The sequence below is a fragment of the Rhinoderma darwinii genome, chromosome 8 (genome assembly GCF_050947455.1).
Source record: "Rhinoderma darwinii isolate aRhiDar2 chromosome 8, aRhiDar2.hap1, whole genome shotgun sequence".
NCBI lineage: Eukaryota > Metazoa > Chordata > Amphibia > Anura > Rhinodermatidae > Rhinoderma > Rhinoderma darwinii.
The window spans coordinates 106658182-106730270 of NC_134694.1; the positions used below are offsets into that span (position 1 = coordinate 106658182).

Sequence of the window (72089 nt, forward strand, 5' to 3'; positions counted from 1 at the left end):
GTGTTGTCCCATGATGCCATCACGTCTAGATCTGGTGCTCCCATTCTCATGGTAATCTGTCTGAATATCTCTGGATTCAGGCTCCATTCTCCTGGATGTAGAGTGTTCCGACTTAGCCAGTCTGTTTGGGGGTTGAGAAAACCCCGGATATGAACTGCCGAAATATTCAGAAGATTGGATTCGGACCATGTCATTATAGCTCTGCACTCTTTGGAAAGTTGATGACACCTCATGCCGCCCTGTTTGTTTATATAGTATGCCAGGTTGTCTGTCTGGACCAGGACTTTGCAATTGTGAAGGACAGAGTGAAAATGATGAAGTGCTAGCTTGACCGCTTTCAATTCTCTTAGATTGGATGAAAGAGACTTCTCCTGAGGTGAACATAATTGTTGGATGCAATGATTTTCTACATGAGAACCCCAGCCCAAAGAGGATGCATCCGTTGTGAGATTCACCTGAGGATGATGAGTCAGAGTTCTGCCTGAGGAAAGTCTGAGGGGATTTAGCCACCATTGTAGATCTCTCATGGTGTGAGTGGAGAGAGAGATGAGTTTGTCTAGACTTGTCAGGTTTTTGTTCCATAGGGCCAGTATGTTCGATTGTGAACATCTTATGTAGGCTCTGGCCCAGGGAACTGTGTCTATGGATGATGTTAACAGCCCCAGTACCCTCATGGATGACCGGATAGAGACTCTACGGTCTGAGATTAAGTGAGTCACTTCTGTCAAAAATTCTCCGTCTCTTTTCTACAGATAATCTTAGGGACATAAATTGGGAGTTGATCAGGAACCCTAAGAACTTTATCTCCTGGACTGGAGTGAGTTGAGATTTCTCCTGATTTATCAGGAAGCCATGATCTTTCAGAGCTCTCAGAGTCACTTGAAGATGGAGAATTAGATTTTCCTTGGAGGGGAGACAATCAGCAAGTCGTCTAGATATGGAATCCCTGTTACCCCTTGGAGACGAAGAGCTGCAGTGAGAACTACCACAATTTTGGTGAACACCCGAGGTGCTGAGGTGATGCCGAATGGGAGACACTTGAATTAGTAGTGAAGAGTTTGTGAGTTGCTCTGGATGGCTATCCTGAGATATTTCCGGTGGCTTTGTAAGATGGGAATATGTAGATATGCATCTGTTAGATCTATGGATGCCATAAAACTGTCTTTTTGAAGAATGGCAAGGACAGATCGAATAGTCTCCATCTTGAATTCCTTTTTTGTCAAGAATTTTTTTAGATATGTAAGATCTATAATTAGGTGCCATTTATTTATTTTTTTTCTGGTTTTGGGACAAGAAAAATTCTGGAATATAGTCCTTTCCCTTTTTGTTTCGATGGGACTAATTCCAAGGCTCCTTTGTCTATAAACTCTTGAACCAGATTCATCAATACTGGAGTTGCTTGATTGATTAAAAATTTGTCCGGTGGGAAGCGTTTGAATTCTAGCGAGTACCACCTTTGGATTGTGGAGGATATCCACTCGTCTGAGGAGGTCTTTGACCAAATGGACGAAAAAAGATGTAGTCTTCCTCCCACCTGCACTTTAACAGCTCTGGCGTCATAACACATTGTGTTTTGGGTTCTGCTTCTCTTTGAAGTTACCCGGGTTGTCTTGGCGAGGCCTGAAACACCACTGCTTATTCTGGAATCTAAAATTCTTTCTGAATTTTGGGGACCTCTTTCTTTGAAAACGAAGGGACCTAAAACTGGGATTAGGTCTTTTTGTTTGAGGAAAGGAGTGACCTTTCCCATCTGCAAGAGCTTCCAACTGTGGACCAAACAGATTACCTGCTGAAAAGGTAAATTACAAAAATTTGTCTAGGCAGCAATATCCCCGTTCCAGAGTTTTAGCCATAGGGTCCTTCTGGCTGAATTAGCGGCAGACATTGCTTTAGATGAACTTTTAATAATATCAAGTGGAGCATCACAAAGAAATTCAGATGCATTTTTAATGAGAGGTAGTGACTCCAAAATTTAATCTCTAGGCACCCCATCCTCTAAATCTTGGGTTAACTGGCTTAACCACACGCGTAAGGCTCTAGCCACTGGAACTGAGGAGAAAGCCACTTTACATGAAGCAGCTGCAGCTAAATAGTATTTTATTTAATGACCCATCAGCCTTCCTGTCCATATGGTCTGGAAGCCGGGTAGAATCTTCTGATGGGAATATGGATTTTTTTAGAGTGCTCGGCAACTGGTAAATCTATTTTTGGTATGGAGTCCCACTGGTCCACATAATGGGAATACATTTTATAGGTGGATTTAAACCTTGCACTTTGTTCCAAACTTTTTCCAGCCTTGGCCCATTCTCTCTCCAAACACTCAGTGAGGACAGAGTGGCCAGGAAGACCTTTATCTTTAGTGATAGGAAAGTAAAAGAGCTGGTCTTTTTCATACTTATCCTTTGGGTCTTTTTTAGACTCTATAGTGGCTTTTACCGCTTTAATGAGAGGGGGCAAATTCTCTTTCTTGAGAAGAAAAAGATCCTCAGGATCATAAGAGTCTTCATCAATATAAATATATTCCCCCTCAGATGATGAGGATACACTAGAGGATGATGGGGAAGTTGCTCTGGCTGGGTTATGCTTCTTCTTTTTCTGAGAAGATTTAACCCTTTCAAATGTGGTGGAAAGTTGCTCTTTAAACCAAGACAAGAAGGATTGGGCTTCAGCCCTCTGGGGACCCTGTTCCTCTGTGTCACAACATATAGAACATATATATAAGGCTGCATATTCGGACAGGGGCTGGCTGCATTTTTCCCATATTCTATGTCTAGATTTTCTCTTTTTCCACTGACATGCCTGGAGGAGGACATCTAGCAGAAAACAGAGAGAGAGAGCGAGCCATTAGGATAATGAGGCAACACCTGCTATGAACATGAAACATAAAAGTGGAAATAGAGCCCAGAAAACCAAACTCAGCAAGTATAGACTAAGAGCAACAGCCGCTGTTTATAATGTATAGTACCCACAGTAAATACATCAAACTTTTTCAACAGATGACCATCAGACTCCCATAGGGACGCTACTCACTTTGCAGGAACCATGGATTCTGGCGCTTAGGCAATGGCGTAATCAAACACATAGCGCCAAAGTTTAAATGTCCCCCGAAATCCTGTGTATGCGCGCGACCAAGCCCAGACTACGACTAAGTCCCGCACATGCGCGATACGGAAAAAAACAAGCAAGGGATTACCTTAGATGGCGTAATCTCACAAGAAGCGAGATAGTGCACGCGCCGCCTTTGCCCACAGTCAGATGGTCAAACACCGACACCTTCTTTGCACGATTCCAAGGAAGTGCATAGAGAAGGGAAAACCATGTACGGATGCCTAAGCAGGACACTGGTGTATTTGTGTGCCCAATATGCCAGTCGGACACACAAAGGTGCAGCAAATGCAGCACAGCCATAGACTTTACATTAAATCAAAGAAATGAAAAAAACAAGGAGGCATAATGGCTCTTCGGGACGAGGGACCTGAAACTCTTCTGGTATACAGCCCGGCATGATAGATAAAGAAAGAACTAAATAAGAACTCCAAAGGAGTCCTACCTGTAATCTTCTAAACTTGAAGAGAAATAAAAATACAAGTAGGTGGGCTTTCTCTGGACCTTCTATAGGAGGTCCCTGCATTACTAGTTATTTGGTTATTGCTTGTTAACCTGTTCTCTTCTAATTACACCCAGGGAGATAAAATCTCATTTGTGTGCTGCCGACGGACGATCAGGAAATGGTACATTAAATGGTGCCATTAAAAACGACAACTTGTCCCACCAAAAAACAGTCCTCATAAGGCTATCTTGAAGGAAAAATAAAAAGTTATGACTTTTGGAACGCGAGGAGGAAAAAGGAAAATGAAAAAAACAAACGAAAAATGGTTATGGTGGCAATTGTTGTACATAAAGAGATTGAGTTGCTAGCTTAAACCTAATATTTGCATTAAAACCTATAAACCTGTAATGAGACCAGTCATAAAAATAAATCAAATACTTATCTGCTTGTCATTGTGGAGATTTCCATATATCATGTAATATTTCTTCTCCATAGAATACAGCACAATTATCTCTTAACTGTCACAGGATTATTTATTTTATTACAGGTAAGATGAGGTGATACCACGTGGGAGGGGTGGAGTATATACAGTGGTGTGTATATATAGTGGGTTTACACAAGCTGTTGGGTATAGAAGACGAGAAGGACGCCATGTTTGCCTTCTTCATTTTCTTCCTTGGCATCTGCCAGAGTCATGCAGCCAGCTTGGTAAGTTCTACTGAAAATTTTAAGGCAATGTCTATTACTTTCCATGTATTATAGGTCAAAACTCCTTTCAAAACTCAATATTTTGAATACTGAAGAAAAGTATCTAAACCCCTTATACAGATATTTTGGGCCTTAAAGGGGTTATATCATGATCAACATTTATCACCTATCCACAGGATAGATAAAAAATGATTGATCACTTGGGGCCCCACTGTTGGCAACACCCACTGATGTCTGGAACGGGGGTTGTGAACTGCATGACCACAGTGAGAAGAACTTTGATTGGAGCAGCGGACGAGTATGTGTGCTGCCGCTCCATTCAAAGCCTATAGGAATGAAGGAGACAGCCAAGTACAGCGCCTGGTGGCTCCCACCAGTCCCATAGACTTTGAATCGAGCGGCAGGGCACAAGGCTTGAACGCCGCTCCATTCAAGTTGCACTACCTGCAGTGAGGACCCCCATTCTAGTGATCGTGGGGGGCCCAGCTGTGGGGCCCCCAGTGATCAAACATTTATCACCTATCATGTGCATAGGTAATCAATGTTGATCTTTGGATAACCTCTTTAACCATAAAACCTCTTTAACCATAACTTTTTTATTTATCCCTTAAAAAAAAATGTTGTTGTATTTTTTAAAGGCATACGTATTATATATTATGTAACTTTAATTTTTTTTGAGGGGGAGATTGAAAAAATACAGCTATTTTGCTATTGTTTATTGGGTTTTGTTTTTAAGGCGTTCACCATACAGTATAAATAACATGATAACTTTATTCAATATAATTAGAGATACCAAATTTAAATTTGTTTTTTGCACAATAAAAAGGATTATTTGTTTTTGTGTTACCATATGCCAAGAATAAAAACAAATTTTCATTCTTCTACCGATGTAGCTTCATGGGGGCTTGTTTTCTGCAGGACGAGTTGAAGCTTATTGATTGGTACCATTTTGGGTTACATACAACTTTTTCATCAGTTTTTTAATTCCATTTTTCAGGAGGCGGAATGAACTAAAAACAAAAATTCTGATTTTTTTTATGGTGTTCACCATAAAAAGTGATAACATTTATATTTTTGGGTTGTTACAGACACGGCAATATCAATTATGTGTAGTTTTGTTTTTTGGGGGGTTTTTGTTAAATTCCATTCTAAATAATTTTGTAAGGAGAGGGTACAAGAGGCTTAGAAACAACTGCTCTGCAAACAGTATCCATATACTTACCCTCTACACTCCTAAGTCGAGTCCTCTTCAGCTCCAGGCGCAGCGCTGGATTCTGGCGCTGTATATATGCGACGCACCTGGAGCCGATAAGGACCCAAGGAGCCGACTGGAAACGTGGATGGTAAGCATATGGAGTTACTGTAGTGACAGGGGCTCATGTAGTTTCACCTATTAGAAACTATTTAGGCACCAGTTACTACAGTAACTATTTGCAGACGTGGTGCGGGGAGTCATGGAAGTGATATAAAAGTATAGTATGTGTGAAAGAGGCTATAGTGGGTGAAGATTGTGAGGGTGTTAAAACCTTGTGGGTGAAACTACAAAGGGAGGTAAACACTGTAAAAAAATACATTTGGTGTAATCTATAGCCCCCCCCCCCCCCCCCCCCCAACATTACTGAGGAATTGTAAGGCCAGCTGTACAAACAAAAGGAGCTGGCTGCACGGGCTGCTACTGTAGTAATAATGGGAGTTTTTGATTGGGGTCATGGTTCTGCTTCATCTGCAAAGGGGAAAAAATTCCTCAAGATAATTTTAAGGCCCAGTTTGTGGAAGATCCGGCAAGAAGTGAACCTGATCATTTCTAACAATGCATAGCTTCCCTTCATCGACATAATGTCCCATCCCTTGGTTGAAATTGATGGACATACAGTATGTCTTTTTTCAACCGTACTAACCATGTAACTATAGCAAAGGCCACCCCAGCTAACACCACCACCAATCTTGATCAATTGGTACACTAGTTTTATGTTTCACTTCTCATTTGCATTGTAAAATTGAAGACACTTTGCCCATTTTGTATATACCTGTGCCATATAATCCTTCTATAATCAAAAACACCTGAGGAGTTTCCTATTTGCTATATCAAGTGCTCGATAATTGTATTATTAAACACAGTATAAATAGTTAAATGCATATTCTAGAAAATTATGTTATCAATTATTTGGCCCTATAAAACACTGACAGTGTCCCTTTTCAACAGATTGAAAACTTCTCGGGTTCTATGGATGAATTGGCGTCTGTCAATGCTCCGTTGTCCTCCCAGATTCTACATTCCCAGCAGGTCGTTTGGAGTACCTGGAAATATCAAACCGGAACCTGAGTATCACCGTCCAGCAGCAAATCACAAAGGTAAGGATAGATTTTCAGATATTACTTTCACAGTATCCCACTAGAATAGATGTAGATAACTATGGTTAGTACTCCAAACTACAAAAGAATGGTTTCATCATGGCCCAAAGCTACAAATCCATCTTTTTATATGCCCTGGAAGATCTCACTCTGGGAGACCCACAATATCCATGTATTACATGACGCTTACTTCCCAATATTTAACTCCCCAAAGTGCGACATTTAAGTCCCACTCTTGTTTGCCTGGATGGAAACCTGGATGGAAGCAGATGACTGCAGCTCGGCCCTATTCCATGACTGGCATGGACATCCGGTGCCCGGAGGCAGCCAGAGCAGCCGATCGGTGCGGGGTCCGGGTATTGGACCCGCACTGATCATATACTGATGGCCTATCCGGTGGATAGGTCATCAGTTGTCCGGTCATGGTCAACCATCTTTAACACCCAATGTCTTGGGAAGCTCAAAAAATATGGTCCTGCATAATTTTCCAGTGATTCTTTTAGTCCATAATTCTTATTTCCTGTTTGTTTGTTTGTTTGTTTGTTTGTTTGTTTGTTTGTTTTTGCATAAAATGTTCCTTCTTATGGATTTACCTATTGACTTGAATGGATAAATGTATTATATTGTTCCACAAAGTGTCTTTGATATTGCTTTCAATTAACATACGGTCATATTTCTCTACAGATCTACCACTATGAGAGTTCGCTGATTATGTACATGGAGCGACTGTTTAATCTGACCAAACGTGTGGAGGTGATGGAGATGGGAGGTCTCTCATACACTGAGCTGGACTTTGAGCTGGTGAAGTTGGAAATTAAAGAAATGGAAGCTCTGATACTGCAGCTGAAAACCTCAATGAATGGAACCAATGTTCTGGTGGAAGCTCTGTACTTGGAGGTAAGAGAGATGTGGGTAGGAGCAGAGGCTTAACTTGAAGCTCCTGGGCACTAATGTGAAATCTGTAACAAGGCCCCTACCTACCATGTGCCATTTGTAATACTGGTGTTTTCCTATCTGGAATATGGGTCCTTGGGCCCCCTCAGATACCATAGCCCAGGTGTGACTGCTACCTTTACACCCCTATAGCTACTAGAACAACAGGTCAATCAATAGATTTTATAGCAGTCTAGTCTCCTACTGATCCACACAGCTATTTGCAATGCTCCATCGTCTTACATCTCTGCTCCCTTCTAAGTTTAACAAGCCACTTATGCTCTTCACTAGGCCTATGACGTCTGACTCTCACTCTCCCTTATTACATCCTGTCTCACTCTTGTCCGCAGGACTTCTCCTGTGCTGCACCAATTCTGTGAAACTCACTGCCCCAGACCGTTAGACTTTATCCTAAGATTCTGTGCCTCAAAAACTAATTTCTTCAAGGTGGCCGAACTCACATAACCATAGTTCATGGCTTGTACACAGCATGACCTGGTATGTGATATGTTCCTGTGGCAGATCAGGACACATCAAAGTAAATACTAGCATTAGAAAAATGGGATGATAAGATTCTTACATATTTCTATAAGTCTAACATTTAATGTTGAGCAGATTGGGATATTTTACCCAAATTATTATTTAGAATAACCCTTTACAATAGTTAAAGTATATGTGACTGCAAGGTGATCACCGGCTCAGCATATATGTTTCAATGTAATGTGTTGTCTCTTGCAGATTCGTAACATTTCCATCTTGGTGAACCAACTGGAAGTCTATGACAAGAACAATGTTCTAGCGATCAGAAGGGAAATTGCAGCTATACAAAAACGGTTGGAGGATTGTGAAAAGAACCAAACAAAACCAAATCCTAATCCTTCTCTTCCCCCAGCCAACTATGGTGAGTCAGAATAAGTAAACGGTCGCCACATGGTCGAGTAACCCTGTTGTGTGAATGGGGCCTTAGTCAATATATCAAAGTAGTGAGATCAGAACGGCTAAATTCATCATTGTGTTTCTTTGCGGTAGTACCTTCACCCTTTGTTTTAGTAGTTGTAGTTTAGTAGAGAAGAATCAAGAGCCCACTTACACTTGGAGCCGGCCCTGTAATGGGGTATTCTGGTTTCAACAATAAAGATTATTCATTATATAGTTAAAGGGGATTTATTATAATCATTATTTACCATCTATCCACAGGATATGTGATAAATATCTAAACAGCAGGGGTCCGACCACTGGTACCCCGCCGATCCTTGCCATTCCTGGGAGCTCCATAGGAATAGAGTGGTAGTGCACATGCTAGACCACTGCTCAATACATTTCTATTGGGCTGCCAACGCTATCTTCCTATGGGGCTCACAGGAACGGTAAGATAAGCCTGTTCTCGTGGGAGCTCTCAAAAACGAGTAAAACGTAGGACCGCCCCCTAGACAGAGTACCACTGTGGAGATTAGAGAACCTTCCAGAAGGACAACCGTGTCCACAAATGAAGAGTGGTATGCCTTGAGGAAACCAGACAACCCCCGATTGAATATGTCAGGAGAGACTTAAACATAGTCATGCGTCGATGCTTGTAGCATCATATCCATGAGGACTTATAGGGGTTATCCGAGGACTAAAAGTTGCATTGCATTAATATTTTTATTTAAAAAGAAGTCACTTACTAATTTATTTTAATTTAAAATTCGGTACAAAATTGTGCAGTTCAAACCTGGTGAATTTTTCCCAGAAGTCCTGTAGCTTTTCTTATATCGATGACGTGCCGACACGATAGGAAACCCCTGAAAGTCACTGACCAAATGTCGGGAGCAGTGCTGGAATCCCGAGTAAAGCGCTAGCTAATGCTCTGCTCGGGGACTCCAACAATAGGCAGTGTGACAGCCCCTTGCGGTCATGTCATTGATAACACGCCGACACGAACAGCACAGGAAGCACGCCCTCAGTCACGTGGGCTATGTCGGCGCGTCATCAATATTAGAAAAGCTACAGGAATTCCGGGAAAAATTCACCGGGTTTGAACTGCACCATTTAGTACCGAATTTTAAAATAAAGTACATTAGTAAGTGACTTCTTTTTACATAAAAATATTAATGCAATGCTATTTTTGCAATTTTTGGTCCCCGGATAACCCCTTTAAGACTGTAATTGCTGCAAAAAGGTGTCTCAACAAGGTACTGAATGAAGGGTCTGAATACTTGTTATACAGTATGTGATATATATCTTTTTTTTATTTCTAATATCTTTGGATAAAGTTTGAGAAAAAAGCTTTTGCTTTCATTATGGATTGTAATTGTAATTTCTCGTCACACTGACGGCACCAGAGTAGTTTTCGACATTTAAGTACTTCAATTTTTGGGTATATGAAAATATTGCATTTAATTTTGTTCCTTTGTGCAGGAAAATGTGACCATGGAGAAATAGTGAATATCAGCAAACCTCTTGTAGTACAACTGAACTGGCTGGGATTCAACAACAAATATGGAGGATGGGGAAGTGACTCGTCTCTGGGAGCTGACCAAGGAGTTCAATGGGTGGCTCCTCTGAATACGGACGGCAGGATGATGAACACCATTCGTTTCTACAGCTCCTATAATGATCTCTCGATCTACAAACATAGAGAAGAAAAGGTCCTTCAAATCTATACTGGCTACTATGATTACAAAAATTGTGGACAAGGAGGTGGAATGATTATGTTCAACAACTCTCTGTACTATAACTGCTACAACACCCAGAATCTCTGCAAATTGAATATACAGACCAATGCAGTAGAGCGCAGACTTATCGCTGGTGCCGCCTTCAACAATCGGTTTTCATACTCATCATCATCTTGGCAGGATATAGACTTTGCCAGTGATGAAGAAGGTCTTTGGGTCATTTATGCAACTGAAGCAGATGGTGGTAACATTCGCATTAGTAAAGTTAATGCCACTAGTCTTGAGTTGTTGCAAACATGGTCCACTACCCAGTTCAAACGTGGTGTTACCAATGCATTCATGGTGTGTGGCGTCTTGTATGCCACTAGACCCCTCAGTACAAAGAAAGAGGAGATCTTCTATATGTACGACACTAAAACCGGCAAAGAAAGCCATCTGAGCGTACAGTTGGATAAGATGACGGAGAATGTTCAGGGTCTCTCCTACAACCCTAACGATCACAAGCTCTACATGTACAATGATGGTTATCTCGTCACATATGATCTGACTTTCAAGCAACTAACATGAAAAGATTATCGAATTTTATATCAAGAAATTGCCAGAAACAATCAATATGCCAGAGTCTCATGACCTGATGATTCTTGCTTAAAAAGGGTTGTCTGAGATTAGAAAAAGGTTCTCTTTTTTTTCCCCAGAAATAGTCTAACTGCTGTCCATAGGCCGTGTCTGGTATTGCAGTTCATTTCTTTTCAGTTAAATGGAGCTGAGCTGCAATACCAGACACAACCTGTGGAAAGAGTGGAGCTGTTTCGGGGGGGGGACAGACCTTGTTGATATCTATTATCTATGAAGATACTGGATACGAGAGCTTTGATCTAAGAAAATACACAATCCTGATAATTTTATATATAATAATATTTACCAATAATCACTGGATTTATTTTCTTGCAAATAAAAGTAACTGATATCGCAGTCTGGTTTGTCAAGTTATGTTCATGTAGATTAAAAAGGAATAATAGTTAATTAAATGTCTAACTGACAGATTCTTTGGTTATCATCACATAAACAGATTAAGAGCTTTTAGACAGGAATGACATATGCTGAAATGGTCTAAAGCAGGTCCAATTCTATAAACTTAAAGGGAATGTCGAGCTTTGCAACATTTTATTTTTATTTTTACAATGTATCTAAAATAAATAATTGGAGCAACTTTGCATATAGTCTTAAATAAAAATCTTGTACCGCTCTGTGTCTACAGCTCCTTTGCAGAGCGATGTATCTCCATGGTAACAGACTACATATAAGCACTGTGTAGTCTGATCCCGCAGTCATACTCCCTTCCATCTGTCCTCTAGGCAGGTGCGTAAGAATTCATAGGGCCTTATAGCGGTATGAAATGGGCTCACATCACCTAGTGACAGAAAATGAAACAGCAACATAAGTAGCAATAATTAAAAGGTATGGATAATAGCGTCATATATCAGAAAAGACACATAGTAGTGAAACATAGCAGAAAGGGACCCACTTGTTATTCCCCACAAAAAAGAACAATGTTCTTGCACTTAAGTGGGCCTCTTTAACCTCTGGGCCTCTACGATGGCTGCTAGGGCTATATTTACGCCTGTGAGTAGAGGACAGATAGAAGCGAGTATGACAGCAGGATCAGACATGGTCATTACTTTCCATGGAGACACAGAGGTCTGCACAGTAGATGTAGACACAAAATGATTTTTAATCAAGACTATGCCTTGTACTTTTTAATACATAAACAATTACAATGATTAAAGTGCCATGAAAAATCCATTGGAAAAAACACATTGAATGATATATAAACGGACTATCCAGCAGCTAGGCATGCAGGGCAGTGTAGTTCAGTCATGACCTAATCGACAGAGTGACTGCAATGTAGATGATTTATACTCCTATCAAAAGTCATTGCAGTGCAACCTCGTGAAGTAGAACTTGAAATAATTCTAAGGCTACATTCACGGAAAAGGGAAAAATGGCTGTGTGACGGACATTTTTTTAATGGCCATCACATGGCCATTTTCAGAACAATGTAGTTCTATCGCTGTATTCACACTGGCCGTCAAAAAAATAGGACATGTTCGACCGGTTTCACGGCCAGACGGACCCTATAAAACTCGGATCCGTTTTTAAAGGCCATTTTTCAGGAATCAATCCTCGTGACTGCCGTTAAAAAACTGATCCTGGCCCTGACAAGAGGACACTTTAAGCGCTGAGCCTGGGGGAAGCCTGTGACGTCGCTGTCCATATATGGACAGTGATGTCAGAGCTTTCAGCTATGGAGTCCCCGGCCAGAGCATCACAAGCTCTCTCACAGTTGACTCCTGTCTTAGGTAAGCCCTTGACGTCACTGCCCATATATGGACAGTGACGTCAGGGGCTCCTCTTGGAGCGGAGTCCCTGGCCAGAGCGTTGCAAACACTCTGGCTGCGGATTCCACCCCTAGAGGGAGCCCCAATGGTGCTATCTACAGGCAGTAGCGTTATCTAGAGGGGGTGACGCTATCTTAAAGGGGTGTGTGGCACAATCTACATGGGCAATGCGGTACTATGTATGTGGGCACTGGCACTTTATATGTGGGCACTGTGGCCCTATGTTGGCACTGTGGCACTATCTACAGTGGGCACTGTGGTACTATGTGAGCACTGGCACTATCCTTGTGGGCACTATCTACAGTGAGCACTGTGGCACTATGGACACTGTGGTGTTTTCAGGGGGTTGTGATAAAAAAAACTGACAAATGAAAGCAATCCATATATTTAACAGCCATCAAAAACGGATGGCAAACGGATGACATATGGCCATTAAAAACGAACAGACGGACAGGAAATGGATGAAAATTTGGGAAGCCAGGGTCACGTGTGGTCTGTCAGAGCAGCTCACCCTCTATGTCATCCGTATACCCCAATAGGACATATGAACGGGGGTTCTTGTCATGAGACAACCCCTTTATTGATTAGAAATTTATTTACTTATAACAATCTGTTACATGATAACAAAGGGGCCCAAGCCACACGCGGTGATTTTTAGGGAGATTTAATACATATCTGTTGCACCTTTGGGGAACTCTTTATGAACAGCGATAGCACCATGTCAGTTGCGCCTGTCTTTGTAAATGTTCAAGGACAATCTTGGTTGGTCAGTAACACTATATACCATTAGAACCTCAATCACAATAATCTAGGGAACTGTGGAGAACCTGTGACAACCTGGAAGTTTCTAGTAGTTTTCATTAAAAGGGTTGTCCGGGCACGGACTACTGATGACCTATCCACAGGATAGGTTATCAGTATATCATCGGTGCGGGTCCGACGCCCAGACTACGCGCCAAACAGCTATATCGGCTGCATCCGGGCACCGAATGTTATGCAGGGTATGCAGTGTTCGATGCGGGAAGCAGTTGGATACGTACACTGCATAGCGGCTGTGCTACAGAACTGCCACTCTGCTCCTATTCACTTTAATAGAAGCAGAGCTGCAGTACTGCAGCTCGGCCGCTACACTGTGACCAGAGCCATCTGTTTCCGGCATGGATGTCCGGTGCTCAAAGACAGTCGGTGCAGCTGATCGGTGCAGGTTCTGGGTGTCGGACCCCCACCGATCATATACTGATGACCTATCCTGGGTAGGTCATCAGTTGTCCCGTACAACCCTTTTAAGAAATAAGATAATTAAAGCGTAAGCACTAAACATATTATCCAATACTGCCATAAAGAATCTGAAGATTTGGTCCTAATGGCTGTAGGAGAACCAGAGGACAATGACCTCAATAGACCTCAGTGTGAATATTAGCTATATCTGGAAGATTGTCTCTGAGATGTTAGTACAGATTGTGTTCTCCATGGTGTCATATTCTCCAGTTCATGATATAAATTCCCTGTTCGGTGGAGATTTCCTGCTAAGTGTCTCAATATTTATCAGCTAATCATCGTTATATAACGGCTGAACAATGAGATGTTTGGTCTAGAGCTGAAGAATTATGTTACAGAATACACCCGGCTAATGTATCATGGATTGAGGGAATTCTAGGAAGAGAGATAGAGGGGTCAAAGTCTTTAGGATTCGACAAAGACAGACAGAGGAGTCAGATTATGAACCCACAGACAGGAAAGTATTCATGAAAAGTGGTGCAAAGTATCTACTACATTCTCACCCATGGTGGTTGTAAATTGGACATATATACCGTAAATGCCCTATTACACGGGCCAATGATCTGGCAAATGAGCGTTCATATGAACTCTCGTTCCCGATCATTGCCCTGTGTAATGAGGGCAACGATCCGCCGATGAACGAACTGATCTGCTCTTTTATGCAGAATTTAAAAAATCATCGTTGTCTGCAGTACATCTCTCTGTGTAATTAGGGAGATGCGCTGCCGACATGATGGAAATGTATGGGCACGAGCAATCGGAGTAACGAGTGCTCGTCCCTATACATATCCACTCATTGTTCCGCGTGATAGAAGTAAAGGATCGCCAATCAACGAGCTGTCTCGTTGATCGTCGCTCGTTTACATGGCCCATGTAATAGTACCCTAAGTCACAATTTTTTTAATCACTGGGGCAATCAAAATTAAACTAAAAAATATATATTTGCAATGCCTCAAAAATAAAAAATAAGCAACATAGTCTTGATTAAAATTATCTTATTGCAGCAACTGCAGGGGAAATTCATTCAAATAAATGGCCAACCACGTAATACATGGACAGGCTAGTTCTGCCAGAGCGGGAGCTGCTTTGTCACTCACCGCTCTGGCTCATAGATGGGGTTCCCAAGCAAGAGACCCACTTATCACTTAATAGGGCGAATGGAAAACATTCTGCAATAGGTTCTAGATTGGGCTTCATAGCAGTATGATTTACAAGGGTCTTGTGTCTTGAGCCCCTCAGTTCGTCTTCTCCTTTTCGTTGTTTTTTATATTTTTTTTTTTCTTGTTGACTTGACATAAATATTAGGTCTCATGCATGCAGCTGAGTCAAGTCCATGGAGGCTGCGGGGAGGCACATGGAGCCCTGCCCTAATGCCATAGACAGAGATGTTGGATTGATACGGAAACATTCGTAGGTACAGTAGGACCCAAAAAACCTTCTATTGGGGCCATAACTCAGAAGTTGAACCGAGACATAATACGGTAGTGTGCATGAACCCTTTCTGCTACAAAAAAGTGCTGTAAAGTGGCGCAAATTGAGAATGAATGAAAGAAAACCTAATCCCCATTATGTGATTTACAGGAATAAGACAATGCACAGAACAATGGTCACCATCAATGATGGGGGGTATATTGCAATATTTATAAAACCATGACATTATGTGCTATAATCCCTGATACTTATCACCATACACCCATAATCCTACTTTCTACAAACAGTCCATTGTTACGAGCTTACAGCACCCTGTAATCATCCCAAATACATCATTTGAGGATCAAGATAACATAGCTGTAATAAAGCGGGGTGGGGGCACCGGAGTGTGCTGGGGGCTCAGCATCTATCTATATAAATCATAGCACTTTGGACCTAAAGCACTGTCGGTTTATCCTAAATGAAGATGTATCTCTGTCTCTTGACACTGGTTCTGCTCCATGGCGCTGCTGGATTTGTGAGTATAAGTATTCTTTCTTTTATCAAAACTTTTTAGAACTTTTTTGGGCATTTAAATATGAACATTGGCCACCCCCGTCTATATACATATCTATCTATCTATCTATGTGTGTGTGTGTGTGTGTGTGTGTGTGTGTGTGTGTGTGTGTGTGTGTGTGTGTGTGTGTGTGTGTGTGTGTATGTAATGTCACACCTGCATAGGCAGGCTCCCAATCTATATGGCCTAAAATACCTCAGCCCTTCCAAAATACGGCCGTGATGTTTGTCGTCATCACTACAGTCTTAGAGGCTGACCAAGAGTTTCCCATGATGCCCACATCGCTGAGTATATGTTGCTGATCCTATTGTTTCAGACATTGGGAATAATCTATTAGTCCTAAAACAGTCTTATAAAGGGGAGCTCAAGTCCATCATGGTAGAACATGTTTGCATGTATGGTATTATCAGCCGCATGTTCTCATATTGAATAGGTATCAGATCACCCAACTAACAGAGGGGGATAAGGGTTTAATGTCTGTGTCTGCCTTTAGGTATTTGAAGATAGTTTTTTCAGGTTTGGCCACATAGATGTGACTGTATATACACCCTGGTAGACGTAATAGGGTAAATAGATAAGTTCAGAATTGTGTGCTGATTCATTTCTTAATATATTTCTACAGCGGCCAAAGCTCGGTTTTTCCGATACAGAGCTCCAAATCTCCTGTATGATAACATTTTGTCTGCCTGCAGGCACCACTAGAGGGAGCTTATGAGCTTACTGCATACTGTTTTATTATAGAGTTCCATGTATAAACAGTATGCAGTCAGCTCCTAAGCTCCCTCTAGTGGTGCCTGCAGGAACCAATCATTTTATTATTTAACTCTATGTCTATACAGGGAATATGGAGCACTGTATCAGAAAAACGGAGCTCCGACTGCTATAAAGATATATTAGCAAATTATTCAGGAGAGAATGTTAGACCTAAAAATGACATGTTGTTAAAAAATATAGATCCACTTTAAGGTGGAGGAGTGTGATGACTTAACCAGGTTTTTGTCACATTTAAACCTTGTTTGGGGCTCCCAGTTTCATCAAGCAAGGATTTAGGGAACTTTAGATCACCTCATCTCACTCTTCTTGCAAGAAGAGGAATATAAGGGTAGGAGGTGGGACTAACAAGGATTGAGTCCATCTTTCTCAGGACAGAAGGGATCTAGAAAGGTAAACCAATACGAGGAAGGGGCCCTATTTAGACTTTTGCTATGTGATCCCTTAATTTGTTTATACACCCCTGAACCTATACAATAATGTCGTTTACCTATACATGTCTATTGATTACATTGCTCAGTTTACACATCTTGACTATTTACCTATACATGGTGTTTGCACCACACAGTATAATAATGCAGACCTGCGTGATGCGCAATCTATGGATATATTATAAACATCAGGGCTACCCAGGAAAATATCCGTGAACTTTTCGCTATTTTGGGCTTCGTGAAGTGTGCTGACATACTCAGTACTGCTGTATATTGAAGCATGTTCCTGTAATGTGAGAAGGGGAATGTCCATTCAGATATATAGGGATTTGCATAGTCAAATATTTATTGCACCTTACAAAATTTTGCCAAAATCAATCTACTACTTTTGCAACATTGGTGGATTCTCTTTTGATGTTTTTTGGATGGAGTAGATCATATTATGTAAAAATCCATTAATATTTATAGAAAAATTATACAAATATATTCAGTACACTTTATGACTGCTGTAAATCGTTCCAATAAGATTCTTATAACTACCTGATATGAACAGAACCTATGGCATACCTGCCAAGAGTCTCATTTATTGACAGTCCCACGAACCGGACCGTAAAGAGAGCGGGGCTACTTCAAATTAGTGTTAAATAGAGGCATTTCTTGTATTACTAGATAGAACAGAGCGGGTCTGACCTTTGCGGCAAATTAAAAAAAATATATATTTTTTTTAAGTGTTTTGGGCTAAAATCATTTTTGTAATAGGTTTTAATAAAGAGTTCTGAATCGTCTGTGTTCTGCAGCCTGCGTGTTTGCTAATACATAGAGCAGCAGGCTGTAGATCGGAGCAGTTGATCGGTGCGGGGTCCGGATGTCAGATCACCACTGTTCATATACTGATGACCTATCTCGTGGATTGGTCATACGTATGAAAAACCAGTCCGTGCCTGGACAACCCCTTTAAGATGCATTGGTAGCCATGCCCCTTTCTGCTAAGCTCCATCCCCTTTATTTAAAGTGGTGAGAGCGAGGGGAACGGCCAAAAAAGATGCAATTTTTGGGAGTTTTGGGCCATTTGCAACATTTCTACTCCAGAAAAGGCGTAGAATCATTGTTAGCTTTCCCCCACTGACTATAGGGGCAAGTGATTGCATTGTTTCTATATAGGAGCACAAGAACAGGTCTGCTAATAGTGTTTGCCTGCAGAGGGAGCTCACTGCATAGAGATTTTTACAGCTCCCCCGTCAAAGGGGTTTTCCAGTCATAAAAAATTGATGGCCTATCCTTATTTCTTTTACTGCTCACACTGTGAATCGCCGACAAACTTGTAGCAGTGGTTCACAGTATTACATTATTCACTTCAATGGGAGAAGGCTGTAATACTGTGAACCGCCGCTACAAGTGTGTCGACGATTCACAGTGAGCAAGTAGAAATGAAGGAGCGCTCATGCCAGGACTTGGACCCCGACCGATCACATATTGATGGCCTATCCTGAGGAAAGGCCATCAATTTTTTTGGAACTGGAAAACCCCTTTAAGTTCAATACTAGTTGAATAAATTTTTTTATGCAGTTAGCTCCCCCTATTGGTGGCTGAAGGTAGACAGAATTTTATCATTTAACTCAATGGCTGTAGGAAGGGAAGTAGAAGATTTTGAGCTCTGTAATAGTAAAACGGAACTCCGACCATGTAAAGATACAATATGGAATAAATAAGCACATAATCCCAGCTTTGGGACCCGAACCTATCTCCAGAACGGGCGTCATGCGACCTCCATCGCACCTGGTGAAGCAGCTGCTGGATCCAGATGGAGAATGAATGGAGAGGTGGCCATGCACGTGAGCGACTCCCACCATTCATTTCTATGGGAGTTACAGAAACAGCCAGCTGGGTGACCCTAGTTCTGGAGAGGAGCTTGGACCCACATCTATCACACATTTATAGAATATCAGATCTACCGGAAGACATATTGCAAGACAAGGACCTAATGATTTTTTTACTGGAAACTCGGTCGGGAAACATCATCCAACCTCTGAAAACAGAAAACCAACTTCACATCCGTCTCCCACAGTGACTTCAAAAATATGGCTGCCTGCAAGAAGAAAAAACGGAAAATCTGTGGTACGTTCCTTTGCCTTCTTTGCTACAACCAAAACCATGTTGCAATGCACAGTGATGCTGAGTATTTCTGCACACTTCCAGCCATGTGATTGGTAAAGAAAATATATTTCACCTTTAATCAATTAAAATGTTTGATGCCATAGACTCTAATAAGAACAATTTAGAATAGGATTCAACAAAATGAACAATTTCACCAACCTGGATGTGGTTGGAAGTGCTAGGAAATACTCAGAATGGCTATGATGTTATACTGGCAAAAACTTACCTAAATTTTTGGAAATTGTTTAAAAGGGGAAATCCAGTCAAAATTATCTAGTGATATGTGACAGATACATGCGAGAAGATAATATTGATTAAGTCTGTGGCCTCACACACCACTCAGGATAATTGGGTTGTAGGGCTTAAATTGCTTTGGCGCTGCTTGAAGATTTGTGCTAAGCCTTGTTCACATGGTGCACAAAAAAACAACAACGTGTAAGCGTGTAAAAAACACTAGCGTTTTTGTAAAGTGCTTTTTAAAATACAGGTGTTTTTGACGCGTTTTGGACGTGTTTTCTGATACGTTTTGAGCGCGCTTTCGGCTCTTTTTTTGGCGCGTAATTAGATCTGCCATTGACTAGGCGAATTATGCGCTTTTTGGTGCGTTTTACGTGCCAAAGAATTGCCCTGACGCTTCTATTTTTACGCGACGCATTTTTTAAATACGCTCGCGTAAAGAAAAACACGTCGTATTCAATAACAATGTGCTTTCCCATTGATATCAATGGGAAGCTTAAATCAGAAGCAATTCTGGCTCATAGAGGGGTCCCAGAGCGGGGATCTCCCTCTCCGACATCAATATGCCCTAACAGGGCATACGGAGATGGGTTATCTTCATGAGACAAGCCCTTTAATTATGGTTTGTGTGTCTGGTTTGAATACATGAATACCAGATGCTTATCAATATACAATATATCCAAATACCCTGATATGAATGCTGAGTATTTATATTGGATATTCGTGTGTTAATGAGTAAAGCGGCGTTGTCAGGTCTCTAATGTTTCCCTATATAAAGGAAACAAATGATACAGGGTGAGAGGCTGAGCTCAAGGATATATCGTTTTCTAGTATTTTTGTATTTCCCTGTTTTTATGTAATAATCTGTATAAATGCTGCCAGGACTCATAGAGAAAGCCTGTGAGTCCTGCTCACCCCGCCCATCCAGTGATTGACAGCTCTCCCTGTATACACACTCATACAAGAAAAGCTGTCAATCACTGTGTGTGGGCGGGGGGAGCAGGACTCACAGGCTTTCTCTATGAGACCTGGCAGCATTTATACAGATAATTACATGAAAGTACTGAATCCAATCATAGAAAACTATGTTTATATTGCTAAGGTCCGCTTACATCGCCCAACATGGGCCGTGTAAACGAGCGCCGATCAACAAGACAGCTTGTTGATCGGCGCTCATTTGCTCCTTTCACAAGGAGCTATGTATGGGAAGGAGCGCTTGTTACTACGATCGCTCGTCCCCATGGATTTCCATCATGTCGGCAGCGCGTCCCCCTGTTTACGCAGAGAGATGTGCTGCCGATAACGATAATATTTCTTGCAGCATAAACTATACTATCAGTGGAGTTTGCTCGTTCATCGGCTGATCGTTGCCCTGTTTGCCCGATAATCGGCCCGTATAAAAGGGTGTCCTATGCTAGCCTGTCTGAGAGAAGCAGATGATCGATAGAGGGGGGAGATGCTAAGCCTCTTGTCTATCCTATGCTAGACTCACATAGCGTAGCATAAGACACCCACTGATCGACTTTAATGAGATAGACAGACCCATAGCACATTCACAGCAGGACACCAGTGGGCACTCAAAGTATTACATAGATAAACATAATGAAACAGAAATCTGTCAACAGCCACTTGTTGACAGTTTCCACTTAGCAACAGATTTTTTTTTTTCTTTACACCACGCAGAGTAAAAATTAGGTTAAAACCGTACAATGAAAAAATAGTGATGAGGATATGTTACAAAGATGCTAGAGCAAGGGAAAGGTGGGGCTTTAAAGGTTTAGCCGCCGTTTCATTGCAATCCTCTACATGAATTTCTTTTTTTTTTCTCTTTTTTCTGCATGCAGAGAATTGGCCATTCTGACTCCAACAGTACGCAGCAGTCCGTGGGCTGGAATATCCCAATCGACAAACTCCCTTTGAGAACAAGACACAAGGCTTTAATGTGAACTGAAATAATAACACTTGTATTTCTCTCTTTCTCTTTTGTTTTCAATCTCTTTCTTTACAGATGGGAAATATTCTATTAAGTGATTTTTGGGTGAAAATCTTCTTAAAAGCGGATCTGTCATCATACTATGGTGTCCTTTTTTACTAGAATTAGTTATAGTTATGAGTCCCCCCCCCCCCACCTCTCCCCGTCTACCCTCACAGTCATGTAGGTGGCTGTATACTAGGCAGCCATCAATTACAGCTGTGAGGTGCGGGAAGAGGCGGGGGGGGAGGGATCCCCTTATGAATATGGCGGATTCATAACTATGAGTTCACTGTTGCTGTTAATTAAACGGAACAATATTTTTTCACGCCGTTTGGGCGAAAAGTAGAGTGGACTTGTCCCCATAATATGCTGCCCTTAAACAGCAGAGCATAGTATGATGACAAAAACTGGCAAATTGTGGTTCATACATAAATCTGTGCATAAAAAATATATTTACACCGGGAAAAGGCTGGTATGAACACTGCCAAGCCTATATTGCCCTTTACTACCCCAACTTCAGTGTCAAATGGATCTTGAGCTGAAGACCTAAGTAGTTTGAGACAAACTGGTTGCTAGGGACACACTGCCTGACATTTATTAGCATCCATAGCAACCAGTCTATCCCAAAGACTGGAATGGTATAACTCAGCCTTGAATTGAACAGTCTATGGTGTCAGCTTTACATTTCCAGTTCAAGGGTCTATAATCTTACCAGTACATCCTATTACAATGTCCTCTATTTTATATTAACCCATTGTATCGCTCAATCCTATGTCCTCCGTGTTACATCCTTCCACAGACTTTACCTGATGAAAAGGTTTCATAGAACCAACAGCAGTGAGGCGGCCTGGGAAGAACCAATAATAACGGAATGCCGATGGCTGGTGAGAAGGTCACGGATCTAGAATACAATAGCAATCAAATGGTCAACCATTATTTTACAGCTTAAATAGAAATAATCTACAGAATAAGTGCAGTAATGTTGTAAATACATCACATTACTTATGTACGGATCCTGAGTTGCAGCCTGTATACTCCACAGCTGCATTCATAATTCTGCTGGCTTTTGTTAAGTTCGTAGAATGTCATGAATGCTGCTGCACTGCAGTCTGGGTGTTTTCTTACATCATATTACTGTATGGTACCTTGTATAAAGACAATATAGACATAAAAAAGGACAACTCCTGTCCATATGACCTATTAGTGCATATAGTCTTCATAGAATGCGGCCCCTACTTGGGACCCCCATCTATTACCCAAAGCAGAGAGCCACTCACAAGCAGAAGTTCTCACTCTGGTGGACTCGAGTCGCCTATGCATAACATGTATGACCATTCATTTCATGTAATACTAAGTACAAGATAAGTAAAACAAAACATTTCCAAGATTATATTTAAAATGGTGTTCAAGGTGAATATGCACCTTAAAGGGATTGTCCAGGATTAAGATAAAAGATTTTGCTTTATTCCAGAAATGTCCATGGGCTGTGTCTGGTATTTCAGCCCAGCTCTACTAGACACAACTCATGGGCAAGAGTGGCGTGGTTTTTGAAAAAAAAGCAGACCCTTTTTTCTTAATCCTGGACAACCCCTTTAAGAGAACTTGTCTTATAACTTTATTGTGCCATGATATCACAATAAGTTATCACTAGTTATTCAAAGAAAATGTTTCATGACAAAATCTTTTTTTGCTACGTCTGTATGTTCGGTTTTATATAGTCAATTATTTCCAGTGTTTTATGTTTGGAATTTTCTTTTATTAATTTAGCAACTATACCTGTAATGTGCAATATATTATACCTATGTGCAGTGGATAATTTATTACCAAATAGAAATAAAATTTCAATATACAGTACAATGTGTTTGGTATTATATATTTTATTTATCTATCTATCTATCTATCTATCTATCTATCTATCTATCTATCTATCTATCTATCTATCTATCTATCTATCTATCTATCTATCTATCTCTGCCAAATGACTAAAATTATAGTTCAAAACAACATAAAATAAAAATTTGGATGAAATGCTAAATTGTTTGTTTCTTATCAACTTTATGTTGAAAATTTTCCATGTCTTCTTCTATTGGCCAAAAAGTGGAGTAAACGTCAATCTGAGTTAGGCCTCATTCAGACGTGATAATGTGGCCATATTTTAGCGTCCGTGTTCTGGCCCTAAGTCCCTGTCTAATAACCTAAACTAAGAGCAAAAGAAGGACCTATAATGCTGTAAGTTTAGGTCATCAGACCCGCGGTCGGGCCGGGACTTGAGGTCGTATTATGTCCATCTGAACGAGGCCTTAAAGATAGATTGAAAGATATCAGGGTCTTCGGATGTACTAATAAGTGACACAAGCTTCACCTCCTTCCATATAAAATGAAGATACTGGGACGACGTGGCTGGTAATGTAGCGGGTATGACTGGCAGTCAATGATCTAACATGTACAGTACATGTTAAAGTCATATCAAAGCTGAAAATGACAGAGAGATCAATACATCTCTGTAAATATGTATCATATGGAACGTCATTGTTTTATCCCTTCTTTAGTATTCCATAATGTACCATCATTGAACTTAAACCTCTGTCTACTTTTACCCCCAGGTGACTCAAAATTTTACTGGGAAGGTAACTGCAGGGGATCACTGTGTATGTGAGGTTCTCCTGCCAGACAGCACATTCCCGGCCAAGAGGGTTGGTGCCCTAGAGGATGAAACTCTACGTCTGAGCAACCGTGTGGAGGATGAAATGCAGATGGTGAGCCTTCCCTTGTGTTTGTCTGTGGTGGTGGTATCCACAGTGTAGCGTACAGGGTAAAGAGGTGTATAGTGCCAAGTCAATGGTACCCGGTGATAAACTGATGGTGCACAACCATGGTGGCCACGGTGTGGCCCTATCTTCCTTTTTCCATGGCAAACTTCTTAATGGGAAAACGGTGAAGGGGGCACCAATGTGTAGGTACTATGCGGGCAGTCTGCTAATTGGAGCAATTCGTGGCTGTCATTTGCATCACTAGCTTTGTGCACCTCGATCGAAAACACTGGATTATCTCGAGGTTAGAGCTAGTTTAGGATGTGTTACCAGTATAATAAGGGTTGGGGTTAATGTGACGCTAACATCTGCAAATCTGTCACAAGATTAAGGTACCTGAATGCCACCGAGCCAATATTTTGAGTTCTATGCCTTGTTTGCACAATAGCTGGTCTATACGAGTGGCTGTACCTGGTATTGCAGCTCGCTCCATTCACAGAAGTTGTACACCCACTAATGAAACATGGATGAACTTTAAAGGGGTTGTCGCATCAAAGACAACCCCTTACCAATTGCGGCCGACGAGACGATCAGCCGATCACCCCGGTTCCAGTTCCTGGTAAACAGATGATTTTGCCGGAAGAAGACCAGTCAGGCATTTCCCTACATCAGCCGCTGCAGGGAAAATGTAGTATTACATGGCGGCCATTCAGATGAATGTCTGTCCGTGTAATACAAGTACAGATTAACTCCGCCAAAACTAGAGCCGCTCGTATAGAGCGTCTCTCCGTTCTGTTGTCCCATAGAGGGGGTCCTCCTCAATTATGTCCATATGCATGTTAATTGGGCATATGGAAAGGAGTTTTCTTCATGAATGCCATCCATGTTATAGTCCTGGAGAACCTCTATAATTATGTCTATCATCTAAGTAGTACTAAGAAAATCCACACTACAATTACCAATTATATTATCATTATTTTCACCTAAGCTCTTGGCTCAAACTTGGTCCCATGTAAAAAAAAGAACAAATAGCATGAACCCATACATATTGCTCTACTTCATATTTTTTGTAGATACAAGATCAGGACTTCAGACTGGACTCCTATATGGACAATCTCTTTAACCTAACCAAGAGACTGGAAAAGTTGGAGAAATTGCGTCCTGAAGGCCTAGTTGAAATTAACTTTGAGGTCCTAAAGAAGGAGATAAGGGAGATGGAGGTATTCATCATGCAGCTGAGAGGCAAAGTCAATGGAAGCAACGCTCACGTCGAGAGTCTGTATACTGAGGTACGTTCCATTCTTGATCAAACATTAGACTTTATGGTGGGAAAATAAAAATGAATATGAATTCCTGGAGTAATGTCTTTATGAATTTCTATCTTTAGGTGAAGAATATCTCTAAGACAGTTGGACAGCTGGAGAGTCTTGACAAGAACAATGTCCTCAGAGCTCAGAGAGACATGGAAAATCTGAAGAAACGTCTTGTCGATTGTGAGAAAAATATGAAGATGAACGCTCCAGCTATGGTACCATTTGGTGAGTTGGTAATTTTCTAAATGAGGACCTGATGGTGATTAGTTGAGCCACGGGGTCAGCAGCAGAAACATGCTGCACATTTTTCCTGCAGTGGTCACTTCAGGAGAAATATGGTATTACATGTGCCCATTCAAATGACTGGGTAACCATGTGTCCTCCAGAGTGAAAGCAGTGTCTCTCCGCTCTGGTTAACGGACAGAGGTCTGGAGCAGCGGACCCCACTCTATGACGTCCGTATGTCCTAATAGGACACACGGACAGTAGTTTTTCTACTAGAATAACCCCTTTTTTAGGTATTATTCTATTAGAACTTATACCATAGAACTATATTGCATGTATACAAGTACTGACTGGAGACTACTGCACCTAATTTCTCTCCATGAACCCCTGAACCTGAGAAGCAGCCAACCTCTTCTGCATGGCTTCCTATAGACATTGCCCTCTTGTATCCGGAAAATCCAGCCCTGCCCGTGATATCTTCCTGCAACCAGGAGTCTTAACAATATGAATTATAAATCTTGCATTATAGTCTGGGTTTTATAACTTTTTCCCCCCAAAAAATTAAAAATAACCTACAAATATAAAATGTCTACATCTATTAATACTAATCTATTTCTCCCTAAAGGATCTTGTCAGCACAATGGCTTATCTTCTATCAGCAAACCCAACCTTCTGCAACTTAACTGGAAGGGAGTCGGGTTCAAGTCCGGAGCATGGGGTAAGGATGCAGCATGGAACACCACTAAGAAATCATTGTATTGGGTTGCCCCTCTCAATCCCGATGGCCGAATTCTAGAGTCCATACGTGTTTACCCATCCTTGATTGACATACAACTGTACAGGAACTCCATCGACCTGCCCCTGTCCGTGCTCATCAAGAACAAATGGAATCATACCCTTGCCGGTCAGGGTGCAGGAGTCATCGTCTACAACAATAATCTGTACTACAACTGCTACAACAGTCGTGACATGTGCAGAGTAAGCCTGAGCAGTGGTGTCTACCAAAGAAAGTCTCTACCCAATGCCGTATTCAATAACCGGTATTCCTACTCCGGAGTTACCTTCCAAGACATGGACTTTGCGTCTGACGAGAAAGGTCTCTGGGTTGTATACTCCACAGAAGAAAGTGCTGGAAAGATTTTGATAGGTAAGGTCAATGTGGCTACCATGATGGTCGATAAGACTTGGACCACCACACAGATGAAGCCTGATGTGACCAATGCATTCATGATCTGCGGAGTCCTCTATGCCACTCGCTCTGTAAACAAAAAGACTGAGGAAATCTTCTACATGTTTGATACCAAGACTGGAAAAGGAGGTCAGATAAGCTTCATGATGGAAAAGTTGACCGAGAAGGTGCAAAGTCTAAGCTATAACGCGAATGAACGCAAGCTTTACATGTATAATGATGGCTATCTGGTTCACTATGATGTTACCTTCAAGCCTCCAGCTCCCTAGTATGTCTATTGTCTCTCCTAATAGAGCTCTTACATTCCTGTCTGCAGCCCTATTTAATAAATGTCCCTTACTTGTAATCAACATCCCCAAATATCAAGGTCTATTATGGCTTTTGAGATAAATTCTCCAGCTTTCCTGTTATATAAACACAACACGGCAAGAGCTTCTGGATTTCATCCAGCAAACTGATCTGCATCACCACATCCATTCTCAATAAACAATCACATATACTACAAGTTCTTCTGTACCATGAACATACATACTTTCAGCAGCATACATACTGTCAGCAGCATACATACTGTCAGCAGCATATACTGTCAGCAGCATACATATTGTCAGCAGCATATATACTGTCAACAGCAGACATACTGTCAGCAGCATATACTGTCAACAACGTAAATACTGTCAGCAACATACATACTGTCAACAGCAGACATACTGTCAGCAACATAAATACTGTCAGCAGCATATAATGTCAACAATGTAAATACTGTCAGCAACATACATACTGTGAGCAGCAGACATAATGTCAGCAACATAAATACTGTCAGCAACGTACTGTCAGCAGCATACATACTGTGAGCAGCATACATACTGTCAGCAACATTGACACTGTCAGCAGCATACATAGTCAGCAACATAAATACTGTCAGCAGCATACATACTGTCAGCAGCATACATAGTCAGCAACATAAATACTGTCAGCAGTATCACATACTTCCATCATATTATGCTTGTCCCGTCTCAATAATTTGTCTTGTGTCTTGTCCTGTCTTGCCTCGCCAACCCTGTCAGACCATTTAGAGGATCGCTGGGGAAGAAGGCAAATGAATCAGTCACCTTAATGTTTTTTCAAATGCAAATGATTTATAAGTGAATATGAAATCAAAAACTGTGGATTTTCTCATGATTGCAAGTGAAAAATAAACGATATGAGAAGTGAACGTGACCTGTCTCCTTATAACGCGCTCATAAACATAAGGCTGCTCGCAGCTCTGTAAATACCCCTTTGCGTTTATGCATTTTGCAAATATGAATTATAACCCAATATAAGAGAAAAGAGAAATCAAATTGAAATCAAGTCATATAAACAGCGCCCAGGGCCTTGTCGTGTGAGATAATTGTACGCGCCATTCTTTATCACTGGATGATTAATGTCACTATATTGCGACTGCCTTGCAATGTCCTCTATAAAATTCCCGTCACAATGTCGGAACTTGGCTTTATAAAATGGCGCAGGGTGCTAATAAATATAATTTACATTGTGTACTCCATATTTTAGGCCACATGCAAGGCTGCGTCATGTAATGGACACTGAATCTATATATGATTTTTTTTTTATGTTCCATAAAACTCCCTCAAGTTATCTCGAGTCGGTCAATGGGGAGAGGGGGTATATATTAATAGAGGCGCAGCATGACTCTCCTGAGCACCTTCAAAAGCGAACCCACCCAGGGCCACCCCATGCCGTATATGACATCGCATTATAAAGGATCTACATACATTATAAAATATAGTTGTCAACTTTAATGAATCGCTTTACAGGAGTTTCTAGATGTGGAGTGCACTTTTTTTTTTTATACATAATTCTCTTACACACTGGCCTCACTCCCATGAACATTGCCTGTCGGAGTGCCCCCATGAATAATGCCAGGGTGCCTTCATTAATAGAGCCAGAGTGCCCCCATAAAGTGTTAGAGTGTCTACACAAATAAGGCCAGAGTCCCCCAATGAGTAGTTCTAGTGTCTCCACAAGTAAGGGTAGAGTGCCCCCATGAATAGTGCCAAAGAGCCCCCACGAATAGAGCCAGAATGCCCTCATGAGTAGTGCCATAGAGTCTTCATAGAGTTAAGAGTGCCCATTAGAAGTAAACGTGACACGACGGGGGCTTACGGGACAATTGGCGTGGAAACGGCGACCTTGTATGCCAGAGGAGCCTGTGGCCCACACGTCTCTGTGGATCCAGGTATGATTGCCACATCTACCCCCCCCCCCCCCCCGCCCTTACTTCTTCCTATTGCTCTTAAAGGTGGAATCAGCAATAAAAAATCGTAAAATGTTGTGCGCTATTTTATACATTTCACAAAATTCACATTTTAGACCTCCATTTTTTCCCCCTAAAAATAAATTTCATAATTCCACGGTACATATGGTGCAATAGTGCGACTTTTGGTCACACTCACTTATCGAAGGCATAAAACAGTGTAATTTCTGTCAGATCTTGATGCAAAAATGGCGCAATACATTAATACCAGCCAAAATGACCGTTGTTTCATAAATGTTGGCTATAGTATAGAACCTGGGCCTATTCTGTAGACTTTTCTGATAAATGCAATGAAATGTTTCAGATTTTTTGGGAATACACTTCAATTAAACCTTCATTATGTAATAGCACCGGGTTGAAAAATACTGAGAGCACCAACATGGCTGAAATTCTAACAGAGCTTAGCAACGTACGAAGCAAGCAAATAGGGTGGACAAAGATGGCCGGCCAGTTTAACCCCTTAGTTTCGAGCGTTGTCATAGGAGACCATCATCTCTGATTTAATTGGTAGGTTCTATTACCGCCCATTTAATAGCAACCAATCAGCCAATCCGAAGACACAGGTTTAGTAATTCTATTGGTTGGAATCGGAGCCGTGCTGTAATTAGTCACCTGAGGGCGTTGCTGCGTGTAAGGACGTCGAAGAGAGAAGGGGGAGTGCTGTTCCGCCATTTTGTCTGCCCGCCTGTGATACCCGCGCTACTAGCTGCTGAGCTGAGAGAAAAGGATGGGGGATCACTTCCATCGTGGCGGATACCCACCGGGACCTCCCAGAGATTTTCGTCGGGATGGCGAAGGACGATGTAAGTACTGAGCAGTGGATGGGAGCGGCGAAGGTCGTACGAGTAGAGACACAAAGCCATTGACGATGGTTATTTAGACGGGAGGACGATGCCCGGGGGAGGATTTTTACAATAGGCACAGTTATATTATAGCAGTCCATTCAAGGCCCTGGTCACACGGCTACGTCTGTGCTGCGATTCATGGCGCATGTTGTCACATGACTCCAGTCACATGATGCTGCTTTACCGCGATTTGCACTGAAGTTATGATATCGGTTAGAAGGTTACACCGTGGATCCTGACGTGTACCGATGTGTCCTGGATGGCTGTGTACGGGTCTTAGACGCTGTTCACATCACGGTTTCTATGGACACGTTTATAGGGCACAAACGTGATCTGATGTGCGTCTAACAGTGGCATCGGTCACCCGTAATATAACATGGGATCTGTATAATGGAAAGGGTGATCAGAGTTCACGACGTGTACATCAAACGGATCCCATCACGGCCTACGTTTACCGTACACGTCGGCAGCTCTTCCTGGCATATGCGTCGCGTCGGTAAGGCCCCGTGCACACGACCGTATTTTTTCCCTCCCGTAAATACGGGTCCTTTGTCCTCTTATTCCACCCGTATTTACCGTCCTGTAAAAACAAAGGGGAGTTGGAAATGATGTCACAATCCTGTCCTAACCCCTTGAAAGGGTCACATGATCGCTCAGACGCCGTTTTCTCTGCTTCTCTTTATTCAAAAATTGAAATCCCCTGACGTCGCCTAGCAACGCTCCCGTAATTGCCGGAGCCCCATAGACTTCTATGGGCTGCCCGTGCCGTAGTTACGGCCTGAAATAGGACATGTTCTATATTTTTCAACGGCCCGGGCACCTTCCTGTACGCAAACGGAAAGGTACCCGTGGCCATTTGAAGTCTATGGGCCCGTAATTACGGTCGTGTGCGTGGGGCCTCAAGAAACGTGAGCCGATAGTTGAAGGCCGTTGTCCTGTCGTAAGGCAGCGCCCACTTAGATGATCGCTGGTAATTAGCTCTTAATGCCTGGCGGACACGTTTTTCCCATAAATCAATGAGCAACCATGTAAATTTTCCAGAGCTAGAGAAGTCCTGGGCGAGGACTACCCCATATGCCGTCCATATGCCCTAAGACGATGTTCACACAATGGATTTTTCCTGAGGAAAAATCGGATGTAAATTTGGCCGAGTTTCCACGTCAGAAACACAAGGCCGACGCTTGGATTTGTGCGTGTTTTTTCTGTTAAAAGTCGCTTTTCTGCACGCAAATTCACATTCGCAAAAAAAACAATGCGACTAATCTGCGTGTGGCTACACGGCGCTGTTTTCGCGGCGGAATACGCAGCGGTATCGGTGTCAAGAAGTTGATCTTACCCGTGTATATACAATGATCCCCGTGGACCGCCAGGCTTTCTGCAATATAGCAAGTATCTGTACGAGCGTGGGGATGGGGGGTGTCGCCCTTGTACCGTGATGTGTTACTAAGCAACCGGCCAAACCCGAGGGGGTATCCGTTTTTTTTAGGGATGTAAACGGAATTTAAATCTGGTTTTATATAAAAAATTGGAATCCTCCAAAACCAATTTGATATATTCATTCTTTTTATACAGATTATGGGCACCAGGCACCAGATCATTACGGCCCCCCAGGCGGAGGTTACCCCCCACCTCATAGACAGGACATAATGAAACAGGAACGAGAACCTCTTTATGAGAGGAGACCCCTGGAACCAGCTCCTCTCGGGCACAACACGGGTAAATGAATGACAATGATAAAATGTAATATTCCTATATACATGGTAAGATTATTTACACCTTGCAAATGTCCTGAGGGCTCTTACCTGCGGCACATTGGTTTATAGTCAGGGGCAAAGCTTTACCTCATTGTGTCCTCCAGCCGTCGTGACACTACACCTCCAATCATGCCCTGACATCCGCTGGGAGTTGTAGTCTAGCAACAGCTGGAGATCTAGTGGTTTGAGACCACATTCAATAGTGGGGGCAGATTGATTCATACTGTACCCCACGTAGGGGGTCCGTCACACTGGTGGTTTAAAGGGGTTGTCCCAGAATCGACAATTATCATAATATAATTGTCCAACCGCTGGGGCCCCAACTGATCATGAGAATGGGGATCCCAAAATCCCTAATCCTCCGCTTGAATGGAGCGGTGGTTGAGCATGCGCCCGCTGCTCCGTTCAATGTCTATGGGACTAGTGCAAACTATTCAGCTGTTTCCATCATTCCCATAGACATTGAATGGAGCGGCAGCGCACGCGCTCAACCACCGCTCCTTTTAATGTCCTCCCTGCTCGGCTGCAGAGTTTTCAGCACCTGCATAGCGCCATGGCCGGCCACAGAGAGATACAAGAAGCCCCTTCATTTTAGCAATCGGTGGGGGTCTCCAGGCATTGCATCTAAGTAGTCTTCTGCCCATAACATCGGTTATATACTGGAGGCCATAGGTAATATCTGGGCAGGGGGCTTGATAAAGGATTCTAAGTGAGCAGCTAGTCAGAGTTCTGGGACTGGAGCATGGGTCAGTAATCCGCAGGGATCACTTATTTTCCAGGTTCTGTCACTTACGGTTCTGAAATACTTTAATTTATATTGTTCCAACAGCCCTAAAAAACGAATCTAAGCAGGAGGAGCCTGAACCTTGTCAAAGGGGTCCCGGCGCTGGAGGGGCTCGCAAACGATCATTTGATGACCGAAGCAGAGGCTACTATGAGCATCGAGATGACCGGAGGTACGTGGGTTTGTTAAATGCTTGTGTGTAGACTGAAATTAGTGGCCCCTGAAAAAACGACTAATCCCAAGTTACGTGTTGGGGGATCGGTGGTCTCGAGTAACCAATCGTCATTATGAACAATCGATATTCATGCGGGTCTCCTCTTGTGGTGATGTACCGCTAATACACTGCACTAGTTCTGATATAAGTCTCTGTTGTACAGAGGGAGGTCCCCGCAGGGGCGCGGCGGCAGCGGCGGTGCCGACGATGAGGACGAAGTGTTTGATGAGAGCATTGTGGTCCTGGATAACTGTAAGTAAACTCCTAAGTTGTGCCCTCTTTCCTCCTCAGTTTGGGCAGCCATTGTCTAAGAAATTGAACTATTCACCGGAGACGGTATACTTCACTGGGTTACTTATAGCAAAACAACGTTTTTGAAATGGGGGAAGATTGAAAGGTTTTTCCCACAATGGACATTTATCACCAATCCACAGGATAGGTGATAAATGTCTGAACGCTGGGGGCCCCTCCGATCACTAGAATGGTGGTCCTGATTCCCTCCCGTTCCTCCTCAATGCACGAGCACAGTGAGCAGGAGCCTGAATAAAGCGCAGGGCGAGCGTGCACCCTCCCGCTCCATTCATTCTATATGGGACCCATAAAGATGGCAAAGTACTGCTCTCGGCTATCTCCGGGAGTCCCAAAGAAAATAAATAGCTCATTTTTGTGAAGCGCTTTATTCATTGCAATCTTCCAGTGCTCATATTTTTTTTTTAGTGTAGCTCTGAGCCTTTGTATTTTGCAGGTTTCTGTTTTTATAGGCACCATTTTGGGGTACACACTGTACAGTGTATTAAATAACTTTTTATAACGATTATTTTGGGGGGAATAAATCCCCAATCCCCCCCCCCCCCCCCCCCCCAGTAATTTTGGCTTTATTTTATAGCAAATACGAGGTGATCTAAATAATATATGTTAAAAGGGCTCCCTGTGACTTTTATATTCATGGCCTATCGTTAGGATAGGTCAGCAATACCGGATCGGTGGGGGTCTGTGTCCCGGCACCCCTGCCGATTAGCTGTCTGAAGGGGCCGCTGCGTTAATCGACTCGTACTGTTGAACGTTTACCAAGCACAGTACTGTACACTTGCGAAGCAGCGGTGCCTGGGATTGCAGTTCCGTCCGATTCACTTGAACGAGACCGGAACTGCAATATCAGGCACAACCGCTACGGAAGTATACGGCGCTGTGCCTGGTAAACTATAGTAATCCTAATGATAAGCCATCAATATAAAAGCCCGGCGAATACCTTTAACTTTATTCTATGGGTTGTTACAATTATGATGATACCAAATGTATATTTATTTAGGTCTTACTACTTTTGCACAGTATAAAACACTTTCTCTGATTAATAAGAGGCCATCTGAAGCTATACAGGGACAGGAGAAGGATCATAGATCCCACCCCTCTCCCTGCAAGCTGACAGCATGTGCCCTGCTGACCTCTTCTGCTGGGGTAGGGTAGGTTCACGCAGAGTTTTTTGCAGGCAGGAAAATCTGGCAGATTTTAACCTGCCTGCACTCTTTGTGCGTTTTTGTTTTTCTTTTGCTGCGTTTTTTCTACCACGGCCATTGAGCGCCACGGGCAAAAAAAACGCTGCGGAAGCCCAGGATAAACTGTTAGGTGGTTAGATAGATTGAGAGGAAAGCCCCTTTAAGGTAAAAGTGGTTGTTTCTATGGCCTTGGATCGGATTTCCTTTCCTTCCCTTACGTATTGATGGTTTTAGACCTCTAAATCCTGATCTTTTTCCAGATAACAGCGACCTGCACTTCAAACTAAGCAAAGACCGCACTGTAGGTTTTCCGCTCACCACGGAGGGATTTGCCTACCTCTGGTCTGGAGCTCGGGCTACACATGGGGTGAACAGGGGCCGGGTGTGCTTTGAGATAAAGGTGAGAATTGTTGGTGAAATCCCCCCAAATTTCCACTTCTCTCAGGCTGAGCGATAACATTTATCGTAATAGCGGTCTTTATTCTCTTCAGATTACGGAAGAAATTGCTGTGGGGCACCTTCCTGAGAGCGAGCCGGATCCACATGTCGTCCGCGTTGGTTGGTCCCTGAATACTTGCAGTACACAGTTAGGTGAGTGATGATTGATGTTAATCTTACTAGACTCTACTTTGATTTTTGTCTATAGCCGGGTTGAAGATCCTCTCTAAAGCGTCTGTAGTATTTCTCCATCATTAAAAGAACTCTTCAAGCAAAACTGACGCTCTGTTTCATGCCTAATCCAAGGCCTGGGAGGTGGTGCGTGACACAGGGTTTCACAATACACCATAGAGAGAATCCGTGTCCTGTATCTCCCCCTCGGGCCCTGCACTAGTCATAACACAGTCCATCAGTTTTGCTTAGGAGTGTAGTAAATAACTATTCTGATATCAGACTCTTAAGGCATATCCATCAGGGGTGGACCCCCTCCTCCATTGTGGGACTAGCACTGTCTGCCTGCTTCTGCACTACAGGAGTCTCCCAAATGTGTGGATGTTAGAGATGGGGCGCCCCGCATTAGACATTTGTCAAGGGAATACCTCATTAACCGTGTCCTAAATGTTCGTATTTTAAATTTCCAGGAGAGGAGCTGTACTCTTACGGCTATGGAGGAACAGCAAAGAAATCCACCAACAGCAAGTTTGAGAACTATGGGGAGACTTTTGCAGAGAATGACGTGATCGGTTGCTTTATTGTATGTTGATTGAGCAATCTTTCTTTTCACGCAAGAGACATCGCAAATGGCATAGTCTCTTTTTTGTTTTGTTTTTTAAAATATTGAATATCCTGATTTGACAGCGCACAAGCAACGCTGCTCTGAGATTTACCCCTCCTCCTTTCTTTCACTACTCTTCCCTTCCCTGGTTGAAATTGGGCATATGGTTTTTTGTTTTTTTTTCCCAATGGTACTAAGCATTGGATTTCTATGTTTATTAAAAAGTATATTTATGTCTACCTATATCTGTATAACGGTGACCGTGCAACAAATGTTGTATTCCATCAGCTACAATCATAGTAATGCTTGGTTTCATTTACTTCTCATAAAAGTGAGTTGTTTTTTTTTTTGCACCGATTGATACACTAACACCTCGCTTAGTGCTCAGGGTGCATTTGTGAAGTGACCCCTAAATGGGGTTGGACACTGGGCACATCCTATTAGCACCTATTTCAATATCAAGTACTTCATTCACATAATTCAAGATTCAGGATTGTTACATATGTTGATGTATAATACATACAGTACCTTTCCTGCTAGTGGCACGTTATAGGCATGTGCCAGGCATTTGTGAAAAGCGGTCACTTGAAGAAGGTTAAAGCAGGATACAACAAATCAGTGAAAAGCAAAGTCTTATCTGCATGTTACGTGCAAATACAAAAGACGGCGTGTCGTTGCGCAGTATTGGAAAAAATCTGGATTATAATTGCACTATTTATTAGGGATAGCGCAGAATCCTGGAGTGTCTTTAATATGGGGAGGTTGTCCTTAGTCCCTTCTTTTTTTATTACTTGGGTATGTTCTGCTTTTTGTATCCTTTTTTTTTTTTTTTTCCCTATAATTTTTCTTTGTGTTTCTCACCCCTCGGCAGGATTTTGAAGCTCGTGGCGACATAGAGATATCATTCTCCAAGAATGGGCGGTATTTGGGTACAGCCTTCCGTGTCAGCAGGGGCTCTGTGGGTAACCAGGCCTTGTTCCCTCACGTTTTAGTAAAGAACTGCTCTGTTGAATTTAATTTCGGCCAAAGAGAGGATTCGTTCTGCAGCTGTCCGCCAGGGTTTACATTCATACAGCAGGTGCCCGCCTTTGAAAAAATACGAGGAACCGAACCTCCCAAGAACAAGGGGGAGTGTGAGGTGAGTGGAGATTGTTGGATTATTACGTCTTTTGAACCGTCTACAACCACTTGGTGAACACTTTGAAAACCATAACACTGTTACATACGTCTATTCTTCTCAGATTTTAATGATGATGGGACTACCTGGTGCTGGCAAGACAACCTGGGCAATGAAGCACTCGACAGCAAATCCATTAAAGAAATATAACATCCTTGGAACCAATGCCATTATGGAGAAGATGAAGGTAAAATAGCGGAAGAAATTGTAATGATTATACAGAGACCTACCATAAACTATTCAATAGGACCCAATAGATGCCAGTAGGGTTCTCAGGATACCGGAATTTGAACTTCGATGCGATACTTTGTGTAGTGTTGCGATTCTCTATTCCAAAACGATACTTTGCCAACAATAATAAAAAAAAAAAGTCAATTTTCTGATGTGAGGTGATGAATTATGAACCTCCATGTGCCTCACAATAATAGTAATTGACCCCATCATGTTTCTCAGTCATAATGGACAACATTGGGTTAATGTGTGAGGTACATGATGGGTTAATTACTATTAATGTGAGGCACATATATGTTTAAAATTCATAACACCTCGTGCCTCCCATTAATAACTGAAAGCAGATTTTATTTTTTTTACAGCGTAAACCTAATCAGATTATATTGCACTTTTTTGCTCCTGAATACCACCACTTTTCAGATTGATCGGCAGATCGCTGAAGTTTCAACCGCTCCGTTTGCTGGGCGAAGTTGTTGGCCATATATTTCCGCTGCAGGGGGCCATATAGTATTACATGCAGTTATGCAAATAAATGGTGAATCATGTTAATTCTGGACGACCGAGGTCTAGAGAGAGATCTGCTGTTTTAGTAGCTTTCTTCTGTGATATAAAGTAAGGGTACACAGTGGGAGCCCAGTCCTCTAATGTTTATATATAGGGCACATTAACCGCTTGTTTTTGTGAATTTGACTACATGTAATACTTAATAAAGTATATAGGGATTTCAGATTAATTTTGATCATAACCTTTCAGGTAATGGGTCTTCGGAGGCAGCGTAATTACGCCGGTCGTTGGGATGTGCTTATTCAGCAAGCCACAAAGTGCTTAAACCAGCTTATCCAGATAGCTGCCCGTAGGAAACGCAATTACATCCTTGATCAGGTAAGAGTGAGAACAGGGCTATTTGAAGCACAATAAACATCCAAGCACCTGGTTCAGTGATCTCCACTTCTCTGGTCTTCCTTCCTCAGACAAACGTCTATGCTACGGCTCAGCGCAGAAAGATGCGACCGTTTGATGGCTTTCATCGCAAGGCTATTGTAATCTGTCCCACAGACGAGAATCTCCGAGACCGTATTGTAAAGCGCACTGATGAGGAAGGAAAGGATGTTCCTGACCATGCTGTGCTCGAAATGAAAGGTAAATTACTGATCTATACACCGAACAGTCATAACCGTAAAACCACTGACAGGACAAAATCCATGTAATTCACTTCACCTGTCAAGTGGTGGGATACATTAGGCAGCAAGTGAACAGTCTGTTCTTAAAGTTGATGTGTTGGAAGCAAGAAAAATGGGCAAGTGTAAGAATCTGAGCAACTTTGACAAGGGCCAAATTGTCATGACCGGTTGACGGGGTCAGAGCATCACCAAAATGGCAGATGGGGTGTTCCCGGTATATAGGGGTTGGTAACTACCGAAAGTGGCCCAAGGAAAGACAACCGGTGACTGAGTCATAGACACCCAAGGTCCATTGATGCGTGTGGAGTTAAGGCTAGCCGTCTGGTACGATCCCACAGAAAAGCTACTGCACTATGGGAAGAAGACAAGCCGGCGGTGGTAGTGTGGTGTTCTGGACGATGTTCTGCTGGGAAATCCTGGGTCCTGGCATTCATGTGGATGGTTACGTTGCACGTACCACCCACCTAAACATTGTTGCGGATAAAGTACACCCCTTTATGGCAGCGGTATTCCATAATGGCAGTACCCTCTTTCAGCAGGATAATGCACCCTGCAACACAAAGAATTGTTCAGGAATGGTTTTAGGAACATAACCAAAAGTTTGAGGTAGTGACTTTGGCCTCCAAATTTTCCAGATCTCAATCCGATCGAGCATCTGTGGGATGTGCTGGAAAAACAAGTCCGATCCATTGGGGCCGCATCTCATAGTTTACAGAAATGAGAGAATTTGTACTAAATATTACCATAAAAACTGCATACATTGTTAAATCAATGACTTAGACCTGATAAAGCTGGTGTACTTACTTTAAAAATCCCTGTCAGAATGGCTGTATAATTCTTTCTCAAAGTTTTCCCACCTGATATTAAAATTAGCAATATGGGTCAGAAAATGTTGAGCGCGTATTATACAGCCATTCTGTGTTTTCAAAGTAAGTACAACAGCTACATCAGGTCTAAGACATGAATTTAATAATGTATGCCGTTTTCATTGTAAAATCTGGTGACCGATTCTATTTAAAGGATGCGGTGCCAGATACCACAGGACACATATAGAGGTCTTGTAGAGTCCATGCCTTGAGCTCACTTAGAGATACAAGGGGGACCTCCGCAATATTAGGCAGCCGTGTTGGATGTTATGGCTGATCAGTGTATAATTGTCTGAAGCTGTGCCCTTCCTCTGCTCATATGGCCACATCAAATAGAGTTTGTATAAGAAATATCGGATTAGAGAACTCCTGGAGTCATCTGGATTGTAAATGGCTCAAATGAGAGATATCAAAAACTCTACCTAATTTTTACTATACGGCTTTGAGTCTGGTCCTTTACATCACTGCTTTTTACTCTCTCCACAGCAAATTTTAGTCTGCCAGAACCAGGGGACTTCCTGGAGGAGGTGATCTACATCGAGCTGCAGAAGGAGGAAGCAGAGAAGCTCATCCGCGAGTACAACGATGAAGGAAAGAAGTCAGGGGCACCCCCGGATAAGAAATTCCGAGGCCGTGGTGGAGGACCCCCTGGTGGTGGGGGAGGCGGCCGAGGGGAAGCACGGGGTGAAATTCAGCGATCCGATAACCGGGGCTCTTCTGGTGAAAGTAGAGGAGGGTTTCGAGGTCGAGGAGGAAACTCGGGAGGTGGATACAACAGAGGAGGTGGCGCTGGAGGCGGAGGCTGTGAGTATTATTTGCTGTCTATTCAAAAAAATCTGTATCCGTATGTTTAGAGGTGTTAGTGTCGTATATTTAAAGAGGCTCTGTCACCAGATTTTGCAGCCCCTATCTGCTAATGCAGCAGATAGGCGCTGCAATGTAGATTACAGTAACGTTTTTATTTTTAAAAAACGAGCATTTTTGGCCAAGTTATGACCATTTTCGTATTTATGCAAATGAGGCTTGCAAAAGTACAACTGGGCGTGTTGAAAAGTAAAAGTACAACTGGGCGTGTATTATGTGCGTACATCGGGGCGTGTTTACTTCTTTTACTAGCTGGGCGTTGTGTATAGAAGTGTCACCCACTTCTCTTCACAACGCCCAGCTTCTGGCAGTGCAGCACTGTGACGTCACTCACAGGTCCTGCATCGTGTCGGCACCAGAGGCTACAGATGATTCTGCAGCAGCATCGGCGTTTGCAGGTAAGTCGATGTAGCTACTTACCTGCAAATGCTGATGCTGCTGCAGAATCATCTGTAGCCTCTGGTGCCGACACGATGCAGGACCTGTGAGTGACGTCACAGTGCTGCACTGCCAGAAGCTGGGCGTTGTGAAGAGAAGTGGATGACACTTCTATACACAACGCCCAGCTAGTAAAAGTAGTAAACACGCCCCGATGTACGCACATAATACACGCCCAGTTGTACTTTTACTTTTCAACACGCCCAGTTGTACTTTTGCAAGCCTCATTTGCATAAATACGAAAATGGTCATAACTTGGCCAAAAATGCTCGTTTTTTAAAAATAAAAACGTTACTGTAATCTACATTGCAGCGCCTATCTGCTGCAATAGCAGATAGGGGTTGCAAAATCTGGTGACAGAGCCTCTTTAAGAAACTTTGCCTTAAAGGGAATGTGTTGCCAGAAAAACATGTTTTTTTTTAAAAAATTAAACATTTAGTGTGTGGGTGATTAAACATTGTTCAAATTTTTTTTATTTTTTTCACGAGTCAGGAAATATTATAAATTAATTCTAAATTTATAATACTACCCATTTTTGGTCACTAGATGGAGCTATTCCCAAAATTGCAGCAGTGCAACATAGGGTTAAAAGCCCTCGCTCTAGTGAGCTCTCAGCATTCCCCCCTCCTTTATCCTGGCTAGTGCCGGGATAAACGAGGGGTTTGAACGGTGTAACCTCCTACACTGTGTGTCGCCATTTTTTGAGCTAACACACAGTGTAGTAGGTTTACATACAGTAGTAAACACACACAAACACGAACATACATTGAAATCTCTTACCTGCTCCTGCCGCCGCGGCTCCCTCCGGCACGTCCGCTCCGTTTGCTGCCGCTGGTCCAAGTGCACAAATCCGGAAGCCGCGACCGGAAGTAGTAATATTACTGTCCGGCCGCGACTTCCGGTCCACAGGAAAATGGCGCCGGACGGCGCCAATTTCGAATTGGACTGTGTGGGAGCGGCTCATGCGCAGTTCCCACACAGACGCCGTACACGGAAGTCAATGGGACGGGAGCCGTTCGCAGTCCCTATGGGACTGTGGCTGCCGTATTCCATGTCTGTATGTGTCGTTAATCGACACAGACAGAAATGGAAAAAAAATGGCAGCCCCCATAGGGAAGAAAAAGTGTAAAAATAAGAAAAAGTAAAACACAAACACACAAATGAATATAAACGTTTTTAATAAAGCACTAACATCTTTAACATATAAAAAAATAATTTGTGATGACACTGTTCCTTTAAAATCGATTTCTATTATTTTCCGATTAATTACCCAGCCCTACTAAGAGCGCTGACCTCTTTATTTTTTACTGGAGGTACTTAAAAGGGTATCCAAGTTCTAACCAATACCTGTTAGATTGGTGGTGGTCCGCTGTACTCCCCTCCCAGCTGTAAGACTGATTGCCAGGAGGAGTTGAATGGAGCAGCTGTCGAGCGTGCGCCCTGCCACACCATTTAAAGTCTATGGCACTGATGGAAACTCTAGTGTAGGACAGCAATCGTGGGGGGGGGGGTGATCTAACAGGTATTGCCTATCCAGTGTGTAGGTAGTAATTTGTTATAACTGGACTACCCCTTTAATGTGATATAAAGAATGTAGAATCTGGTGGGAGAGAATATTATCTGCTTAAAGAGGCTCTGTCACCAGATTCTCAAATCCCTATCTCCTATTGCATGTGATCGGCGCTGCAATGTAGATAACAGTAACGTTTTTTTTTTTTTGTTTTTTTAAACGTTCATTTTTGGCCAAGTTATGAGCTATTTTCTATATATGCAAATGAGCTTTGAAATGGACAACTGGGCGTGTTTTTTTTTTTGTATGTCCAACTGGGCGCGTATTGTGTTTTTAACTGGGCGTGTTTATGTGTATGACGCTGACCAATCAGTGACCAGTCAGCATCATGCACTCCTCTCCATTCATTTACAGTGCTCTTACTAGAACGATGTGCAGCCACATACACAAGTGTCCTGATAATGAATACACATGAAATCCAGCCTGGACGTCATGTGTATTCAGAATCCTGACACTTCTGAACCTTTTCTGTGAGATTACAGCAAGGGAAACGAAATCTCGCAAGATTACGAGGTAAACGAGATTTAGTTTCCCTTGCTGGAAATCTCACAGAAAAGAGTCAGAAGTGTCAGGATTCTGAGTACACATGACGTCCAGGCTGGATTTCATGTGTATTCATTATCAGGACACTAAAACGTTACTGTTATCTACATTGCAGCGCCGATCACATGCAATAGGAGATAGGGATTTGAGAATCTGGTGACAGAGCCTCTTTAAATACAGGATCTAGAAGGATTTTCTGTATTATGGGACATTGCATACAGTCAGCTGGGGATGTGGTTTATGATTTTCTTTTTTGGTTGCAGCATTTAACCGTGGAGGGAACAACTCACAAAGCCGGTGGTCCGGCGGCTCGCAGGATAATGGTTCAGAACATCGAGGCGGCTATAGTTCTAGTAGTCAAGCACAAAATTACAGTCCTGTGGGCAACCAAGGTGGTGGATATAGTGGTGGTGGTGGTGGTGGTGGTGGTGCAGCAGCAGCAGCAAACCCCCCTCCCAGTGCACCCAGCAGCTATGGCCAAGGACAGGTATGCATATTTATAATTCTGCCATACATGAATATATCACTGCGGTAAAATGCAGCGGGTCTTTCATTCACGGTCTTTGTTTCTTTCTCAACAGTCAAGCTTTGGACAAGGAGGTTACAGTGGTGCTGGAGGATATAGCCAGGGTGGAAGTTACAGCTCAGCAAGTAGTGGAAATTATGGACAAGGTGGAGGAGGTGGAGCTGGCTACAGCCAGGGTGGAGGAAGTAGTGCTGGCTACAACCAGGGTGGAGGAAGTAGTGCTGGCTACAACCAGGGTGGAGGAAGTGGTGCTGGCTACAGCCAGGGTGGAGGTAGTGGCTATAGCCAAGGCGGAGGAAGCAGCGCTGGCTACAGCCAGGCAGGAAGCGCAGGTGGCTATAACCAAGATGGCAGTGGAGGTGGTGGGTACAGCCAGGGGTCTGCAAGCAGCAGTAGTTACAGCCAAGGAAGTGGGGGATACAACCAAGGTGGAGGTGCGGGAGGCGGATATAGCAGTCAAAGCTATAGTAACAGCAATCCAAGTTATGGTGGTGCAGCACAAAGCTACACTCAAGGATATACCCAACCTCCACCCCAGAGCTCCACCACCTCCTCCGCCTCCTCTCCGTCATCTTATAGTCAGGGTGGCTACAGTCAACAATACCAGCAACCGGTAAGTACATTCGTTTGTGTTTGGTTACAGTTGCAGAAGTCTGGCTAAGGCTCTGTTGACATCTGCGTCGGAGGCTTTAGCGCTATTTATCTAGTCAAAATGACGAACACCAGGGCGATACCAGACAGGGCCCATGATAAGTCACTGGTGTCCATCCTGCGACCGTTTCATCGTAGCATATGGCTACAGTTTTAAACGGAAACTACAATGCAGGTGTGAACATAACCTAAGTGAACAAGCCATTAGACTGCACTGAGTTTCTGAATAGAACACTGTGTAGTTACTTTATTTCACGTTGCACCACTTTCATGTACTAGGAGATATGGTGCTCATGTCTGATCATTAGGGAATTGTTATGTCTTTCGAATACATTGGTATAGTATCCTGAAAATCACAGGACTGCGAAGCAGGGAGTCCAGCTCTTGATGATAAGTATTATGCCCTCTAGCAATTTATCTCTGTGATAAGACCATAAAAGTCCCTTAATCCACATCAATGGGATGCCATATTATCTGAAATTCATAGAAACGTATATAAAGAGAGCTAAAATGAAGTGTTAATACAAAATCTGCAACTTTAAGAGCTAGTTCATACCGAGTTTTTTGGCGCTGTTTTTGACACTGAAACGGCCAAAATCGCCTCGCATTGATTTCAGTGGAAGGAGAAGGCGTTTTTTTTTCCCGCGAGTAGAAAAAAAAAATGCTCGCGGGGGAAAAAGGTGCCGTGTTCTTTCTTTCCCCGTTTAAGTATCTGGCTTCCCATTGACATTAATGGGAGGTAGAGAAAGCGATTTTTGCCCGCGCCACTCAATGCTTGTGGCCGAAAAACTTGGCAAAGAAAGTGCAGGCAGGTCAAAATCTGCCTCAAAATTCCTGAAAGAATTTTAAGGCAGATATTTGTCTGCAAAAACCTGTGTGGACATAGCCTAAGGCTTCACGCACAAGGGGTGGCTGCGTAGTGTCCCCTGCGGCGCCGTACTTCGGAGCGGCAGGGAGTCTGTGCTGCCGTGTGAGTTTATTCTTTCCTAGAAATGCTTCTAGGGGATAATACCTCTGCAATATGGCATCCGACGTATCAAATCTGACATACGGAGGACACCGTACGGCACGTTAGAAGTCTGTCTATTATGGTTCTGTACAACTGGGAGGTTGTACAGAGACGAAACAGAGTCTAAGGGTGCCCGTACATACAGTGGCCGTGTGCCGCAGCGCAAAACTGCCTGCGGTTTTACAGTGTATTGCTGAGGTTCTTGGCTGTGTGGCTTGTTCAGATGAAGCGCATGGTTTCAGTGTTCTTCACTCTACAAGTTACGTGGCCAAAAACTGAATTGTAAAACCGCATATAGTTTTGTCGTGCAGCACGCTACCGCCACACGCTGCTACATGTATGGGCAGCCTAACTCTTGGTTTTTAATTAGACAAATTGCCTAATTTGATCTGCTTAGTCTCCTGCGACTGGCCTTGCAAAATTATATCGCAGTAGTACAACCTTTTTAGATTATGAATTGCTGGATTAACCCCTTCCCGACATCCGCCATATATATATAATATACCACAGAGGTCGGGTGGGGGGTTATGGAGCAGGCTCACAGGCTGAGCCCGCTCCAACGAATGAGCGTGTCTGCTGTATGAAACAGCCGACACTTCAGTGTAACGAGCGCTTGTTTAACCCCGTGGATGACCGCGGCATCTAAGCCGTTAGAAACAGGGTGGCTACCCGCTCTGACGTGCCAACGCCCCCCCCCCCCCCTCCAGATACGATCATGAGGTGCCAATGGTTGAGATGGCAGCCTGGGGGCCTAATGAAGGCCCCCAGGTTTGCCATCTTTGTACCAGCATTGCTTCATGGGAGACTGTCAGTATAGCAGTATATCATGCAAACGATCGTGGGTTCAAGTCAATAAACGTTAATTAAAGATTTGAAAATAGATTAACAAAAAATATTAAAAGTAGAAAAAAAACCAAAAACCTTTTCCCAGTTTCCCCCAAACACAATGTAAAAAAACAAAACATTAGAATAACTTATCTCCACATTTGTAAGAAATCTGAACTATTCCAATATAAGATTTAACCTGCACGGTGAATGCCGTAAAATATTAAACCGCCAGGATTGCTGTCTTTTGGCCACGTCATCTCCCACAAAAAATGAAATTATATGTATTCAAAAAGTTTCATGTACCCCAAAATGGTACAATTCGAAACTACAGCTCGTCCTGCAAAAAAAAAAGCCCTTACAGTGCTCAATCGGCGAAAAAATAAAAAAGTTATGGCTCTCCGAATATGGCGACAAAACTCAAATTTCGTTTTTAACAGTACGTTTTTGTTTAACCTTGTAAAAAAACAACAAAAAACTGTAAATCTGTTGTCGTAATCGTATTGACCTGCACAACAAAGTTATCATGTCGTTTTTACCGCAGTGAACGCCGTATATAAACACCCCCCCCCCCAAAAAAAATGGAGGAATCGCTGTGTTTTTTTCCCATTCTACCCCACAAATCATTTTCTTCGTTTCTTAGTACAATATATGGTACAATAAATGGTGCTGTGGAAATCCACAACTCGTCCCGATAAAATCAGGCCCTCATACGGCTTTTTCGACAAAATAAATAAAGTTATGGCTTTTGGAAGTTGAGGAGGAAAAAAACTAAAGTGAAAATCCGAAAAAAAAGGCTGCGGAGGGAAGGGGTTAAATTAATTTCGCTGTACACAGATTCCATAGGCAATAATTTTATTTTTGTTTTTTTTTTTTTGTTTTTTTTTCCTAGTATGGAAATCCGCAATGGAGCCAGTATCAAAGCCAGGGACAGGCACCAAGTCCTGGCCAACCCCAACCACAAGGTCAGGGTCAAGGTCAGGGTCAGGGGCAGTGGAGCCAGTGGAACTACGGAGCAGGCGGCAGCAGCAGCAGCTATGACCAGCCCGGTAGATACGGAGGAGCCCCGTGAGAATCTACGGAAAAGTGACATTTGTTTTGGTTTCACACCAGGACGGATTGAAATCCTCAACCACATTGGATTAAACTTCCTATTTCTGAAACCAACTTGCAGACGCCTGTGCCAGGTGTAAGGAATCCTGGTTTGTTAGCACCAAGTACTAAATACACGTATATTGTGTTACTGTGTCCGCAAAAGGTGACATAAAGTGAATATTATCCCTTTTAGCTAGTAACGGTCCATTCGAAAGTAGTGTCTCTGGGAAAAAAAAATATGACCGACTGACCCCCCCCCCCTCCAGCTTGCCACATAAACCATGCAGCTGCCCATCTACTTCTGACTCCTCCCCTTTTTAATTTGTTTCCTTTCTACCCCTCCGCATCATGCCTGCATGGATCCTGTACCACAATAGGCTCTGACGTTTTGTTTTTCTCTTACCCTTTTATTGTTAAAAAAAAGAAAAATATGAATCTTTGACTTTTATTTTATTGGAGAATATTAATGTTTTATGGATTTAATTTTTATTTTATCTTTTTCCATAACCCAGTGGTTGGACCTGACATGTCCCTTTCTGTCTTGAGTTACATTTCCCATTACTGTGTTAAGACATTTGTAATTCTTTATTTTATTTGGATGGGAGTGAGTATTGAATTTTGAAAAAAAAAAAAAAAATTGTGTTCTGTTTTTATTCATGCGTTTAATATGAGTGGAGTAGCGCAGATAACGTGCGCAGTATTTAGCGGCAGACGGGCCGTGGTGGTCAAACGGTTACATTACTGAGGGGCAAATGTGGCCCTTGTCTATATCAGAAGTCCGCTTATCACATGTAGCCAGGACAGAAATATATAGGATGCGGTTCACACCCATGGGACTGTCTAGGATTAAAGAGGTTGTCCAGTCATAAGAAATGGATGACATATCCTCAGCATAGGCCTTCAATATCTGATCAGTGGGGGTCCAACTACCAGCACTCCCGCCGATCAGCTGTTTAAGAGGCTGTGGCAATCGTCCGAGCGCTGCTTCCCCTTCATTCCTCATCTGCTCACACTAAAGCGCTGACACACTTGTAGCCGCGGTTCACAGTATTATGGCCTTCATGAAGTGTCAGCGATTCACAGTACGAGCAGATAGGGAATGAAGGGGCCCCTTCAAAACAGCTGATTGGCAGCGGTGCCGAGAGTCAGTATGAGATTTTCATAGATTTTTATAGCGCTGACGGGGACAGGAAGTCTGGTTGCACAGTCTTCTTTGACGATATGACTCATCATGTGACCGGCCCCGTTGTACTAGCAGCGGTACAGCGAGTACATAGAGTACAGCGAGGTCGGTTACGTGATGAAGAGTTGTATTGTCTTCAGAGAAGGCTGTTCAACTAGACTTCCGGTCCCCTGCCAGCGCTATAAAAAAAAAAAATCTCAGAATCAGCGCGACGAGGGACCGGACTGTATATTAGCGAGCGTACTGCAGTGACTACGCCGGTCATTTTTGTTCCCCACATAACCCCTTTTGAGTAATTTTTTATTTTGGCCATAAGTGGTAATGCTAATACAAATTAACTTTCTAATTACTTGTATTAAAAATTCTTCTCCCTTTATTCTCATTGAGACAACGTATGAATTTAAGAGTTGTTAACTTGCTCCTGCTTGAGACCACCCTCACCCATATGTGCCACCTATAATAAGCTTCTCATTACAAGTGAAAAACCTGGACAAACTTAGCCCCTTTAATCTCCACTAACACGACCCTTTCAAAATTGTTCATTCGCCTGGTTATTCCTTCCCCTGGGGGTTTAAAGGAGTTCTCCAGAACTAAGTCATCAATGTTTGATTAGTGGCTGTCTCTTAGGCCCCATGCACTCGAGCGTAAAAATCGTTCATAATTGTGGACCCATTCGCTTCTATTGTCCACGGACACCTTCCCGTTTAGTTTCGGGAAGGTGTCTGGGCTGTAGAAGTGTACCACAGGAGACAAGACGTGTCCTATTTCTTGCATTTTACGGGCTGTGCTCCCATACTCTGTATGGAAGCACGAGCCAAAATTGCAGGCGGCTGTCTGGCTGGCCGTGTGCGTGAGGCCTTACACTGTAGCTCAAATCCATTCGTGGGACTGACCTGCAGTACCAGACACAGCCTGAAGACAATAGTGGTGCTGTGTCTGGAAAAGAGTAGTATTGTTTTTCAAATCTTGTACAACTCTTATAAAGCCTGTGCTGTGACAGCACTCAAAGTGCATGTGGCTGCGTACTACAGCGGTAGGTCCTACATGTGCTGCTGTATGTCGCCTCCGCTTTGCACTGTAATACGGAGGTATACTCTACTGCAAGCAGTGCTCTTATGGAGGAATATCTCCACGTGTATAAAAAAAATTTGGCACACGCGAACAGGAGAGCTTCTTGCAGTTGCCGCTAAAGTGTCCCTCTGCCATAGGGTAAACAGCTGAAGAGATGAACTTGGTCGGCCACAATCCTCAGGGAAGCCCTACTGTACAATAGTCCATCCACAGATATCAGGGGACCGAGGATGTGCCAAAAAAAAATTCCCCACACCATTACTCCACCTCCAAAAGCCTGAACTGTTCACACCTGACAGGGAGGGTTCATCGATTCACGCTGCCTGTGCCAAATTCTGCCCCTCCTATCAGCATGGTGGAACAGAAATCTGGATTCATCTGACCAGGCGATGGTTTTTCTATTCATCAGTGATCCAGTTTTTGCCCACAGGAGTCTTGTCTTTCTGTTTCCCTTGGACAGTTATGGCTCTCGTCTGCTGTTATGTCCGTACTAAGGAACGTGGAGTCCTGTGTTTGGACACATTAGTTGGAGCACCAGCGTTGTATTCGGCTGCAGTTACCCTGACTGTGCGCCGCCTGGTTATCACAAGGATTCCTGACATCGTCCTCTGACCCCTTTTGTCTACGTGGTTTTCATGTTGACAGGATCCCCTTTCTCTGGATGGTTTTTCTTGATCACACCATTTTTTATATACACTCCACACCGTTGCGCAACACAAGCCCACAAGGTTGGCAGAGTCTGAATTACTGGCCCCGGCTAGTCTAATGCCTTGATTGAAATTGCTCGATTTTTCCCATTCTAATGTGAATTCACAATTAAACTAATCCACGGAGAACTTGCTTGATTTTATATTGCGCTCCAGGGTCATGTGTGTAATTTCCATACAGGAAAGCGCCAGCCGTGAAAGGGTAGATGGCCATGTAATTGAAGTTTGGGAGGACGCTGGAGTACGCAATATTCTCTTACTTTTGACTCTCCAACTGTTGTGAAACTACAACTCTCAGCGGATCCCAACAGACTGCCGCTGTCCAGGCATTCTGGGACCTGCAACTTTGCAACCGCTGTAGAGCCACAGGTTGAAGACCACAGACCCAGAGGATCTTATGGAACAGGAAGAACGTACAAACTCCATCCAGATCTCTTGCAGAACAATGCAATGTGGAAAACACCTTTAGGCCCCATGCACACGACAGTATCGTCATCTATCCCGAAATACTGTCCGTAAATACAGATCAGTAGGCATCTGTGTTTCATCAGTGTATATACAGAAGGGTGTGCGTAAATACGGTCCTTATTCCATCTGTGAAAAAAGACCGTTCACTTTCCGTTCCGGGGGTTCCATCGGAGGTTTCCGTTCCGGGGTTCCGACGGAATCAATAGTGGAGTCGACTGCGCTAGTAATTCCGTCGGAAAACCGGAAACCTGCCGGAATAGTGACGAAGGGAAACCATTAGCGATGTTTCCGTCACCATTGAGATCAATAGTGACTGAAACGGAAGCTGTGCTTTCCGTTGCGGGGTTCACCCGACGGAAACCTCTGACGGAACCCTGGAACGGAAAGCGAATGGTGATGTGAACAGGCCCTTAATCGCTGGGGGTCTCAGCTGCAAGATTGTGTCATCTACTTATTGTCAGGGACCCTTCTAAAGAAAAGAGATTATCCAGAGAGCGCAACTAGGCTGAAAATGACGTTGTAGACGTTTAATTGATGTCTCTTGTAAATATACTTGGTGCACAATTCGGGTCTCCATATTGCGTGTTAACGAGGGGTTCTTCATTTTAGACAATCCCTACTTGTCAGAAGGGTCCCTTGACAATAAACTGATCACTCAGTGTCCCCCTGCTCGGACCCCCAGTGATCAGCTAGAGAAACCTGGCAGTAAGTGTTCAATTTCCCTGCAGTGCCACCACAGGAGAAATTAGGCATTACACAGTGCATAGGCATATTAAGGGATTGTCTGTAATGCAGGACAGGGCAGGACAGGACAGGACAGGTCCTCCGGAGTGAGAGACGCTCTTTACAACCGTAATGTAAGGTTTTGTTTTTTTTATACACCTTGAACTGAATGAACAAGAGGAATCGAGCAGCAGGAAGGTGAGGGAGACCAGGCTTCTATTTCTAACAGATCAGATTCGAAAACCTAATAGACCCTAATGTATGTGATTTACTGTAACCGGACAATGGAATAGAGAATCAATGGGATTATTTGGGTGATTGTACACTTCTAGAAAAGTATACAAAGAGGTTGAAGCCCCCTCCAGAAAGAAAGCCCACAATAAAATGTTAAGAATATATCCACAAGAGTAGATTTTTGTGACGGTTTTGACAAAAATGTTGCCCTTTTTTTTTTTTTCTGCAATTACGCCACAAAACTGCTCATACCCTAAAACAGAAAAGGTTTCAATGTATTTTAACACCTTCGCAGGGTTTCCTAGTCCCAAAAAATCGATGGCCATCAATATGTGATCAGTCGGAGTCCGACTCCCGGCACCCCCGCCAATCAGCTGTTTTGAAGGGGCCACAGCACTCGTACAAGCGCTGCTTCCCCTTCATTTCCACCGCTCGTACTGTAAGTTGCCGACACACTTGTAGCGACGGGTCATAGTATTAGGCTGGGTTGACACGAGCATGTTACCTCCGTAATGGACGGAACGTATTTCGGCCGGAAGACCCGGACCGAACACAGTGCAGGGAGCCGGACTCCTAGCATCATAGTTATGTACGATGCTAGGAGTCCCTGTCTCGCTGCGGGACAACTGTCCCTTACTGTAATGATGTTTTCAGTACGGGACAGTAGTTCCACGGAGAGGCAGGGACTCTTAGCATCGTACATAACTATGATGCTAGGAGCCCGGCTCCTTGCACTTTGTTCAGTCCGGGACTTGCGGCCGAAATACGTTCCGTCCATTACGGAGGTAACATGCTCGTGTGAACCCAGCCTTACAGTATTCACTTCAATAGGAGAAGGCTGTAATACTGCGAACCGCCGTTACAAGTGTGTCGGCAACTTACAGTACGAGCGGTGGAAATGAAGGGGAAGCAGGATAGGCCATCAATTTTATGGGACTGGAAAACCCCTTTAACCTGTTGCGGACCTGCTCCGCAATAGTATGGCACACGCCGCTTATTGAAGCAGACTGGCGCAGTACTATTGCGGAGCAGGAATAAACGGTCACTATGTGAAATCACAGTGATAACACCGCCATGGCAGCTGTCATTCACAGCCGACCGCCTCTGTTGCCGGGCTGGGGACCAATCTGCATGCCCCCATGCCGGCGATTGCTGTGATTGGTCAGTCTTCAGAGACTGACCAATCACAGCCATGTATGACGTCGTCCACAGGAGAAAGCTCCTGTCGCCATCTCTGATCTCATTTCTGATGTCATCATCAGAGAGAGACCGACAAGTGAAAAAAAGGTTTTTTTTAATTAATGACCAGGCCTGTTTTGCCCTTAAAAGGGTTTTCTGGGACTTTAATAAATAGGCAGGAGGGCAGGGGATGGTATAAAGTAATAGTCTAAAGTGTCCTCCGCTCCAGCGATGAAGCTCCTTTTGCTGACTCTCTAGTCCCGGAATCTCCTGTTGCGGTCACACGCCGTTCATAGCAGGAGCTATCGGAGTGGCATAGAACGTGTCTCCACGCTGGAGCTTGAATGACCAAGCCGGGTTTTATTTTTTTCCTCGAGTTTCAAGAGCCATAACTTCTTTATTTTTCCATCAATGTAGCTGTATTGAGGGCTTATCTTTTTTTGGGATGAGTTGTAGATTTTGTAGATTTTATTGGTACCATTTTAGGTTACATACAATTTATCGAATATTTTATATCAAAATCATTCTGAGGGGCATGGAAAAAAAATCTGCAAATCTGTCATAGGTTTTTCTTTTATTTATTTTTTTTCCATGTGCCGTGCGGTATAAATAGTAAGTTACCGTTATTCCACGGCCCGTTACTATTGAGACAGTTCCTAATATGTATTTTATTTTTTATGGTAAACTGATTTTTTAATTAAATAACTTTATTTATTGGGGGGGGCAGAAGTTTTCTTTTTGTTGTTTTTTAAAAAAAAACAACATAATATAAATATTTTTTTTTGTCCCACTAGGGGACTAGAAGCAGGGATCAGGGATGCTTTTAGGGCTTGTGCAATGCTTTGGAATGATTGCCTGTCCGTATTACACGAACAGGAAATCTATTAGGCAATGCCTCTGCAGGGCCTAATGGCAGATACATCACCGCTGGCAGACCTGAGGGTCTTTGCTAAACCCCCGGCTGCCATGGGAACCCGTCGGCGCCCCGCAGTCGCGTCGTTGCGGGGGGGGGGGGCGATGGACTGACAGAGGGAGCCCCCTCCCTCTGTCAAACGCCTTAGATGCCGCAGTCGCTATTGACCGCAGCATGTAAGGGGTTAAATTGCCGGTATCGATGGGTGTAGAAAGGTGGCGCCGGTTCAGTAATGTACTGCGTGGGTGTAGCAAGATGGCTGTTGTCGGGCTTCCGGTCGGGGAAAGCTCAACATCCGGGAGTAGCAAGATGACGGCGTCCAGTCAGATTTGTGAGGAGTTGCCTGGGAAATCGGAATTAGAAGTTGGAAATGAGGAGGAGGAAGAGAAGAAGGAACCAGATAGTGAGTTATGAACTTAGTCGGTGTCTTGTTCTTAAGGGTGGTGCTTTTCATGTTAGGGGGTGTCTTGGAAGCAGCATGTGACATTATGAGAATGATAGAAATATTCATCATTTCCTGCATCAACCTACAATGTAAACGGCCTGGCTGCCACTTGTAGTGAGCGTCATAGGAATCAGTTTTTCCATTCACTTCCATGGAAGACGGTTACGTTGGCGACAGCTGCGTTGCGAACACCTGAGGTTATGTGGCTGGGACAAAATGGAAGCGGTTATAACGCAGTAAAGTCTGTCATGAACCACTACCGTTCCTGAGATGTTTGTAATGACGCCGACTGAATACAACGCAATACGAAACTGTCCTTCGTGGCGGATCACACGCTACTGTAATCGGCCACGGTGGCACCTGCTGTCAGGTGTATTGTTGTCATGGAGACTTTGCCGCCTCAAGTATCTGAACAGAAAAACTGGTCTTGTTGCCCATAGCAACCAATAACCGTGCAGCGCTCGTTTTTGCAGGTCAAGTAAGTAAAGCTGCGCCTGCGGACCACACGGCCGGTGTTGTACTATTCAGGGCAGGTAGGATGTAAATATTGATGTGGATGGTGATTTGGATCCACAGGAGGTAGGTTTTAGGGGAGCAACTCATGATCTGCCCCTTTTCGACTTACCCTTTAATACATTATTATGGGAACCAGTAGTCTGTCTATGGACGCCGGATCACAGGTTGACGTAAAATGTTCTACGCCTCCCTGACATCTATGCGGAACAACTGTGAGGAACAGGGAAATCGCCACATTCCAGGGTTTTCTGAGATTCCAAGAAACAGCGCCACCCTAATTTATAGGCTGTGTCTGGTATTGCAGCTCAGTCCTATTCACTTGAATAATGCAATGCCACACACAGACCATGGACAAGAGTGGCGCTGTTTGGGGGGGGGGGGGGGGGGCGCAGAACCTTTTTTATTTTTTTTTATTTCGCACAACCTATTCAAGCTTGTAAAATTCCGAAACACTGGTAACCATCAATAATTTATAATGTTTTCTATTTGATGATTATATATATATATATATTTATTTATTTCAAGAAGATGGCGAATCAGAATCTGCTGGAGAAGTCCAGGACAAAAAGACCGAAGATGACCAACCCATATGTGATGATGAAATGGACACCAGTGTAGACGATGGCAAAGTGCTGGCCAATGCTCTGAAAGTGGCCAGGTGTTTGGGCAGCCGTGAAGACCCCATAAGTCCGGACCCGGCCCTGGTCAGTGGCCCTCTATTAGATATGTTCACGGAGATCGGTGCAAGCAAAGTGCCCATCCGCAGCCAGCAAATAGGAGAGCCCGAGTTCAGTCATGAACAGAAGATGTCAATGCTTCTGGACCTGTACAAGACCAAGCCCCTCATCTTTCTGGAGCGTTTCCGGAAGGTTCTTAAAGAAGAACATCTTGAATGCTTTGGCCACTTATCTGGCGACTACACCGCTGACTTCTACTTCAAGGAGATCCGTAAAGCCTCACTCAAGAAAGTCCATCATACGAGGGTCCGGAACAAGAGGTACGCCGCCCTCCAGCAGCTCATCTCAGGTATGACGCTTTCAATATAGGAATCTCTCAGCTCGCTATCACACCCTACTGGTGGTCAAGAGTTGGCGCTTTAAATAGCCCCTCTCATGCAAATGGCTTAGATGCCGCAGTCGCTACTGACCGCAGCATCTAAGGGGTTAAATGAGCGGGTGTTGGCTGTAACATACAGCCGACACATACAAGTTATGGAGCGGGCTTAGCCTGTTAGCTCGCTCCATGCTTTTCCTCCTGGCCTCCGCCATATATATACGACGGACGTCAGGAAGGGGTTAAAGGGGTTTTCCTGGGACTTAAACATTGATGGTCTATCCTTTAATCCTATGACCTTATGACAACACTTCCTGCCTGTGCTTTGCCGTTGTTCTTCCTTAGATACAAATCACCATCCATAATAATGTCCACATCCTAACCGGATTGAATGGTGTCAACTCTGTGTGGACATTGATGTGGATGGTTTTTTTGGGCAGAAAAGTTTTGTCATGGACACAGTAGAGTAGTTGAGGGCTTTGAACTGGTAATTTCCAGCATTCATATGAACGCTCGTGTGCCCGATTATTGGCCCGTGTAAAAGGGCCCTTACTCTACTACCGGCTCTTACTATCCCACTATTCTGACTCTTGTGTATATATTTCTATATTCTTTCATTAGCCGGGGAATATTTCAGTGATGAGCAGATGCGGGCTCGGGACCCCCTCATGTATGAGCATTATGTGGGTCAGTACCAGAGCGAGGAGGAGATCATGTCACAGAACAGTCGGGACATGGCTCAGGCAAGTTCTCTATCAGACGTTCTCCTCGAATCATGCCAGGAGCAATCCCTACAGTGGAAGCTGGAAGCCCAGCGGGAGATGGAGCAGAACTGTGAAGAGGAGGAGGAGGAGGAAGAGGATGAGGACAACGACCATGAAGAGAAAGGTGAGCCAGGTAGTCCCCATTCTAAAGAACCAACACCTTCATATTCACATCCAGGATACAGTATACCCCTTTGAGGAGCTTTTTGCTCATTATCGCCCCCTGCTGAGCTGTTTGGGGCAATAGAGGGAAGAAAGATGTGACAACTGTTCGGTGAGTGAAGTTGTCACTTTTCAAGCTCTATACAGGTATATAGAGTTTCCCTGTGTTGGACAGCTTCTTTAACATTGTACGTATTATATACAGTCCGTCACTAGGAACCTGTAATAACAATCTGTCGTCCACTATCGGCATCCTTTGGCGCAGTGACGTCCATCCTTCGCGATGTAACCTTGTCGACCGTCTTCACCGTGAATAACCCTCTTAAGGTTTACATGCAACGTCTTTTAATTTTCCACCGTTCCTTCTTTAAGCATCACCTACTGGGTCCTTTGTCCCACAGAGTCTGAACTGCCGTCTGACGAGGAGCAAGAGGTAGACAGCGAAGAGCGGGCGCTAATGAGGGAGGAATTCACCAGCCGCATGCATCAGAGGTTCTTGGACGGTAAAGATCGAGAATTTGACTACAGGTAAGTGAGGGTTCATGTTTTACTAGGACCCAGATGAAAAATGTATGATACTCAGCGCAATAAAAAAAAAAAAGTGGATGAGTTGCCATAGCAACCGACCAACTTATTTATTGGACGTTGGGGTTTTAGAGGGGGCTGGATGAGGAACTGACAGGCGCCCTCTCTTGGAGTTTTTGAGTAAGAGCGATCTGCTGTTTCCAGCCGCTGCCTAATACAACTCCTCTACACCTAGGGTGTGCTGGGGTAGGATCGGTGGGCTGAGCTCCCCTATTTTAGCAATTAGGGAAGGGGGGTGAAAAATGTTCACAGCTGGATTGCCCTTTTTCTCTACCATTTTTTTTTTAAATCCAGTATTTGTGCTATTTCTTTATTAGTGAAGTCGATGATAACCCAGACTTTGATAACTTGGACATTGTCAATCGTGATGAAGAAGAACGATACTTTGATGACGACCACGAGGATCTAGATGAGATGAAAGCAGCAGAGTATCAAAGGGAGAACGGACATAGAAGCGACAGCAGTGAGTGATTATATTCTATATCCCTGAAATCCTATGACATGGATGGGAACAACCTTTACAGCCTCTTGTCTGGAACTAATGACGTCGAATACAGAGTCTATGTACTGTGCTGGACACTAGATGGCAGCAGAGATCCAGTCACGCTTATTGGCTGCTCCATACAAGAGGACTTTCCAATGAAAACATGTTTTCTTACAACCACAAAAGTTTAGTGAGGTCCAAAATAGCCCCGGAGCCAATTTATGAACTGAATTTGAAGGTTTTGATGAAAAAAAAATTACTATTCAAAACATGTTGCTCATAAGGAGCAAGTTATGTGTGTTGTGCTGTTCTTTTCTATTATAGTCTTGTATGAGAAATGCCGGAGAGGTTTACAAATATATACAAGTGATTGCAAACACTGTAAAAGTTGGTTTGATAAGTGATATTTTGAAGGTCTCCTCTAATGTCCATTCTCTTTTTGTTATATTTTTGGGAAAGCTGGGTGACAACCAGTATGGCCACCATTACAATCGCCACTGCTGTTGTCACCCAGCTTTTCTAGTTTCATGAACATGGCAAATCAGCCTAGTTATGGAGCGTTACAGGAGGGGAAGGAGCTGTTATATGTAATGAAAACTCCCCTGTGGATGATATATTGGCGGCCAAATCAAATGTCACCCAGCTTTCCCAGATGGAGAAAAAAAGAACTTATCAATTCAATGTTTGGATGATTAATGGCGCTATACCGCATATTTACACATAATGGTAACAATGACAGAATTGAGGTAAGTGGTACAAAGCGCCTCATGCTTTAAGAGTGTCCGTACACAATGCGGTCGAGGAACAGGAAGGGCAGCAAAAACCACACACCGTTTTTACCGCGCCTCGGCCATATTTTGTACGGGCCCTCTAATACCCATATTACACTGGAGATTGGCTCGCTGATTGCTCTTATGGCTCTGTAGTAGACCCAAGGCCTTTAGGCTAGACTTTGCTATCATATAACAAAAACAACTTCCACATTCGGCTTCTTTCACATCTGCGTTCGGTGTTACTATTTCTCTGCTCTGTCATAGAAGCAGAACAACGAAAATACGGGAAGCTCCGGATCCGTTGCACGAAGGACATCGGCGCTCGACGGAACCCATTGGCTTTAATGTGTACTGTCGGGTTTTCACCCAGGTGTCTGTCGTTTTACCTGAAAAAAAGCGCAGCATGCATTATTTACCTGATCTGTGACGGAGGCCCCTAACGCAGATGTGAGCGCAGCCGTCTGTTCTCCAGTATCTAGTAGAGGGAGCTATGCTGACTTTATTCCTATTCGGAGCAGTGACATTGCCCACGTTTGAGCTGCATCATCTATCCTCAAATCAGGGGTGTAGCGATAGGGATTGCAGAGGTAGCATTCGCAATCGGGCCCTAAGGGGGCCCAAAAGCCCTATAGCTGCATAAGAAGACACCAGTATTATAAATGGTAGGTGGGGGCCCTGTTCTAGATTTTGCATTGGGGTCCCGGATCTTCGAGTCATGCCTCTGCTTCAAGTGACAAGTTAACCTGAATCTGTGATTAGACTTTAAGAACAGGTGGCAGCAAGTGCAATATTAGGGCACGGGTCTAGTGATGACTCCTGGACACAGAACCATTACTACGTAGGCTGCTGACCATTACTACGTAGGCTGCTGACCATTACACTACGCAGGCTGCTGACCATTACACTACGCAGGCTGCTGACCATTACACTACGCAGGCTGCTGACCATTACACTACGCAGGCTGCTGACCATTACACTACGCAGGCTGCTGACCATTACACTACGCAGGCTGCTGACCATTACACTACGCAGGCTGCTGACCATTACACTACGTAGGCTGCTGACCATTACTACGTAGGCTGCTGACCATTACTACGTAGGCTGCTGACCATTACACTACGCAGGCTGCTGACCGTTACTACGCAGGCTGCTGACCATTACTACGCAGGCTGCTGACCATTACTACGCAGGCTGCTGACCATTACTACGCAGGCTGCTGACCATTACTACGCAGGCTGCTGACCACTACCACGCAGGCTGCTGACCACTACCACGCAGGCTGCTGACCACTACCACGCAGGCTGCTGACCACTACCACGCAGGCTGCTGACCACTACCACGCAGGCTGCAGACCATTACCACGCAGGCTGCTGACCATTACCACGTAGGCTGCTGACCATTACTACGCAGGCTGCTGACCATTACTACGCAGGCTGCTGACCATTACTACGCAGGCTGCTGACCATTACTACGCAGGCTGCTGACCACTACCACGCAGGCTGCTGACCACTACCACGTAGGCTGCTGACCATTACACTACGTAGGCTGCTGACCATTACACTACGTAGGCTGCTGACCATTACACTACGTAGGCTGCTGACCATTACCACGTAGGCTGCTGACCATTACTACGTAGACTGTTGATGGGAGAAGTCTGTAAAGCTTTCCATTCACTGCTGTTACATGACTAACGCTATGCAGAGGATTAGAGGTCCTGGCATTGAATGGCTCAGCAGTCCCTCGTTGCAGTTGCCCTCCGTTATGTAACCCTGGTCAGCTGTGGGTATATAGACAACGAGTGGGTATTTGAGGTATAAACAGTGGTCTGTATCTGTATATAAGTCCGCTGCCCTCCTAAATCTGAACCATTTTTCCTATCACTCATTTTGATAAATCTTCCCCTTGTGTTGGAGCAGCTTTTATCTCTTCCATTTCTGCACCTGACTTGGTGAAATCCTTGCTTATGTGCCTTGAGTTACTTCACGCTACTGTTACCTAGAAGCTCATAGACGTACGGTATACGATGAAGTATGTATTTCCACCACTAGATGGCAGTACTTCTGATTAGTTTGTGATCATTAGGGTTGATCATCACATTGATATGGGATCAGACCAAGCAGTCATTGTGCCAGTACTTGCATGTATCCGTGTCTGTGCCCTAAATTGGATGGTAAGATTCTGGAACGGACGGGTAATTTATCACCGGTAAAGACCCAAGCTTCTTCCCAATCATCGGCGTGTATAAAACGGCCCAGCGATCTGTCGATAAATGAGCAAATGCTTGTTCCCGTCTTTTATGCGGTCCTAAAAATCATCGTTGTCGGCAACACATCTCACAGTGATGCAATCTGTATGGGAATGAACGATCTCCTTTGTTCTCATACAGTACAATGATTGCTTCATGTGAATGGAGCTCAACAAGTGCCGATCGACGTGCTATATCTTTAATTAGTGCTGCCGCTGTAAAAGGATCTTTTAAATATATTTAGTAACTGTGGCTTTTAAAGGGGTTGTATCACTTTGTTTACTTCCATCCTCAACCTGTTCCATTCTCCTCCCCACCATCCCCCTTATTAATGTCTGCATAGTCACATATATTAGTCATATTTATATCGCTGATGTCCGGCTGTAGGCTTAGAAATTCTATGCAACTGGATACCTATGGGTAAAACCTATCTGCTACATATTTTCTTCAGTGTTTCCTTCATTCTAGCTCTTCGGGCACAGTTAGGCTCATTGGCTTATCACAGACTGCCCTCCACCATGCTTTACACTGCAGCACTGCTGGTTCAGATTGGTTGCTGTGTATAAGCTCACGCGCCCCAGTTATGTGTTCTGCAGCACGGTAGAAGCTGCATGTGCTGCCGGCTGCAGACGACCTGTGCCTCTTTCATTCATCCTAATGCGATTCAAAAGGTTAAAGCAAAAACAGATGTAGGGGGGGGGGGGGGGATTGCCGACCCCTCCTAGTATGGAGCACGTGTTTTCTGGTAATACAGATGAATAATAAGACCATCTCTCCCTATACTCTTTTCCCATACCCCCTGCAGTGCCCCCAACACAGTTGGCATCCTCCTTGGTGAGTCACTAAGGTCTAATTAGCGACAGATGTAACTTCACCCTTCGCTCCCAACCCTTCCTCGTAAACAGACAACAGGACACGGGGACTTCTCACCTCTGCGAATGTGGAGACCCCCTCACCTTCCCCCAAATACACGAGCTGCAGGATAGTGTTCCTTCACCCACCACCCCTAAAGGTGCCCATAGACCTGAAATGGAAACTTGCCGACAGATGCAAAAAGGAGCCAAGGCACTTGGTGCCCTCGTACAACACCCCCCCCCCCCCCAAATACAGACCACCCATACGTATCAGACAACCTGACTTTTTTTTATACGCAAGGGTGGGGGGGGGGCGTGTATTAAAATTGTTGTTTTTCTATATGATATGTGTGGTTTATACTGCAATACATTTTTGAAGATAATTTTTTTCCGATTGGCAGGCAGTCTGTTTAATGAAAGAATGACCAGTTAATGGAGGATTAACGGGGGAAAAAACAAACGTATGGGTAAGGCCACAAGGAGCGGCCCTGGAACGGTCACGACGTGGCCAACGACCGCGCCGGCACCATGTTTGGCGCCGGCTGTCAAATACCCTGTGAATGCAGGTAAAACAGCCCTTAGGCTGGGTTCACACACACTATTTACGGACGTAATTCGGGCGTTTTAACCTCGAATTACGTCCGAAAATGCGGCTCCAATGCTCCGGCAAACATCTGCCCATTCATTTGAATGGGCTTTACGATGTTCTGTGCCGACGGTCATTTTTTGACGCGCCGCTGTCAAAAGACTGCGCGTAAAAAAGACGCCCGCGTCAAAGAAGTGCCTGTCACTTCTTGGGACGTAATTGGAGCCGTTTTCCATTGACTCCATAGAAAAACAGCTCCAATTACGCCAGTAATGGACGCTGCGAAAAACGGCTGCAACATGCCATTACGTCTGAAATTCCGGAGCGGTTTTCTCCTGAAAACAGCTCCGTAATTTCAGCCGTAATGGACGCTGCCGTGTGAACATACCCTAAGGCTCACCCCACGTTTGGTAAATACATCCAGCGGCTACACCTGAAGTATGCCAAATATGAGTCCTTTTGGTATACGTCGGCTATTGTTTTTTAACTATTGAAGAGCATGGCCGACTACGCTTTCAAATACAAGCGCATACTACAAGAAAACATATACTGCACAGTATTTGTTTTTTTACAATGAAAGTCAATGGCAGGTATATGCACCTGTGCGGGATATACACTGGACTGAAGAGCCTGAGGTCTACTGTACAGATGTGTACTAAGGCCCCCTGGACGGCACCGTGTCATGGTGAATAACTCTATAATATAGAAAATCGAGCAGATCACAGTCCCAATACTCATGGAAGATAGTTGTATCAATGTATTATGGATCCGGTGCACGCCGCATAAGAGTCGCAGCCATGTCAAATCAAAAATCAAAAAAGGAAAACCGCAGCACACGTTTCTTAAGGTATCAAAACGGCACAAGAGGTTTTATTCCACCATAATAGCGACGTTTCGACCCAAGAGTGAAAAAGACCCACACTTGGGTCAAAACGTTGCTAGCATACTGGAATAAAACCTCTTGTGCCTTTTTGATACCTCCATAATATGGCATCTGATGTATCATGTCACCATTTTTTTTCCTGTCGGATTCTGGAGGCATACGGCGGTATAAAGCTATAATTAAGGACCCCACTGGTCTGAAATGCGTAAGCGTGGTCCCGGGATTTTTTTGTTTTAACTTCCTTGTTTTAAATATGACCAAATAAACCTTACAACTTTTATTTTTGAGTGCTGGATATACCTTCACTATACACCACTATTGCCTTGATTGCCCTCTGTCGACACAGGACCAGTTTGGGAATATCTACGAGCACCTGCAGTACTTGGATCTATTTACACCAACTTGCATCAATCAAACGCAACAGAAACGCAGTGGATATGTGGTGAGCAAACTTTTTGTAACACTTCCCCTATTTTTATACGGCGGTATAGTATGGGCCCAGAGACTTCTATGGGGGCCATATTACGGTTCCATAAAACTTGGAAGCTTCTATAGAGCTGTAATACAGCCATGGGTATATGGCCTTATGCACAAGTATCAGGGAACTGCCGTCCTCTATTGCATGGACATATCATTTTCAGATTCCCTTATTACAAACACTTCTGGATAGACACCTCGCCCGTCCTGTTACACAAACAACAGGGCACAAGCCTCGCTGAATTCACAGACAGAAGGGCAGGCTATCACGTGTAAATACATGGGCACAGTAGTACAGGGGGAGCTGTATAAACAGCGGCAGAATATTTTCCTGGCGTGCCAAGCAGGCTTTGTGGTTTAGCTGTGTTATTACACTGGCATTTTGCTCTAAATATAATCCTGACTAAGAGGCGGATTCTGTCTGTGCCCGTACGTGATTATTACTCCCTGGCACCTTTATCCCGAGTCCAACCTGTTCACAAGCTTTCATATTATCAGCTCTGGCTATTCCCCGATTGGCATATATCATTCTATGTATACTTTACTACACCAGTAGGACAGAGTTCACAGTGGTTTCCCTCCGAAATAACCCGATTCTCTCGAATAAGTCGGTCATACATTGTAGTACTGCGCCGTTCTTAGATGGTCTTCTTCATCTCTAGGACTAGGCAGTATTTTCTCATCTGTGGTCAGTATAGGGCTTCAGACTTGGCAGCGTTGTTCTTCTCACTGCCAGTAGTTGACCAATGGGTATTTGCGGGCAGCTGCTGAAAACTGTTGGCACATAATATACTGATTACTGGGTGCAAAGTTTTTCGCCATAGCTGTGCCCTCATTTGATATCCTGCACTCTAAGACTTTTTCAGTTGAGTCTGAGGTTTTTAGAGTCTCCTCTGATTTTATAAGGGTGGTGGGATGGAAAGACTTCATGTCTCTTCACTCCTCTGTCTTTGTCGCGGAGGCCATTTGCAAGATGACAAAAAGTAGAACGCAATGTAAAATCTCTGGTGTGATATCATGTGCGGGGGACATATGAGGACGGTGGATTTGCAGACAAGATGGCGTGGTCCGTGCAGCCGAGAATTTCTTATTTTTTTGTCTCATCTAATAAACTCCTTGTTGGCTTGTCCAACTTTTTGCAATGGGATTGCCCAATAATCGACATTGTGGGGCAGCCAGGCATCCTTGGGAGTCTACTCTCAGGACCGTCTTATCAGCCATGTTAGCTTTTAGTTCCCTAATCCTAGTCCCCGAAAGAGTTTGACATTCCCACTTTTTCGTTTATAGAGATTAATATCCGCATTTGGGCATCTTAGGATAATAACTACTAGCAAAACATCCCTTGGTAGACAGTTGAATGGTCAGCTTCAGAATGAAGTCCATGGGCTAAATGTTGGGTTCTTCAATGGGACCATTGCGCAGACAGGCGGAGAAGTCCCTGCCTCACGATCAGTGCTTTATCTGTCATATCTCCGTTCCTGGATATTAGCAGCTCTTTTTATAAGCTTTATGAGCTGTTGACTTTAGGACGTTGAAGATGATCACACAAGTTACACAGAGTAGTTCTATTATTCCAGTTAATAACAAACCTAAAAATGACCCAGTTTTATTATATTTTGCCATTTTACCAATATATATGACCCTCTTGCAAAAGTGATCCTTTGTATCTGCAACATTCTTGGAATTATCAGGTCCACTTGTGGGTTCTTCTCTCACTATCCCATGTACTTATTGTCTGTCTGTTTCCTCCTCCCCTCTTTATTGTCTTGTCCCCGTCTCTTAGCGCACAGATCTCATTGTTTCCATTTTCCTCTTTGATTCTTTGTCTCCCTATACTTGTTGCTTTCTTGTCTCCCTCTGCTTATGGTCTCCATGTCCCTCTGTATGTATTGCCTCCCTGTCTCCCTCTGCTTGTCGCTGTCATGACCCGCTCTGTGTGTTGCCTCCCTATTCTTGTCGAATTCATTCCTCTCTCTGTGTTGCCCCGTCTCCTTTTGTTTGTCAATTTTATGCCCCTCTCTGTATAGTGTCTCCCTTACTTGTCGCCTCCACGCCCCTCTCTCTGTGTCACCTCCCTATGCTTGTTGCCTTTATGCCACTCTCTGTTTTGCCGCCCTCACTTGTCACCTTCATGCCCCTCTCTGTGTGTTGCCTCCCTCACTTGTCGCCTCCACGCCCCTCTCTGTGTCGCCTCCCTATGCTTGTTGCCTTTATGCCCCTCTCTGTTTTGCCGCCCTCACTTGTCACCTTCATGCCCCTCTCTTTGTTGACTTTCTGCTCTTGTTACCTCCTTGTCCTCCTCATCTCCCCTCATCTTGTTTCCCTGCTACCCCCCCCCCCGTCCTTTTTGGATCCCCTCAGCTTGACGTGTTCTTGCCCGCTCTATTATACTTGTCCCCTTTTTCTTGTCGCCCCTTCCACATCGTTCTCTGTATCCCCTTTCGCCCCACGCTCTAACCTCTGCTTGTATCTCTTTATTTTTTCCCTATCTTTAGTTATGAATATCTCCTTTTTGGCTTATAAGGTTCTGTGGGATTTTGCGGTCTTCTGCATGTACATTGCACAGCTCTCAGCAATGTTCCCCTGCACAGCCTGACTCAATCCATGCGCAGCTCCCCTCCAGCTGAGTCACTTATGTAGTGTCAGGTACTAAGCAATGAGGTCCCATGGGTCGCCTCGTCCATCAGCACACATGATATCTACTGGAAGCAAAGAACTGAACTAGCATAGGACGATTCTTCATCGAGCAATGAATTGACCTTCTAGAGCAACCCATGCGGGTAGAAGAGCCTGATGGGACATGTGGTTCCACCGCCGCCGCTAAGCTAAAGAATCAGCTGTTGAGGAGTAATGCAGGGTTAATTTTTATATGTTAGGAATACTTCTATTAACCGCCCACACCCAACCAGCCACTAAATATGATATTACCCTGAGAATTCAGAACATATTCCTCCATACCCCCTCCTCTGCCCCGAGGTGAGAATTAAATAATTTCTGGAATCTGAATTATTTTAAACACCAAGTAAGATTCACCAGAGAGACATAATTATATACTTGTATTAATGGATATTTATAAATCTGGTTTTCCTTTCTTAATAATTACCCTGTGTCCGGACACGTCTTGGAGGAAAAAAGTTCCAATATTGTAAGACTGCAGTCGCTTGTATGGACATAGGGTTAATTTCTGAAGATTATTGGGTTACTTTTTATTTCCGTAACACAATGCTGTAGGATCGGAACCAGAGATTAGAAGGCAGATTTGGCAGTTCTGCCATTCTATTGTGCCCTTTTTTTTTAACTTTTTTTTTTATTATTATTGCAGCTATTGATGCAAAATCGCTGAAAAAATATCATAAAACATCACAAAATTCCAGAGCTCAAAATTAGTTCAAACCCCAAATTAATTCAGAGCAGACCCCTATATTTACTTCTTCCGATTCGGTCCTCTCCAGCTCCGGGCGCCGCAGCAATGGGTCCTGACTGCATGTTCTTGCCTTCGGGCCAGTCATAACTGCTGCTGCGACTCCTATAGATACGACACCGGCTGTATGCAGGTCACCCTTCTAGACCCTGAGTTGTCATCTCCAAACAAACTCTTAGGGCTAGTTCACACAGAGTATTTTGGCGCTGTTTTAGAAAACAGCGCCAAAAATCGCCTCCCATTGATTGCGATAGGAGGCGGAGGTGTTTTTGGCCACGGGCAGAAAATGTTATGCCGGCAGGTCAAAATCTGCCTCAAAATTCCTGAAGGAATTTTGAGGCCGATTTTTCCACCTGCAAAAAAACTCCATGTCCGCCCCGTGTGAACTCGGCCTTATTGTGCTAAAGTAGTAAAAAATAAAAAATACATATTTGGTATCACCATATTTGGACCGTCCCATAAAATGCAAAAATACAATGTCAGAATTGCGGATTTGTTCCATTCCCCCAGAAAATGTTGTGAAAAGGTAATCATTAATTTTATATATCCCAAAAAGGTGCTTTTAAAAATGGGAGCCGCGGCACGTCGGGGGAGGAGCTTCTTGACCGGGTTGGGAGATTCTGTGCATGCGCCAAGAGGCAGAGTTCGGCAGACGCGCCGGACGAAGGGAAGGAGCGTTTTCCTGCGGTCCTAAATGCCACAATAGGCTGGGTCCTGAAGGGGTTAACTGTTCTAATGAATGGTCCATTCTGCTCATTACTGTGATCTGGAGAATGGGGGGGCAGACGCTGTTTGGGCACTCGTCCATCTCATTGGGGATAGCAGCATTTTCCTTTGATCAGCCATTGCCAGGATTGTCTCTTACGAGCATAGGGTAAATGTATAGTTCTTGTATCGCTCACCAGTAAACACTTTCTCCTAAGAGTTTTGTTTAACCACAAAAGCCAGAATATAATTGTGTTGTGGGAAACATCCTGTGTAATGATGACTTCGCCCCCCCCCCCCGCTCCTCCTCCTCGCCAGTGGTGTCTGATCTGTGCGCTCGCAGACTGACTGTATATATACACATAGATTGAGACCCACCAGGGAGAGATCTGCCCGGCCTCCCACGTGTCTCCCCGTCCAGTCTGACACATTCCTCGCTTCATCTAGATGCCAGGGGCATCCCAGCTTTTTTGGGGGTGACATGATGATAAAAAATGGCTTCTATACCCTACATTGTATGACTCACCTAAAATGATGAACATTTCCCAACAACAACATCAAAAAAATGACTAGTAAATATAAGTCCTTGATTCATCCTCTTCTGTCAAATTGTTAAAAAATTATTTGCAGTAGATTCTTAGTTATATCTCTTTCAGGAGAACATGGTGACAAAAAAATGGTGGCCACTTGGGTTGTCACGTAGGTAATCGTCTTATTATAGTCATGTGCAAGCCCGGTCTGTAGCCCTGTCTATAAAGGCATATTTTGTCATTTGCTGGGTAGAAACCTTTGTGGGAGTTACACTATATGACCAAAAGTATGTGGACCCCTGACCATCACACCTATATGAGTTTGTTGGACGCCCCGTTCAAAAATCCGGGGTGTTAATAAGAAGATGTGTCCCTTTTGCAGCTAGAGCAGCCTCCACTCATTGGGGAAGGTTTTTCACATGATTTTTAAATGCGTCAGCGGGAATTTGTGCCCATTCATCCAGAAGAGCATTTGTGAGATCAGCCACTGATGTTGGATAAGAAGGTCTGGTTTCCAGTCTATCGTAAAGGTGTATGATAGGGTTGAGGTCGGGGCTCTGTGCGGTTACTCGAGTTTTCTCCACGCCAAACTTCTCACCCAATGTCTTTATGGAGCTTGCGGTGTGCGCAGGGGCGCAGTCATGCTGGAACCGAAAAGGTCCAAACCCCAACCTATTACTACAAAGTTGGAAGCTACAATTGTCTAAAATGTCCTTGTATGCTGTAGAATTAACCCTTCACTGTAAATATGGGCAAAACCCAGAAAAACAGCCCCAGACCATTATCCCTTCTCATCCACGTTTCGGTAGGCACTATGCACTCCGGTAGGTAGCGTTCTCCTGGCATTCGCCAAGCCCAGAATTTTCCATCAGACTGCCAGATGGTGAGTTTGCGTGGTCTACCAGGCGTGGCTGAGCTGTTTTTACCTCAAGACCCTTTCACTTCACAATAACACAACTTACACTTTGACCAGAGCAAATTTAGCAGATCAGAAATTTCGCAAACTGATTTGTGGCAAAGGTTGGATCCTATGACAGTGTCGTGTTTAAAGTCACTGAGCACTTCAGTACGACCCATACTACTACCAATGTTTGTCTATGGAGTTTGCATGACTCTGTGCTGGATTTTGTGTACCTGTTGGCAATGGGTGTGAAACACTTGAACTCAATGAGGCCCTAATCCCATCACGGTTTTGCCCTTTATCTAGCGAATATATTGGGAAAGCTCCATTTAGATGTGTCTACAGAACTCCATTACCTGACAGAGGACAGAAGAGTGTCCTTTTGGCCTTCTTTGAGCTGGTATACCTTTTTTTAAGTATGCAATAGCTTAGTGGAATACGCTATTCCATACAACAAAATCTAGTAAAAAATAAGCGTATCCTGCGCAATATAATTAATTTTTTTAACATGAGAGCCTAGGCATGACATATGCAACAGCATGGCATACATTACAGGCATACATTAAACATATAAGTCATGAGCTTTTCATGATGCCATAATAGCTTATGAGTGACGGATGCTTTAAACAGAATCCTAAGGCCCTGTTCACATCTGCGCTGGAGGCTCCGTTAGGGCGCTCCATCGCAGATCCGGCAGAGATTACTGGAAACAATAGCACAACACCACGGACACCCTGACGGAAAGATGACTGAACATTATACCCTATAGGTGACTGGTGCCACTGTTCTTCATCCCTTACAGCCTATGATTAAGTATAAAAACTTAATGTGAATGTGGCCTAAAGGTGTCCAGCTACATCGCCATATAGTGTACAAATCTCCGGACCATCCTGTTTTTCGCTGGATTGTCCCATGAAACGGACATCAAAGGGAGTGGGTCTCATGCAAATTTGTCCCAAAGTGGGCATTTCTGGGAGGAGCTGTGGGTATTCCTGGGTGGAGCTGGAGCGGGTCTTGACATTTTTTGGGGATAGAAAATCAAATGTTGAGAGATATAGAGCTGTAATGGCACTTGTGACTTTTAAAATTTCTGGATCTGTTAGACCGAGAAAAGAAAGGGGGGAATAGAATATTAAAGAGGTTTCATGAGGACAAGCCCTTTAAAGAGTAGCTAGCCCAGCAATCTGTTTTTTTCTCCAAGAAACCCACATTTCTCCTGCATCGAAATCAATGTGGCATGGCATACCAGCCATTCAAATGAATGACTAACCGTGTAACGTATGGACAAGTCGGGTCCGCCATAGCGAGAACCGCTTTTACATAGCAGCTCTCGTTTCTGCTTTACAGAGGGGTCCCAAGCAGGAGATCCCCCCTATATGATGTCCATACGCCTTAATAGGAAAATTCCTTTTGTTAGAAGAATTCTCCGACAATAGGCTGGTATTAGGATGTCCCGATACTAGTCTCCCTGCAATCAGCTGTAATCTGTGGGGAAATGTAGCAGAGTGAAAGGCAGATCTTTGTAATCACTCTCCTCTCTTGCTTATTGATGAGGATCACCCTCTATTAACTCTATGAAAATGTGGTTTCTAACTCCAACTACACACATAGATGATAAGGTTGAAAAAAGGCACAGGTCCATCAAGTCCAACCTATAATCCTACCGTGTTAATCCAGAAGAAGGAAAAAAAAACATGAGGTTGATGCCAATTGCCTCAATGAGGGAAAAATTCTTCCCGGACTGCAAATATGGCAATCAGAATAAATCCCTGGATCAACGCTCCATCTCCAGAATCTAGTAACCTGTAATATTATATTTTTCAAGAAAGACTTGAAGGCACTTCTTGAACTTGCTCAAAGAATCAACCATCACAACATGTAGACTAATTTATCAGGGAGACCAGATATTTGCTCCTCCCCTTTAGTCACATAGATAAAAGGAGCCGAAGGAACATGAGTTTAGAGGACAAAGGGGGCAACAATATAGGAAAAGCCTAGGATTAACTTATAGTGGGTGCGGATAACAGTGTCACCATTCCTACAGAACTGAGGAAGAACCTATATAGGAAAAGTAGAGAATCCAGTATTTCCTCTATTGGAATATTGTAGGGAGACGTGGGAGGATATATTAACATCTGTGGTAGACCACATTAAATACTCCAGCTGTTGTGGAGACTACAAGATCAACCATCCACAAACTCGCCAAGCATTACCTAAGTCTACTGCCATTGGTGGCGTTACTGGAACTTTCGATCTTTTAGTGAAGAGCTTTGGAATTTGGCAGGCTATCGGTGGGAAATAAAGCTCGAAGGGTTGGTGGTCTTTACTTCAAATACCTGTTGATTTGGGTGGTCTCCCACATTACGTCTATGTCATGAACCTTAAAACAATTTTGATAACTGACTTTCAGAATATGAATTAACTAATGAAAGTCTCATGTCTGCTCGCAGACCTCCGCTGTGACTATCTCACTCCTCACTGATTTGAGGGGCAGCGGCAAATTTTCTTCAGAAGGATAAGAAATGATATCTCTATCCAGCTCATCGTGAGGTCAGATGAGTTGAGAACAACATTAACTCTTCCACTGTTCTTCATTGCACAGAATACAGATGTGGTATTTCAAGGTTCTTGCTACAGTAGCAAAGAGTTTTCATATAAATAAAATGTCAAGTTGCAGAACAGAGATTGCTTACAGGGAAGAAGGAGGTCTGGGGTAGGGGAGCATGAGGTGATAAGGTTTTAGCTGGTGGTCTGATAAGAAGATGTGGGGGCGAACTAGAATAAAGCATTCCTAGATCCTGCTATGATCTGTCACACTGACTACTCAGACAGTGCCTGGATGTGTCCGCTTGAGGAAATTGTATAGTTTTATACATGCAAAAGTTCCAGATGTCAGATGTGCTACTAAGTCTCAAGGAGTTCTTTCAGGCTCCATTCTATCTCACACTTCTTTCGGCAGTCTTGTTTCTAGTCTGCCCTTCCCCCTTGGTAAATGGCTTTTCACACATCTCTTGGATGCCCGGTGTATCGTCACATTGTCTCTCGATAGATCACTATCATTTCACGTGTCTGCTGTATCTGCCAATTTCTCCAAGTTAGATTGCAACAAATGACAAGCGACAGTATATAGATAAGAATTTGACTGTGACATGTTGGTATTCCAAAAGCAATTGATTTTCTATGTGCACCATGAGTAGTAAGTATGACTGCCACCTTTTCCCAAAAAAATACCGGAAAGGTTTACACGAGTAAAAGGGGGTGTAGTATTAAGGGCATGGGAAGCCTTACAGTTTCCTAAAGAAGACCTCCAGTGGAAACACAACTTTCCATGTCTGCATTCCCCACCTGACTCTATACCACACTCTACACGTCTTTTATGTATACTGTGCTTACTTTTTGAACTGCTGCCTTGTCTGTGCTTTAAAAAAGCCTCCATCTTGATTCTTAGATTTCCCCAGCTTTCTCTTCCTCTCTGCTTTGCTATTAATCCCATGATGCTTCAGCACAGCATCACATGACCAGCTAAAGACCATACCATTTCTGCATTCTGGGGGACACTGTGATTATCATTCTCTCTATATCCCCCTAAATAAGCTGAGAAACCATAAGTATACAGACAGGGAGGCTGCACTATATTCTTCTACAATATACCTGTGTGACAGGAACCTGTCTATAAGTAACAGTGGTAGCTGCTAATGATAGAAGTTTCTGTCCCCCCCTGTAGAAAA

At 43.6% G+C, this 72089-nt stretch overlaps 3 protein-coding genes, 1 long non-coding RNA gene and 1 pseudogene across 9 annotated transcripts; 4 read left to right on the top strand and 1 right to left on the bottom strand.

Moving 5' to 3' along the window:
• Positions 1–4201: 4201 nt before the first annotated feature.
• LOC142659763 (olfactomedin-4-like) lies at positions 4202–10832 on the top strand (annotated as a pseudogene).
• Positions 9812–30604, bottom strand: LOC142659764 (uncharacterized). Of its 4 annotated transcripts, none has more exons than XR_012850370.1 (6): positions 29833–30604; positions 27894–27986; positions 22236–22330; positions 19042–19149; positions 11440–11608; positions 9812–10148 (listed from the first exon to the last, which is right to left on the bottom strand). It is a non-coding gene; the product is annotated as an uncharacterized LOC142659764 (long non-coding RNA). The 4 variants fall into 4 exon arrangements; XR_012850368.1 differs by having other exon boundaries at positions 29360–30604; XR_012850369.1 differs by lacking the exon at positions 29833–30604 and adding an exon at positions 29070–29136.
• Positions 22828–27175, top strand: LOC142658923 (olfactomedin-like). The gene is made up of 5 exons (XM_075834530.1): positions 22828–22839; positions 24033–24185; positions 25253–25468; positions 25567–25717; positions 26343–27175. Exons 1-5 carry the CDS (start codon positions 22828–22830, stop codon positions 27173–27175), a joined length of 1365 nt encoding a protein of 454 aa, XP_075690645.1.
• HNRNPUL1 (heterogeneous nuclear ribonucleoprotein U like 1) lies at positions 29822–46561 on the top strand. Its single transcript, XM_075836207.1, has 15 exons — positions 29822–30023; positions 31638–31781; positions 32649–32775; positions 32981–33069; positions 34571–34710; positions 34802–34901; positions 35390–35502; positions 36395–36661; positions 36765–36887; positions 37685–37813; positions 37903–38071; positions 39465–39782; positions 42657–42880; positions 42975–43532; positions 46297–46561. Exons 1-15 carry the CDS (start codon positions 29948–29950, stop codon positions 46474–46476), a joined length of 2757 nt encoding a protein of 918 aa, XP_075692322.1. The 5' UTR covers positions 29822–29947; the 3' UTR covers positions 46477–46561.
• Positions 46562–53054: 6493 nt separating this feature from the next.
• CCDC97 (coiled-coil domain containing 97) lies at positions 53055–57384 on the top strand. 3 transcript variants are annotated; one of them, XM_075834448.1, is made up of 5 exons: positions 53055–53380; positions 54464–54964; positions 55613–55888; positions 56319–56445; positions 56820–57384. In XM_075834448.1, exons 1-5 carry the CDS (start codon positions 53179–53181, stop codon positions 56971–56973), a joined length of 1260 nt encoding a protein of 419 aa, XP_075690563.1. In that variant the 5' UTR covers positions 53055–53178; the 3' UTR covers positions 56974–57384. The 3 variants fall into 3 exon arrangements, with proteins under 3 accessions (XP_075690563.1, XP_075690564.1, XP_075690565.1); XM_075834449.1 differs by having other exon boundaries at positions 54467–54964; positions 56820–57383; XM_075834450.1 differs by having other exon boundaries at positions 53060–53380; positions 55613–55879; positions 56820–57383.
• Positions 57385–72089: the final 14705 nt, after the last annotated feature.

Coding starts and splice junctions, on each gene's coding strand:
- CCDC97 (XM_075834448.1), top strand. CDS start 53,179: ATGGGTGTAGAAAGGTGGCGCCGGTTCAGTAATGTACTGCGTGGGTGT. Junction 55,889..56,318: donor TGAAGAGAAAGGTGAGCCAG/GTAGTCCCCATT, acceptor TTTGTCCCACAG/AGTCTGAACTGCCGTCTGAC. Junction 56,446..56,819: donor GATCGAGAATTTGACTACAG/GTAAGTGAGGGT, acceptor TTTCTTTATTAG/TGAAGTCGATGATAACCCAG.
- HNRNPUL1 (XM_075836207.1), top strand. CDS start 29,948: ATGGGGGATCACTTCCATCGTGGCGGATACCCACCGGGACCTCCCAGA. Junction 34,902..35,389: donor TACTTGCAGTACACAGTTAG/GTGAGTGATGAT, acceptor TTAAATTTCCAG/GAGAGGAGCTGTACTCTTAC. Junction 36,888..37,684: donor CCATTATGGAGAAGATGAAG/GTAAAATAGCGG, acceptor ATAACCTTTCAG/GTAATGGGTCTTCGGAGGCA.
- LOC142658923 (XM_075834530.1), top strand. Junction 24,186..25,252: donor TGGAGGATGAAATGCAGATG/GTGAGCCTTCCC, acceptor TATTTTTTGTAG/ATACAAGATCAGGACTTCAG. Junction 25,469..25,566: donor TCGAGAGTCTGTATACTGAG/GTACGTTCCATT, acceptor TTCTATCTTTAG/GTGAAGAATATCTCTAAGAC.